The sequence below is a fragment of the Gossypium hirsutum genome, chromosome A05, assembly GCF_007990345.1.
Source record: "Gossypium hirsutum isolate 1008001.06 chromosome A05, Gossypium_hirsutum_v2.1, whole genome shotgun sequence".
Lineage (NCBI taxonomy): Eukaryota > Viridiplantae > Streptophyta > Magnoliopsida > Malvales > Malvaceae > Gossypium > Gossypium hirsutum.
Genome location: NC_053428.1, coordinates 35,354,506 through 35,415,453, shown reverse-complemented (window position 1 = coordinate 35,415,453; position 60,948 = coordinate 35,354,506). Strand labels below are relative to the sequence as shown.

Sequence of the window (60,948 nt, the reverse complement as noted above, 5' to 3'; positions counted from 1 at the left end):
ATAATTTTTTATTTTGAACATTGAAAATAAAAAGCTTACAATATGGGCACTGTCGTTACATACTTTTATTAATTTAGTCGTTGTCGTTTATATACTTTTATTATTTTAATCACTTACAATTAATTTGCCATTACATACACTCATTTTACTCAACCAACTTTGGTGAATTTTCATTTTGGTCACTCATTTTATCATTTTAATTTCTTTTAATTTTTTATTTTTTAAGAATTAAATTTAGTTTTTTTTTCAATAAGGAAAGCCAGAGAAAATCTAGGTTAGAAATTTCATTTTTTTAATTTCCCCTTTTTAGAATTAATTTCTGTTTTTCTCAATAAAATGAAAGGAAAAAATTGGGGTTTACATGAAATTACTCGAGTTTTTATAGAAAAAATTTAAATTTTTTCAAGAAAAATTAATTTATCTTTTTCATTTCCTTTTTAGAGGAAAAAACTTGAGGTTTTATAAAAAATTACCTGGATTTTCTTTCAGAGAAAATCTACAATTTTATAAGGAATTATTTGGGTTTTTACGGGGAAAAAGTTTAATTTTTACTTTGAAATTGAGGTATAAGTGAAAAACTTGAGTTTCATTTCAACAACTAAATAACTCAAATTATTAAAATTGGGTGACTAAATTGCATGCATATAATGACATATTAACTTTTTATGCAACAATGTTCGTCATATTATAAACTTTTTATTTTCAATATCTAAAAGAAGGTTGAGTGACCAATAGGTAAACAAACATTCACAGTGAGGAATGAAGTCCCTTGGTCGTCCCTACAGTATCATAGAGATTATAGTGGAGTCTTCTCTCTCTTTGCTTCCATTTTCATGGCTATTTCTGTCCTCATCCCACATATCTCCATTGAAATAGCCTCGTAATTTCTTCCCCACATTTTCCCTCCTCTGTTTTTTCTTTTCCATTTTAAACCAAAATTTCTCATCAAACACGGTGAATTTGCAGTGAAACAACTAACTTAAACCACCACCCATGGATCGTCTCAATGGCCCTCCCCGCCTCATGATAGTTTCAGATCTTGATTTCACAATGGTATTCAAAAAAGGAAAAAAAAAATCCCTGTTTCATAAATTAAAATCAATCATTGAATTCCAAGTGATTTTCATCTTTCTTTTTCAATTTCCAGTTCGATCATGAAGAACCCGAGAACCTTTCCCTTCTTCGATTCAACGCTCTTTGGGAAGCCTATTATCGCCACGATTCTTTGCTGGTGTATTCCACTGGAAGGTCTCCGAGGATTTATAAACAGCTGAGGAATGAGAAGCCCCTTTTGACCCCAGATATAACCATAATGTCCGTTGGAACCGAGATTGCTTATGGAGAACCAATGGTGCCTGATTATGATTGGGAGCAACGGTTGAATCTCAATTGGGACCGAGATATTATTACTCAGGAAACTGCTAAGTTTCCTCAGCTTATTCCTCAGGCATGTTTCTTTACTCTTCATTTATTTATTTTCGCAAGAAAAAAATGCCAATTTAGCTTTTGTTTCTAGTTCAGCTAAGGATCGAGCTCAGACTCGAATAGTTTACGAAGTTTTCAAAGATCGATCCTTACCTGTCAAACATGGATTTTGGTACAATTACTTCTAAATGAGAATCTGAGCTCATAAGCTATTCGAGTTCGAGTTCGATTCAAAAAGAAATCTGTTTCAGTCTTTCTCGAATAAGTTCGAATAGCTCGAATGAGTTGAATTCGAGTATTAAAGCCTAATCGAGTTCTTTTTAGTATATGTTTTTTATTCTTAATTAAGTGTTGAAAATTTGAATTCGAACTTGAACGACATAGGTTAAGGTTGTCCCTTGTAGGAGATTTGAGCACCTTTCTCAGGTTGGGTGTTTTTGCTAGTGGCTAATTCGTCTTTGGAATTAGTTTTATTTGTATCAGTTCCCTTCCCCCTTTATTTTGAAACCCCTTGTTTTTGGTTTTTCTAACAAAACTCATTTTTCCTTTAAAGAAAATATTTCATTGGAAGTGACTCTTGATAATTTTGAATAACAAAGTGTAAGAGTTTCAGTTTATAGATGGTAATTATATTAGAGTGCACACCTATTTTATTCGGTTTCAGGTATGTCAGATATGGACATGTATATGGTATGTGTATGCTCAATTTTTTAGCCTTTTTCCATGTATCTGGAGAGTCATATATGAGTATGTTCGAAAATCTATGTTGCTTTTACTCTTTGTTTTCCTTGAAGTTCCTGTGTCTGATATATATATATAGTATATATCTGGATGTAACATATGAAAAAGGTTTTGAAAATTAAGTGTACCCATGTTGAATACGCAGCCCTATCACTCACATCCGGGTTCGAGTAATATAAAAATAGATAATCATTACAAAAGCTAACAACTTCGTGTTTTCTTTGCAGTCAGACACCGAGCAACGACCTCACAAGGTTAGCTTTTTCTTGGAGAAGCCTAATTCATTAGAAGTAATCAAGGCACTTTCAGAAAGTCTAGAAAAACACAAGGTGAGATTGTGTGTTTCTTTTTAATGCAATACACTTAACCACGAGATAAGAAAATTTGCATGAGAAAGCATGTTTGGATAAGGGATTTGAAAATTTTTCGGGTGGCTGCCTGGTCTGGGAACACTTCTACCTTGTACAGTTGTACTATGTTACTCCTACTTTTCATTTTTCTTGACATACAATATTTGAAAGTTGACACTCATGTCCGATAAATGGATATGAAATAAAACCTCCAAAGATCTTCTAAATATATGGAAAAACTTCGAAAATTTTTATTATCTCCTTATCAAACAGATATCCATATCTGATAAGACACTCGAGTCAAAGCAACTTAGTTCTTACACTAATGTATTGAATATTTCACACATGGATGCTTTAAGAAAAATGAAGAATCTTGACATCATAGATATTTAATGGTGTCTCATGAATGGCTTTTGATCTTAATATCTTCTTTTGGCAGCTAGATGTTAAAATAATTTATAGCCATGGGACAGCATTGGATGTATTACCAAAAAGTGCTGATAAAGGCCAAGCGCTTGCATATTTGCAGAGAAGGTTTAAAGCTAATGGAAGAGTTCCACTTAGTTCACTTGTCTGTGGTGACTCTGGAAATGATGCTGAGCTTTTCACCGTTCCTGACGTTTTTGGTGTGATGGTAAGCATACGGTTGAGAAAAAAAATTATAAAAGCAAAAATCAAATCAAATCTCAGTGTTTGGCTTGATTTTGATTAGATTTTTGTTTAAGTTGATTCAGTTTCAATTTGGGTATGACTTGAATGCATTTGATTCTGTTTGCAATTCATAAGTTGAAAAACTATAATTAATCGAATAGATTCGAACTGAGTCAAATTTTATTTTATATTTAATTTTTAATGTTGAATAATATAAAAATGAATATTTTATTTCTAAATTAGTAAAAATAATTTTAAAATACTATGTAAATAGTTTACCAATGAACTTAACTGACCAAATCAGTGAATTTGGTTTTGGTTGGTTCAGTTATTAATGGTATTGAATTAGGGATGGCAATGGATGGTGTGGATTTGATATTTGTGGATTCGTATAATAACCAAATTTGGATATTCTAATTATAGCGGATGCTGATATTAATTTGTGAATATCCATTATCTGAATCCGCTTTATTTTTGCAGATAATGGATATAGATATCTGAATTGACTATTTGAATCCATTATGCTATTGTGGATAATGGATTCAAATTTGGATATCTAAATCTATCATCCACTTTGTTTCTAAAATTATCTTGACTTTGTAAGTTCAGATATTTAGCAGAATCAGATATCAGGTTGATGATGTTACTTAAAATGGATTTGGATAGTAGTAATCGAATTCAGTCTAGATAATAATCGGATTAAAATTTAAAGCAGTTTTGCTACTTTGATTAGGATATTTCATTAATTAACCACAAATTTCTTTCAAAATTGCACTAAACTGAACAGTTTCACTGCTTATTATGCAGCTTTCAACCCATTATCGTTTCCATTCTTCAGGTTGGCAATGCACAAGAAGAGTTATTACAGTGGTGTGCTGAAAATGCGAGAAACAATCCCAACATAATCCATTCGACTGAGAGATGTGCATCTGGAATAATACAAGCCATTGGGAAATTCTCTTTTGGTCCAAATGTGTCTCCCAGAGATATCAAAGATTGGGGAAAATGCAGAGTAAATGTTTTGAGTCCTGGTTATGAAGTTGTGAAGTTCTATTTGCTTTACGAGCGATGGCGACGTGCTGAAGTTGAGAAGTCTGATCAGATTTTGCAGAATCTTAAATCAAGCTTTGTATGTCTCTTTTCTCTTCTCTTTCATTGATTTAGGGTCTGTTTGATTGCCAGTAAAATGTTTTCCGTAAAATAATTTCTGGAAAATGTTTTACTTTTCTGTAAAATGATTTACTGAAAAATATTTTCTGGTGTTTGATTGAATCTGTGTAAAATATTTTCTGTTGTTTGGCAGATTTCCTGAAAATATTTTCTGGAAAAGTTGTTTTTACATATATTAATATATATTAATAAATTTTTATATCAAGCTAATTATAATTGCATTAATAATTTTTTGAGAAATTAAACTACTTTCTGTGTCCAATACTTCAACAAATATTAATATATTTATAATTGGACGAAAAAAGAATCACATTATAAGTTATAATTGGAAGAAAAAAGAATAATCGGATATTAATGTTCTAAAAAAACTAAAGGAATCACATTATAAGTTATAATTTTCAATATCAAAATTTATAGAGACCAGTTTAAAATCTAGATTATAGAGACCAATTTAATATCTAGATTATAGTTTGAGGATGTACTAATTGGATTTTTCGTAAAAGATTTTGATATCGATTACTTGTAAATAAAGAAAAACGAATAAATTCACAAAAAAAAAAGATAGAAGAAATAATTAACATTTATGAGATAGCAATTATTATCAAAGAAGATTGACTGTTAAATCATAAGAGTTGAATTTTGTTATGATTTGCTATAAAAGTATAATGTTCTATACATATTTGATGCATTTTGTATCACATGAGTTGCTGAAAAAATTTTCATTTCTCAAGATTTGACATAATAATCAATGCCATTAACATTGAAACCGGAATCTAGAATTTTAAACTTCTAAAATTAACCCTAAACGAAAATTTATCCCATAAGAAACAACACAAGCTTCATATATATATATGAAAAAACTCAAAGAATAGACCAAAGTAATGAACAAGGCTGAGAAGAGGCTCAAACTGTTGAGGAAGAAGCTTTAGTCCCTCAAGTTAGTGCCTAGTTTGGAAGATTCAGAGCACTCTGCGGCAGTTTCTTATATTTCATCCACAAGCAGTTCAGGTACCAAAAACCCAGAAAGAACAGCTTCCAAGTCTCAAAATGTAGTTCCAAGAATTTCAAAAAATATGGAGGAAAATGCATCAGACACCACTACATCTATACCAAGCTTTAAAATTTCTTTCAGCAGAGAAAATTGTTTTTCTTCATGTGAAAACTCCAGTTCTAAATCGAGTCCATAAAGATCCAAAAGTTGATGACACAAGGACAAGGTAATAGAACACAAAGTGACAGAATTTCTCTCGCGCATTGAAACATAAATGGGGGAATGCAGGTAATAGAACTATGATGCAGCTATGATGCAGTAAAATCCTTATTAAAAATTAAAAGTCTAATAATTCCATGGGAACCTTACCAAATACAGATTTTAGATTTCAACATATACAGATTTCAGAAGCTCACTCTTCAGCAAATAAATCATATAGGACTTTAATTAAGGACTTCATATAGGACTTCAGCAAATGAAAAATTTATGAAAAAATTAAGTAATTAAATGTAATTAATTACTATTAATATGTTTTTCCACTCAGAAAACATATGTTTGATAATTAAAGAACATAATGAAAAAAAATAGAATACGGACAATGGTTTTATGATTCAACCTTGAGAACTTCCAAGTTTGGGCAACTTTGTATTAACAAGCAGTGATCTTCTGTGTCGAGTAATGCATAAAGGAGATCCAATTCTTTAAACAACGGTGCAAAAGGAAACACAATTGGCATTTCATTCTTCCCCATGTAGGTTAAACCCAAACGACATAACCTCGAGGGGAATGTTACAGCAGCATACCCATCAAGTTGGTTGTAGAAAGAACCACCGTTGAATTCTTCTAAAACAGCAGCAGCATGAAAGAAACCGACAAGATCTAAAATTTCACAATCACTAATTTTCACAGAGACCAAATTACGACAATTTCTGGCAATAAGTTGGAGATCTTCAAAACCAACTTTTACAAGATCCGTCATGTAAAAGTTTAAAGTCTCAAGAACTGAATTATTCATCGCAATCTCATGAATCCATCGACCATATTTCTCAATAATTGAGCTGTCTTCCAAGAACAAGGTTCTTAATTGCCTACGCCAACATGTAAAGAAATAAATCATATGAAAGAACCAAGGTAGTTTGTCTGTCAGATTCTACTCCTACTGATGTTTATGAGGCTATGACTTATTTTCATTTGCAAGGTGTTGTTTACAATGAGTTGCAGGCTCTTATCAACAAAAACCCTTGGAGTTTATGTCCTCTTATTGCAGCACATGGTCTATAGGACTGCCAGTATCAAAGGAAGCCATTTTCTCTAGCATCAAATACTAACAAATTTAACTTCTAACTAGATAAGTAATAAACTGCGACCAACGACAAAACCATGGATTAAACTACATTTGACTACATTTGATGCTATTAGAACATCAAAAGCATGGATTAAAATCTAAGCTGCGAACAACGATACAGTGGTAACTACAGAAGACTGTAGGCACAGATCAGTGAGAGCAGAGGTGACATTCAGCATAAACAGGGGCCAAAATCTTTCTAACTATGGACAAGAAACCGATTCACAAAACTATGGACAAGAAACCAATAACAAAAAAGAACTAACCCAGAAACCGATTCACAAAACTATGGACAAGAAAATATACCTTTCTAAAGCAAGTCTGCGAAGAAAGTCTGCCCAAGACAAGCCAAACACCACAGCCAAACTAGCAGAAAACCCAAGCAAGAGATCTCAGACAAAAACAAGCAGAAAATCCCCAAATTAATTTATAAAAGGAAGAAGAAATCAAGGGGGGAAAAGGAGCCCGAAACCAGATCAAGGGAGAACGAAAGGGAGAAGGGAGAACGAAACCAGATCGGTGTAGAGAGGAGAAGGGAGAATGAAAGGGAGAACGAGGGTGTAGAGAAGGGAGAACGCCGGAAATTCCAGAAAATGTCTTACTGATTCCAAATCGGTAAGACGTTTTCCATAAATTGGGGCCTTTTTTACCCGTGTTTGTAAAACATTTTCCCTTAGGATTTCATTTTACACCAATCAAACACTGGAAAATCCGTAAAATATTTTCCGGAAAATATTTTCCACCAATCAAACAGAGCCTTAATATTTGTTTTGCTATGAATTGGGTTGGGGTAGTGCAGATTCAAATATTTATGAAAACCCTTTTACAGATTTGAATAATATTCGAATTAAGATATTATAATTAATATTATCCAAAACAGAAGCAAATATAACTCTTGGATGTCCATTATCTGAGTCCACTTTAATTTTTAATTTTTTGACTTGTTAGATTTAGATATTTAATGAATTTGGATATTTGATAGGTTAATGCTATTTGAATTCGGATAGTGACACTTGGATTTTATATGGATAAGAAATGGATTCAACTTTTAAAGTAATGTGAATCAAATATTACAAAAATATATAGATAGATAGATAGATAGATATTCAACCTATTATGATACGAGTCACAAAAGCCCAAATTCTTGAAGGCGAGGCCCAATAAGCAAATTCCCAGCCCAATCAAGAAATCCATCCATACTTAGTTGAAAATCAGGCCAAATTGTCAAAGTGGCCCAAGTTGTAAAGTTTTATTTTTATTTTTATTTATTTATTTACTTAGTTTAAATTTTTATGTCAATATTCAGTCCAAGAGTCCTAAATAAAATGACCTTTGACCGAATTTCCATATTAAAATAATTAGGATTTTTTTTATTTTAGTTTTCTAATTAGATTAGGACTAGTTATAAGGCCTATTTAAAGGCATGGCTGTCCACCTTGTTAAACACTTATCATTATTATTAAAATTTCAGATTTGTTGAGAGCAGGATTTTCTTTGAGTTTTCTCCAAGATTTTTCTCTTGAGTTTTCTTTAGAAGTTGTTTTAACAATCTTGTGATTGTGGGAGCCATCTTCAACCTTCTTCTTGCCATTGATATTCTTTGGAGGGGAGATTAGAGCCGTTTGAAGGGAGTTGTGAGATCTTTCGAGATTTCAAGGCTTCTTAGGACTTATCTTTTAATTTCTTACTGTCAATTCTTTCTTTATTTCTACTTGTGCTGAATCATTATCTAATCTATTTTCTGTTCTTATTGTGTTTTCAGCCTTTTTCTATCTTAAGGAATCAGCCCAAAAATCCCCAATTTCTAGGGTTTTTCCATACTCTTTTTGGGTGAAATTAGATTGTCGAAATTTGGGGAAAACTATCTTGGTGTTCAATTGGGCAGAATCACAATCTCCTTGAGGGTTTCAAGAACCCTAACACTTATTTCTATTCTCAATTTGATTCTTTGCTGATTTGGGGATTTTATTTCAGATCTGAAAATTCAAAAATCTAATCTTTTAATTTTCTGTTTCGTTTCAGATCTAATTGTTTAGGGTTTTCGTAGGAGTTTCTCGTGACTTGGCAACTCGATCTTGGTCCGCGCGCAACCCCGTATCATTTGGTATCAGATTTTGGGTGTTTTGGGTGTTCTTGGTTGATTTCTAAACTGATCTCTATTTTTTAAAGCATAAACGGCAGTTTTACCCAGAAAAATTGTTTAAAAAAAATCATTTGAGTGGGTAAACGTTGTCCGATTGATCTGAAATTTTACATACATATTTTTGGCACTGTGATTGAATATAAAAAAATTATTCCCGCAAAAAAATCAGTCAAAAAAGTCAAAAAAATAAAAAAAAATACGAAATTCAATAAAAATTTTAAAAAAAGATTTAGCGGGTTGAATTTGGTGCGTAAAATTTCCAGATCAAAAATTCAATATATAAGGACACTCCAGATTTAATTTCGTGATTTTTGGAGATCGGGAACACCTCGAACGAAGTTGTCAAGTTACTCCGCAGTTTTTCGGGTTTTCTGTTTTCAGCAATTTTTATTGATTCTTAGCTGTAGGTTTTCATTTGTTTCCCTTTATTCTTCCTTTACGTTATCTAACACCTTCTTGTTTCTTGTGTTAGTAGGATTTAAACGTGTGCACAACTTCTTCCTCGGTGCAACACGAATCAATTGGTGTCTCGTCAGTTTTTAGCATCCTAGTGCAAATTAGGATTCTTTGGTAGTTTGGTTCACACTCTCTAATTGGTTGATATAAACTCTGATAAAGAACTCACAAGATTGAATTCGACCTCATTGAGAATTTGATTTTTTCTTTTTGAGTGATTAACAGTGAGGTTTGATAACTTTTATTTTTAAGTGTTGAGTGTTTTGCAGGTTTTAAAAAAAATGTCTACAGGTGATAATACTAGTGACATATTTAAAAAATTCCAACAACAGTTGGACGAACAGGCTGCTGCACTTCGAGCGTTGACTGCTACTATCAATGAGGTGCGGTTGAATCAAGAGCCTCAATATCGAGATCAAATTAAAGACGATGTGGATAACCAGCCTCCTGCTCATAGGCGCGCTCCTCGGCGTGTCCCTAGAACTGATTATGATCTTCATGATCGTGGACAACCCTCTTTGGCAAAACCAAAGAGCGAGCAGCAACGAGAACATCTCTTTCATACTCGCTGCCATGTACAAGGTAAGCTTTGTAGAGTTATTATTGATGGTGAAAGTTGCTCGAACGTAGCCAGCACGACGATGGTGGAAAAGCTTTGCTTAACCACTACCAAGCATCCACGACCTTATCAACTACAAGGGCTTAGCAACGAAAGCCAATTTAAGGTCACTCAACAAGTGCGCATCGCCTTTTCTATCGGTAAATATCAAGACGAAGTTGTGTGCGACGTAGTACCTATTCAAGCCTGCCATTTATTGCTAGGAGAACCATGGCAACTGGATCGAAAAGTCACTCACGATGGTCGTACCAATAGGTATTCTTTCAAGCATCAAGGAAAGAAACTTACCTTAGTGCCGCTCACTCTGGAACAAGTCCATGAGGACCAAATCAAACTGAGAAATTCTGTTAAAACAAGTGAGGAAAAAGAAAAAGAGAATGAAAAAGAGCAAAAAGAGATTGAGAGTGAAAAGGAATGTGAAACAGAAAAGAAATTTGAAAAAGAAGTTGAAGAAAGAAGAGAAAATGAGTTAGAAAAAGAAACAAAAGAAAAAGACGAGGAAAGGCTAGTGAGGAATGTTTCCACTAACCAAGATATGAATTTTTCTTGTGTTGCTATTTTTCAGGTTCTTGAAAGATCGAAAGATAACTTTCAACTTCAATACCTCTCAAATGAAAGACGCTTTCATACGATCAACTTAGGCAAAGATGAAATCACACTGCATGATCCCGAAGGTAAGCGAGGTAAGGAAATTTTAGAAACCGAGTCCATTGCAGATTTGAAAATTATTGATAAAACTTTTGGTGACTTAGTTCTTAAAAGATCCCCTCATTTTGATCCGATTAATTGTTACTCTTCGATTGTGGTTGATAAAGTCATTACCTTATGTAAAATCCTTGAATTTGTCCAAATCTGTTTTGGAGAATAAGGTAACGAAATTTTCCAAATTTGTTTTCAATTTATATTCGTGCCTTAAACAGTTTATGTGGTTGTACATGAAGTTTGAGTTCCATTTGACAAAGGTTAACTCAACAACGGAGATTCAACTACACTATGCCCCCGATGAGCGAAGGTTTGTTTTAAATGAAAAAGGTAAAATCGACCCTTATTCTTCTGCTTATCGAGGTAAGATGCTTGAAACCTTTGAAACACTTTTGTACTCCTCGGATAGTGATAAAGATCGTGTTGATGAACACTTAGATCGAAATGTGCTTGACTGTCCTATTTTATTTATTGATGATCTATCTGTTTTGATGGTTGATAAAAGATTCTTGTGTTTGATAATGCATGTGTGAGTGAATCTATAGACCGTCGATTAATGCATGGTATGATTATGCAACTCTGTGAACCATGTGAATCTTTTCAAATACCTACTTGTGACGATTATGTTTACCATTTGATTTATTACTCGCAATTTATTCATGGTTTGTGGGAACAATGTGAGACGACTGAATGCCTTAAAACATGTCCATCTTTGTTTCAAATATTTGACGAGGCAGTGGTGAGTAAATTAGATTGTTTGCATGGTAATCTGAATCTGTCCATTCACATGCGTTATACCTGTTCTGTTATGCTTATGATTGGACTACAAGCTTGTTTCCGTTGCTATTTACTATCTCATGGCTATTCTTTTCAGTGGACTCAATTGCCATTAGTCCCGTTCGATAGAGGAAAGTCGAGTTCATTTGATTTTTTAGATTCGAGGACGAATCTTTTTGAGGAAGGGGGGAATGATACGAGTCACAAAAGTCCAAATTCTTGAAGGCGAGGCCCAATAAGCAAATTCCCAGCCCAATCAAGAAATCCATCCATACTTAGTTGAAAATCAGGCCAAATTGTCAAAGTGGCCCAAGTTGTAAAGTTTTATTTTTATTTATTTATTTACTTAGTTTAAATTTTTATGTCAATATTCAGTCCAAGAGTCCTAGATAAAATGACCTTTGACCGAATTTCCATATTAAAATAATTAGGAGTTTTTTTTATTTTAGTTTTCTAATTAGATTAGGACTAGTTATAAGGCCTATTTAAAGGCATGGCTGTCCACCTTGTTAAACACTTATCATTATTATTAAAATTTCAGATTTGTTGAGAGCAGGATTTTCTTTGAGTTTTCTCCAAGATTTTTCTCTTGAGTTTTCTTTAGAAGTTGTTTTAACAATCTTGTGATTGTGGGAGCCATCTTCAACCTTCTTCTTGCCATTGATATTCTTTGGAGGGGAGATTAGAGCCGTTTGAAGGGAGTTGTGAGATCTTTCGAGATTTCAAGGCTTCTTAGGACTTATCTTTTAATTTCTTACTGTCAATTCTTTCTTTATTTCTACTTGTGCTGAATCATTATCTAATCTATTTTCTGTTCTTATTGTGTTTTCAGCCTTTTTCTATCTTAAGGAATCAGCCCAAAAATCCCCAATTTCTAGGGTTTTTCCATACTCTTTTTGGGTGAAATTAGATTGTTGAAATTTGGGGAAAACTATCTTGGTGTTCAATTGGGCAGAATCACAATCTCCTTGAGGGTTTCAAGAACCCTAACACTTATTTCTATTCTCAATTTGATTCTTTGCTGATTTGGGGATTTTATTTCAGATCTGAAAATTCAAAAATCTAATCTTTTAATTTTCTGTTTCGTTTCAGATCTAATTGTTTAGGGTTTTCGTAAGAGTTTCTCGTGACTTGGCAACTCGATCTTGGTCCGCGCGCAACCCCGTATCACATTATCATCTCTAGCTATGAATTGCAATGACCTGATAATCTCTGCTTGGATATCTGTATGTCCATGCTTGATCTTGTCCAGCTATGCTAGTTGGATGTAAGTGTTGAACACGGATATGTGATCAGCATAAGTATGTTCAACTTTTTAAAAGATTTTCATATATTTAGGAGTTCATAGATTTATGTTCATTTTAAAAAAAAAGAAGACTCAAATAGCTGATAGTTAATTGATCAAGTCTTTTCTGTTTAGTATCCATTAGGTACTTTTGTCCATCCCTCTGGAACTGAGCAACCAATGAGCAAGTGCGAAGATATGATGAAAAGATTATATGGGGATAAACAAGGAAAACAATATTGTATTTGGCTGGATCGCGTTTCAACATCACAGATTGGTTCAGATGCATGGCTTGTGAAGTTTGATAAATGGGAGTCAACTGGTATGATTTGTTTGATCTTTACTCTTTATAATCCCACATTTTTTTCCTTATGAACCACTTACACCTTTGACCGGGAAGTGTTGGACATGAATATGGTTCCGACATGATAAGATACGTACTGGACACACATGGCCACAAAAAATAGAAAAAATATCCGACATGTTGAAACACAGGAATGACCTATGTTACTTGAACTCAGGTGTCTTTATAATCCCTATTTTATGATGTCTTCTTTTTTCTTTTCTATTTTGAGGTTTGATTTAAAAAATAATAAGTTCTGTTTTGGGAACTAATGTGGCTTTTTAGAAACAGTGCAGTTCATTGGCTTCTTTGGGTCAAATATGCAAATTGATCAATGATATAGTTTGAGTATCTAATAGTAGTTCGAACCGTTTTAGCATTCATGTTGGATATTAGCATTTTTTGCTATACCATTCATGTTGGATGCAGATATATATCCAACAGGGATATAATTAATCTTTTTCAAAGTTTTTCATGTATTTAGAGGTCCTTGAAGGTTCATACCCAAAAACGTTCGGGTATGAATGTCGGACACAATTGCTTTAAGAAAAATCAAGAGTCAAAATAACATAAACAGAGTATCCTGGAAATAGTTTTCTTCTGTTTGTGATGCTCTCTAACCTGTAAAACAAGAAAGTGGCTCAACATTTTGATTTCGAGCTAGCACATACGCAGAGCCTCCTGGAAATAGCTTTCATGAAAATTGTTAAGAGGCCAACATCTTACTGTTCAATTCATTACGTGTATACCACATTTTTTCCCAGTACAGCAGAGGTTGCGATTCAAACCCTAGACCTGTTGAATGCTTTCTCTTAAAGGCGGCTTTATCAATTCATAATGTTGTGATCCAAAACCTAGATTTGTTAAAATATATTCTCTTAAAGATAGCTGCATGAATGGGGCTCCGAGTTCTTTTTGTATTCTCTTTTGCTAACCAACTTTTTTTTTAAGAAAAATAAAAAATTGAAACATTGTAGACGTTTCTCATAAGCTATTTCTTAATCATCTTTCCAGGTGAGGAAAGACATTGCTGTCTTACAACAGTCTTACTGAATACAAAGGTATCCCCTCTCCCCTTCATTAACTTAATTCATTTCTAGTTATCTGTTTAATCGGGCTTGTATACATCTCCAACATAGGTTTTTATACCCATATATCGAATGCAAGTGTTAAATATGAGTGCTTCAAGAAAAATAAATAATTGACAGTTAACAGGTTTGATAACAGTCATTAACTGATTTTTTTGTATGCTCTTGGCTTTCTGCAAGCTGAAGAAGGCTTCACATGGATGCACATACATCAGACATGGTTGGATGGTATGGAAACAAAGCATCGAACTGTTTGGTTTCTCTAAGCCCCCTACCTGACTATGTAGGGGAGAGCATAAGTCGGTTAAAACTGACTTAATCAATTCGTTTAAATCGGTTTCAGTTTAAATGGTTTTGGCAGTTAAATTGAGTGTAGGGTTGGTTAATTTTATTATGCCAGTCGGTTATTGGTTATTGAATTTCATAATTGATTGACTTAACTGTCCTAATATTTAATATTTTTAATTATAATATATTATAAAATATACTTCATAATATATTTTAAATAAAAAAATTGAAAGAGTTCGTTGGTTTGAAAATTTTTCAGAAGCTAATCCTAAGTTCTTTGATTTTGGTTAAAAAAAATAGTTGGATGTATTTACTTAAATTAAAATTTCGATTCATAAATTAGATTATCATATTTTATAGACTTGGGAAGGTAATGAGAATCCTTAATTTCTCCTAAGTTGTTTCCTAACATTTATCTAAAAAATAAAAGACAAGAAATTGCAAATAATTTAAATAAATGAGATTGCAATAAAAATAGAGGTGATTCAGTACATTGATAAGATGTTCGAAGCACCAATGGTTTCTACAATAGAGAATGGGCTGAAACTGCTACTACCAACTTCATTTAACATCACTTCGACTGGATAGAATGTTGAGCAATGCCTAAACTGGTCCAGCCTCGGGTCCGAATGACTGCTACCACCTCGGGTGCAGTCGTCTTCAACATAAAACTCTCAGTAATTCGGCTACTATTTCCCTGCCAAATTTATTGAACAGATTCGTCGACAACTCGAATGAATATAAGGCTTTAAAAGTGAAATCCATTCAAAAGCATGGAAGATTTACCTGTGATATAGAAACTCAGAGTTACGGTTACCATAAAGATAAACAAGCCTGGCCTTCTCAGAGTTGCAGATGATGTCGACCTATCGAGAACACCATCAACCATGTGAGTATGGTATATACATGCAATTAATCAGATAGTTCATTCTGGAACCATCGCTAATTAATGGCATCCATGACATTTCATCCACAGGCAGTAAGTTTTTCACATGCATCCATGAATAGTTATCGAAATAAGTAATGGTGAATACCTTGAAACAATGCTCGCACCCGACTCGGTTTTAAGTCCGAATCCCAAGGGGAAGAGTGGATCATAGTGTGAATCCCTAACATTCATCGGTAATTGATCTACAGTTTTGAACCATGTTCTCGGAAGTTTTCCACTGAATCTGTAGTCCCCGTAAAGAACATCAGTCACACCTTGGCCTTCAGTGCCAGGTAACCATGCTGCCACTAGAGCATCAATGGCAGAAACATATGGTTCAATCACGATCGGTCTGCCGGAAATGATAACAACCACACACTTGACAGTTCCGCAGACATTGTTAATGGCACTTGGGCCAGGGTCTATCATCGTAAGGTTTGTGCTATCCCCCGCAGTCTCGGCATAAGGGGGCTCACCAACAACAACAATTGCATAATCAAATTTGTTAGATTTCACAAAGTTGGCATCAGGGCTCTCACGGAAAACAATTTCAGTGCTCTGATCAACAGTAGATTTTATGGCACCGAGGATTGTCGTCCCTAGTCATGGAAAGAAATATTAGTAAATCTATTGCAGTCAAAATCTGGTGAGCTGGCGGTGTTTTGAAAGATAGATTAATAAAGTAAAGCATACCCCTTGTAGAGTTATTGCCATTGAATCCTTGCCAATTAATTGTCCATCCACCACATTGATAACCCAAATTATCAGCATGAGTGCCAGCAACTAGGATCTTTGAAGCTTTTTTTGGAAGGGGCAGTAGAGGTGTACTTCCAGGTTTCCCGTTCTTCAGCAATACAAGTGATTTTCTCACAGCTTCCCTTGCCAGGTCTCGATGTGCCTTGGTATGGGATATCAAATCATTTAAAGCATACAACTTTTACAAAAGAGCACTTCGATGATGATTTGCAGAAAATTAGAAAGACCAACAAATAATGATTGATTTACAGAAAACAAGGTAATGGATATTAAATTTTGGATTTATACAACCAAAGAAAACTGGACAGAGATGAAAATAACTTCGCATGTTACAATATACTAACTAACCTGGCTTCCAAGCTCATTAACTAGACTAAAATCAGCCATAGGTGTCTCAAAGAGTCCCATAGTGAATTTGACTTGCAAAATTCTTTGCACTGCATCATCAATACGATCCATCGGAATAACTTTGCTATCCACTAGATAGGTTAGATCGTCTACGAACTCGGTAAGGTTGAAGGGGACCATGACCTGCAGAACACAGATCAAGAGACTGCAAGTCTTAGAATGCATCCACATGCTGTCAACGTCCGAGTTTTACACTTATCAAAATAATTGCAAGAAAGCAGTTATCTTCGATTTTATTTGAAACATGTCTGTGCAGAAGCTACTAACCATGTCGATCCCAGCTTGAATCGCTGCTTGAACAGAGTATGTATAGTTCGCATGCGGTGGTGAGGTGATCCTGTCTATTCCCTGCCAATCTGATATTACAAAACCCTGAAAATCCATTGAAACAACAATTTGCATTAACAGGAAAATATCATAGTACAAAATTAGCAGTTCTTCCTTTAAGATAATACGGATATATCAATATTTTGGTCCAATGTTTTAAAGAAAAATGGGATTTTCATTGTGTTCTAAATTTGCAAATTTTTGTTACTGATAAAGAGCTGTAACAAGGCTCAACCTTAAACTTAAGAGTGTTCTTAAGGAAACCAGAAATCAGCTCACGGTTTGCATGCATCTTTTGCCCATTCCAGCTGGAGTAGGAAACCATGACTGTCGAAACACCCTTGATAATAGATTGAGAATAGGCAGGCATGTACATGCTAAGCAACCCATGCATGTCAATCACGGTGTTGTTTTCATTGATGCCTCGAGTTGTCCCACCATCACCTACAAAGTGCTTCGCACAAGCCGCAACCTTGGCCCTGACAAAAAGGAAGAACGGAATAAAGAGGGAAAACAAGCACTATAAACATGATGGCACATGATGGCACACACTATATTATATACACAGTTTATGATATCGAGGCCTCATTAGTGATGCCATACCAAATATAAGCAGCAGATTGTACTATCTGTGACTAACAAGAAGACTAGATAAACCATGATATTCAGGGAGCATCTAAGGCAAATGAAAAGGGAAAGCAATGCAAGATTGAATCTAGTACTTATCTAGATCACTGGACTTTTGAGGAGTATGACGAGGAGTGTGAATCTATGGCATTAGAAAAAGAAACTTAGAAGAGTAGCTCCTCGGAGTTAGAACCATTATCAAAGGAATTCTAAGAGTATATACAATTCTACAATAAGAAAGTACGTTAACTTGGACAAGTTTCATACTTCCCACCAACGTATGGAACCCCCTTGCGCCACGTAGAAGGAGGATCTCCTTGCAACCCAAGTATGATATCAGTCATCTGTTCCACAACTTTATGATCCTCACTGTAGCTTTCATAACACCGACCCCACCTTGGATCTCTACATACCTATAAAGAAAACGCCAAGAAAAAAGGGTTGTATTGCGGCGGTGGTGAATTCAGATGCAGCAAGCATGCGGAAAAGTTGCAATTACTAGACACAACCGTCTGATCTTATTAAAAGTATATAAATTACCGCGATGCATGGAGCAAAAACATAAGGAATCCCGGTAGCTCTCACTTCAAGAGCAGTTGCAGCACCAATCTTCTTCACCAGCTCAGGATCTCTGCATATTCATTCGAATGGAGTTTACGGTTGAATTGAGGAGCAATATTAGCTTGACTCTATCTTTCCTTTCAGGAAAATGATAGTGAAGTTCCTCGAATGAAGATATAAATGCGACATCATTTAATTGACCCAAAACTGTTAGTATTGTAATCCTCTTTGTTTCTTTTGATGGCAACATCGTTTCTAAGCTTTCAACTAAAGAATGGAAGGTTAAAAGAGTAAAAAAGTACAATAATTTAATGATTCTACAATAAATATCAGCAGAAACTGAATCAAAATCTATGCTTACCCGGTTGCACCGAGCCCCACGTTATGTGGAAATATTGTAGCATTATAAACATTGTTATGTCCATGAATAGCATCAATGCCATAAATCATAGGAATTCCTAAGCGACTAGACAGAGATCCGTTCTGAAAAGCATTAACCATATTGATCCAATCCTCGGCCTTAGCCTCTGGAAGCGGTTCGCTTCCACCACCACTTAACACACTCCCTGTGAAAGAAACAAATGCTGTCAATTACAAACTGTAAACTGATATGACTATGTTATCCGGCCGTCGGGTTGACTGACAGTACAGGCATACTGAATTTTTTTTAATATATATAGAGGATCACCCGAATATGCCTCTACCATGTGTACATCATCAAAGAGAAAGAAAAATCCGAACATATCAGATCAAAAGATTGATAATGAACCAACATTCAAGTATACCCAAACTATAACTCGAAGCAATAAATGTATGAGTAGATAATAGTGAGCATTACTTTCTAATATGTGGTATCATAATATTACTATTTTAAGGTTGCAACATACGAATTGTGGCAGACCACCCCATTAGCAAACAATAATCAGAACCCACAAAAAAAGGGATGAAAATCATTGCCAAAAAAAAGTAACCAGAACTAAAACAAAGGATCAAAAATAAAAATAAAAATGGTGAAAATTATTATTACCAACGGAGTAATCTCTGAGTATCTGTTCAGTAGCAACACTTCTATCAATCTGGGCCATTTGACCAATCTTCTCAGCCAGTGTCATTTTGGACATTAGATCCTTAATTCTAGCAGCTACTGGTTGCTTGGGATCTTTGTACTTTACATACTCAGCTCCCACCGCCATTGCCAACCATGAAATCCACACCACCAGCTTCACCAAACTCATCCCCATCTAAAAAAAAAAGAACAAAAACCCAGTATTTCAGAGGATATAAACAGCAAAGTTTTTGAAGTTTTCTCGGCATCCAAACAGGATGGGTGAAAGAGTAGGAACGTGGTTAGCATCTTAAGTTAAGAAACCAAGAACACGATAGCTACTACATTGCCTTAAAAAAAAGGGAAAAAAAGAAAGAAGAAATCTTACATATGAAAGCAAAATAATGATACCCTTTTTAGCTGAGAAAGAAAGTAATATATTAGTTAAATGCTTTAATTTATGCTTTTCTGAAAGTGAAAATCTGCAGCAAAGTTTAGATTTTTGGTTTTTGGCTTTTTCTTTTATTTGAAGGTGAAAACTTGAAAGAGGAGACAGAACAAATAAATTATTAAAAAGGGACGGTTTTCTTTTTTTCTTAAACACATTTAAAAAGTTTAAAAAATTAATAAATAAATATTCTGAGATAAAAATATGGATTAAAAATCGGATCGGTTGAATCTAAAATTCAATTTTTACCAATTTGTATTAATTATATTTTGATTTAAAAAAAAATCGTGGGAGCTGAGTTTTAGATAGTAAATGAGTGTAGTTGAAAAGTGGGGGGTTTCCATTTCATTCATAATCTTGATTGGCTCTAAGGATTAGTTGATCCAATCATCTTTATTTTTTATTTTTCTTTAACCCTTCATTTTGCCCATTTACTTTGAATGCTTATTTTTATTATTATGTTTATACGTAAATAAAAAATTAGTTTTATTTTATATCTATGAAATTAATAATTTTTGTTTATTTTTAACTAAAAGTAGTAATGAGATTAAAATAGATTCGTGGTGGTAAAATGAGAATAGAGAATAATTATTAAAGAAAAGTGTATATATGGTAAAATATTAAAACATTTTACAAATTATATTTAAATTAAATAATAAAATATATTTATATTTATGCTAAGTGATAAATAAAAATTATAAAATTTTATTAAAAATTAAATCAAACAAATTATTTATATTATATTAGATAATAAAATTATGCATTAATTTTCAAAAATACTTTTAAAACAAAAATTATTTTTGAAATAAAAGTATTACTAAATAAAATATTTTTGAATTTTTTAAAAGTATTTTTGGAGCAATATATATATTGCAAAAACACTTTTTTACCAAAAATTGAATCGGGCCAATTTAACTTTTGTATAAAAATATTTTTTTAGTCCAAAAATATTTTTGAGAAGTAATATTAAATTAGCTTATGTTATATATATTAAATAAAAAATTATATTAATAATAAAAAAATGATTGGGGGTAAAAGAAGAATTACCCCAATTTTTGGACTTTGTGGTATTCACTACTCACTATAGCATTGAACTCCACCCAAAATTTTGGAGTTTAGTGACAACTTTTTTCAGACATACTAATTTGGTACTGCGTTTTAGTGGATTTTTCCTTTTATACTTTTAAAATCTCAATAAATTTTGGTTGGTTGAGTGGAGAAATAGAAAGTTTGAGAAAGGAATAAAAAATTTTAAAAAATAAATTTTAAGTGCATTTAGTAAAAGAAAAAAATTAAATAGGCATTATTTTTTATCTTAATGCTTAAAATTAATCTTTTTAAATTGGGATAATAAGAGGAGAGAAAATCAACTTTTCTAAATTGGAATGATAAAAGAAGAGAAAATATGAAAGAGTTGTATATTAATTTAAAATTATGTATTTTTCAAAAATTTTATTATATTTTCTCTCATTATATCAAGCAATGAAAATTATTTCTTCTTTCAATTTTTTTATATTTTCTATCAAACAAATTATATTTTTTTTATCTTTCTACTTTTCTACCCCTTCAATTTTCTAAATTTTATTTTCACTATTGCAAGTAAAACTTAAAAGTGGGATTGCATCTAAAGGGAGCTTGAACCTCGAGCAATATATTTGACCTTTATGCCTCATTTGGTTATTAGTGTAATAACATAAAGAAAAAAAAATAGTTAGATATAAAATATAGAATATTTAATACATTATGAAAACAAAAATAGGGGTAATAACTCTTGTAAAAAAAGTGAAACTTTTTCATTCTCTTTGCTAAAAATAACTCATAAGAGTAGCTAAATATTATCAGTCGAATTAGTTTATTGTTAACTCATATACTACAACATGTGTAAAAAATAATACCTCTAGCATTAGCGTGTTTCAGTTATAATCTTACACGGTACTTTATCTTTATATTTTAAATAAAAACAATAAAAAACTACAAATGATGAGATTTGAACCTATGCTGTCAATATGCATAAAAACTGAACTTAACCACTCCAACAAACATTTGATTTGTATATGTTAGTTTATTTGAGATTCAGGAAATAATAGATTAGATTATACAAACGTAATTATTCTATAACTTGTGTCCAATCTTGATGTTACAAACAAAGGGAAGAACTTATCTTCTTTCTTTTATTTTATTACCTTCCTCTCTCATATATTTGATTTCTAAAACGGATTATTAATCTTTTTAACTTTTCAAAGAATTATTCATTAATAATTATGAATGATTCATTTTTTTCAATCTTTTGGACTTTGATAAATTCAGAGTAACATTATGAAGAAAATATGATGTTGGACTATGACATTCTACAACTCAGATACTATCTTCGATTGAAAAGCTTGCTATGTAGTACTCCTTCCCAAGGACCATGAGTTGAAAAGTCCATAAAAGTTTGTAGAGAGTGAAATTTGTCTTCTGCAATGCATTAAACCCAAATTTTCTCCCAAGCAGCTTGGCGATGATGGTCTTGCCCATACTACTCTCCATGAGGGACAATATTCTATCCGAGAATTTAATTGGTGAAATTCCATCTATCAAATCAATAATCATATCTCGGGTTTTTTACTAAAGAAGTACAATAAAAAAAATCAAAATAATACAACATAAAAAGTAATTACCAAAATGGTATGCTCAGGGTGGTCACTCCACTGTGAGAGGCGGCACCACCCTAATTTTTGACAATAAACAGTAAAAAAATGCTAAAAACAAAAAAAAAAAGTGATTTGGGTGCTAGAGGCGGCACTGGTTGTGCCTCTGGCAGAGGTGACACCTAAACAGTATAAAAGCAAGTAGAAGCAGCAACTCTGGGAGCAAGAAGCAGCAGCAAGGAGAAAAAAATAAAGGGAAAGAAAGGAGAAGAGAACAAGAAGAAGGAGAAGGAAAAAAGAAAGAAAAAAAAGAAAAAAGAAGGTATAATTTTTTTTAAATAATGGATTTTTTATTGTTTTTGTGTTTTTGCTGTTATTATTATTGTTGATTTTTATTATTTTTTGTTGTTAGTTATTATTATTGTTAGTAAACCCTTATTATTATTATTAGTAAAAAAACTCTAATTATTGTTAGTTATTATTATTGTTGATTTATATTAATTTTGTAAAAAAAGAAAAACCCTAAAAAAGCCTATTTATGTTATGTAAAGAATGTATTATTTTTTTATGTAACTTATTTGTTATATGTGTTTTAGGTGGGTTTTTTACCCTAATAATATAAAAAATAAAATAAAATAAAATAGCAAAATAGGTTGTTTAAAAGATTAAGTACCATTTTGGTACTTAATCTTTTATTTTATTTTTTATATTATTAGGGTAAAAAACTCGTTTCAAGTTGATTAGATAAAATTTATGAAATTTATTTGGCATGTTATAGATATTGCTAGAAATGGCAACATATTTGGTATTGCCTGATGAAATAACAACTTCAGCACAAAGGGAGAAAGTTGATAAGATGATGAGAGAATAGCAAGATTACAGAATGAAACCAGAAGAAAACATTGTTCAACACGTTATCACAGTAAATAAAAGGATGCAAGAAGTGCTGTGGAAAGGTCATGAAATGATTAGGAAGAATAAAGTTCAATACTTAACCCTTAGAGGGACATTAATAGAACGGGAACATCAAATCATTTTAGACCAACTTTGGAAGACATTGGTACCACGAACCTATTGGAATCTAGTTATATGCTTCGTAAAGTTTATAATCTCTTATGGAGCAAAGAAAATAACGAGACAAAATATAGGTTCACGAAAGTTGACTGGGAAGCAAAATATGATTGACATACCATGAATGGATAAATTAGATGTTAGGAAATTACCAAGAAAATTTCTAATTTCAATACCCGTTATAAAAATTGAAGAGGAAGAAGATCCCGAGAAATTGCCAAATTGGATTGTAGAAGATGAATATGAAGAGAATCAAGAATACCTAAATTGGATTGTACAGTATTTCCTAGAGGAAGATACATAGAGCTCAAGAACATAGAGCTCAAGATCTCACTGCATATGGTGAGGAACATAGAGCTCAAGAACCGTGCATGGTGGCTCTAATATCGTAAGTTGATAGTGAATCGACTATACGTGGGATCGATATCGATCTTAATGTTACACCCGATATGGATGTGGTTGGTGATGATGGTTATGATAGTAGTGATCCTTGTTATCAAGAGGTCGATAGTGATAGTGATCTCGATGTGGACAATGTCCCCAATGATATTGATGATAAAGACGTGAATGACGATGGAAACATTAACGCGTCTTCGGTCGGGAACCAGATGCGACTTGTTGTGATTCACAATAATCCTGGGCCACACATGTCGCTCATAGACCCCGACGCGGCTCATGTAGCCGAGTTCCCAGAGTACTCTGAAATACTTCCTGCTCACCGACTGGCCGTAAATTCTGATCCTGAGGAGTTATTCGTCGGCCAGAGATTTGAAAGTAAAGAAGAGTGCGTATTTGCTATTAAGCGGTATAGCATGAATATATCAGTAGATTATAAAGTTGTAGTGTCTAAACCGGCATTATATATTAGGGAGTGTTGGAATTCGGTAGAAGGCTGCAATTGGCAGGTACGAGCTACATTTATTCAAAATTCGCAGATGTGGGAGATACGTAAATTTGTTGGGCCGCACACATGCTCATCAACACGTATGACAGAAGATCATCGAAAACTTGATTCTAAAACTATCTGTACGTGTATCATGCCAGTGGTGAAGGACATGCCGACCATTAAAGTTTTGGTACTGATTGCCAAAATGCAGGCATGATTTCAATATTGAGTGTCATATCGAAAGGCATGGATAGCAAAACAGATGGCAATAAAGCAATTGTATGGGGATTTCAATGCGTCGTATAACGAGCTACAGGAATGGATAGCCGCTATGCAGGAGTACGTACCTGAGACCGTCATTGAGTTACAGACACGACCTTATTACAGCCCGGATGACCAACTACAGCCGAGAAAAAGAATTTTCCATCGGATGTTCTGGATGTTTGATTCATGTGTGCCCGTATTTCCCCACTGCAAGCCATTTGTGCAAGTGGATGGGACCTAGCTGTATCGAAAATATACACAGATCTTACTTTTTGCTGTTGCTTAAGACGGCAACAGGAACGTGCTCCGGATAGCATTTGCCATTGTAGATAAGGAGAACATGGAATCGTGAGAATTCTTCCTTACCAACCTGCGGAGGTATGTTATTAGCAACGATAATATATGCATTATCTCTGTTAGAGGGAAATGATTAATTGTCGCCATCAAACGTTATGGTGTACCATGGAGATCCGTTTACTGCATCCGTCACATCGCAGCTAACTTCATTAGAGATTATAAGAGTGCAGACTGGAAAAGACAATTTGTGAAAATGGGTAAATGATTGCCTTATCTTTTCAATATAAGTTTTTAGGGCAATACTGTAACTTATCTTTTCTTAATACATATACAGCGTACGAGCTAGAGCCACACATTTTTCGCCAAAGAATGACTCGACTTTAGAATGACATGGAGGGTCAAACGAATACATTTTTCTGACAGTGGTTGGGTCCTATGGAGCCGTGACAATGGGCTCAAAATTTTGACGAGGGCTGTCGTTATGGTCAAATGACCACAAACTTAGTGGAGGGGGTCAACGCTGTATTGTTGAAAACACGACATCTTCCGATTTCAACAGTCTTCTCGGCTACATTCTACAGGTTGACTACCTTGATACTAAGAATGGATCAGCAACAAGTTAATCAGATTGAGGCAGGACACGTGTTTTTCGAAGATGTCAGAGATGCAATGGTTGCAAACCATCGGATGACGAGGTCGATGAATGTAGAAATATATTCACGACGCCTTGAAACGTTTCAAGTTACGGAGACCATTGGTCGTCGACTCGGTATACCACCTAGGTCCTATGGAGTTGATCTCTGGAATAGACAATGCGATTGTAGGAGATTCCAAACACTTCATTATCGGTGTGCGCATGTCGTGGCAGCGTGTGCTAAAGTGAACCTTAATGTTGAACAATTTGTCAATAATGTGTACACACTCAATCACACGTTACGTGTATGAAAAAATGAGTTCCCTGTCCTGCCCGACCTGTCTACGTGGGAAGTGCCTCCGACGACTTTCGAACTTGTCCCAGACAGAGGGCTACGCAGGAAGTCGAGAGGTCGTCCGCAATCAACCAAAATCCGTAATGAAATGGACATTAGGGAGAAATCTGAAGGTACGCGTTGTGGATTATGCATGTTAGCCGGTCATAATCGGAGTAAATGCCCACAGTGAAACTATCATGTCGGGCAATCGTCACGATCAGGTAGGAATTGAGCTTATGTTGTAATGTATTTATTTTATATGAAAAAAATTATATTGCAAATATTCCTCTATTTGTTCAAAATCCAGTCAAGCTATTTTCTCGAGTCGCAGTTACAAATTTATTTATATCTAGAGCTACAGAACTCAAAATTAAGATCCGCTAATTTCTCTAGAAACTAAGCTCACATATCTTCTTACCATAAAATTTTCAGAATTTTTGATTTAGCCAATTAGTACAGTTTATTCTTTAAAGTTACCCCTATTTTGCTGTTCCACAACTCTGACCCTTATTCACTAAAAATAAATTATATTACAGTATGGGATTTGGATAATGTTCTTGTCTATTTGTCTTGAAAATATTTTTGTAAAATTTTTAATAATTTTCTGAAATCAGAACAGGGGATTCTAGAATCATTGTGGCTCTGTCTCACAAGAATTCAAATATCTGATAATATGAAATTCTTTTACTTACATCGTTTCTTATATGTGAAACTAGACTCACTAAGCTTTAATTCCATATTTTATCCAGCCTTTAATTCAATTTCTATAATTTTTATTGAATTTTCAAAGTCGGACTACTGCTACTGTCCAAACTGTTTTTGTACAATATAATGATATTTATCATAATATCATTTTCAACTAATCATGAACTCAACATTTCATGGATCCCATGTTCAATTACACAATAAAACTTAATATAATCATCATTCAATTCTCATGAAGCACACATAACCAAACATTCTATCGATCAAGGTAATTTTTACCAATTACCTACACTCAATCAACGAATTAGTCACATATACAAACAAGGTAATGGTTGAGTGTACATTTACACAACTTGCATATATAATTACATATGTATCATCTATTTCATATGTCCATGTAATAGTATGTTCCAATTTAATTAATGTTCCAATTAGATTAATGTTGTAATGTATTTAAAGTTTGTTCCAATTTATATTACAAGACTAAGTTTGTTACAAGTTTTTGTGTTTTAATGTTCAAAAATGGCCAAATTAATCAAATTTAGGTTATGGTCAAATTTTGTTCCACTTTTCAAAGTTCCAATTAATCTAATTAAATATATACAAAAAAATACAAACTTTTTAATATTAAAACCCAAGAAACCCCTAAAATTGATGGTTCGATGGTGTGGTCCTAGGGGTATATTTCTACGGAGGTCGACGTTCACGTCGTGGGTGATTGTGACGACCAACATCCTCTTCAGTCGCAGGTGAGGGTGTCTGATACATAGAAGAAAAATCATATGGCTCGAATGGCATCGATAAATTTGAGTCGGGAGGACTGCCATGCTGTGGTCAATACAACCCAGTAGGAGTAGAGTACTGCAGTGGATACGGGCCGGGGGTAGTGCTATAATGCGGTGGATATGGGCTGGGAGAAGTGCTGTGTTGTGGTGGGTACGACCCAAACATATCAAACCCGTAATTGTATCCGCCCTCTAACGAGCTCAGAAAATAGTTATTTTCCGGAAAATTCGGATGATAAGAAGTATCAACCGAATGTGAATGTGATGACGAGCCCGGGAAATAGTCATTGCTCGCCAAATTCGGATGATAAGAAGTATCAGTCGAATGTGAATGCGATAGCTCGGACTCAGCCTCTGGCTGTGCTTCGGGCTCCGGTTCTGGGTCAGGCTCGGGATCTGGCGGTGGATCGGGCTCTATATCGGCCACTGGCTCGTATGCCTCAGATCACTGCACGTGCAGGGGGGCTATAGTCGACTACCCACCAAGTAAATATGGCTTCTCCATACTAAAGTACCATTATATCTACTCTAACGATGGTTGCAAATCGGAAGACATATCCATCTGAGGTCTTCGAGTCATCCGATTCTCCCACACCGTAACATATCTTCGGTGCGTAACCCCCCAATGCTGTCCATGTCTCCCTCTCTTGTTCTTGTCGTGAACCTCCTCCCCCACCTGCATTGGCGGATTCGGGATGTACTAGATACAACCAAACTGTCGTAGTACTCGATCCCCGTGGTACCACTCGACTACATTGAAACTGATAATTGGTGAGTTAGTGCACCACAAATGAGAATCAACATAGGCAGACGAGGGTATAATAGCCACAATTTCTGGTCTACGGTATGGCATCGATATAAACTGCACGATTAAATACCATGATTAAAATTTAACATGGTTGGAGTAAGATGTACAAAGAAATTACATGTCACGAATATTTGAATAGCTTACCCTTTCCCCGGCATGTTTCAATTATCAGACGATATATCGGGACAGTGTACGACCTCCCGATACCCGGATAAATACTCCATCTACGAAAACAATTTTCAAGTAAATATAGTATCGTTAGAATAGTATCATTATAAAGAAATTGTCAATTAATAATAAGTTAAATTTTATCACTTGTTAACTAACGAATATACGTATGGTTGGTGACTAACCGATGCCAAGAATGGCATCCGATAAAGAGCCCATGATTGCAACAATATAAGGCATCTGCCCATGTCTACAGCGTCAGGCTTTGTCGTCCGACAAAGCTCACGATACAACATAGCCAGAACTGCGGAACCCCAACTATAGGAGCGAACACTACGCAAATCAGCTAGAGGTGTGCATGGGTCGGGCCGAGCCCACAAAAAATTTCAGGCCCATTTTCTAGGCCCGGGCCCTACCCGGCCCGAAATATGGGCCTAAAAATTTGCCCAAGCTCAGCTCGGCCCGGCCCATATTAAATTTTTTTAACTTATTTTATTAAATAAAAAATTTTAAAATATATTAAATAATCAAATACATTTAAAACAAATATTAAAAAAAGAAACAAATAAAAAATATATTAAAACAATTCTTAAAACAATACACAAATTGAAAATATATAATAAAAATTGATTATATTAAAATTAAAATTAAAATATAAATATAATTAAAAATAAAAATATATATTTATTATATAATTCGGGCCGGCCCGGGCCAAAAAAATTTTACCCGAGCCCGGCCTATTTTCTAAACGGGCCTCATTTTTGTGCCCAAACCCATATTTCGGGCCTATATTTTTACCCAAACCCTCCCATTTTTCGGGCGGGCCTTCGGGTCGGGCCGGGTAGCCCGGCCCATGCACACCTCTAAAATCAGCTAACAGAGGTAAATATTGGAGATGAACCTTATTGTTGTTCGAATTGGGCATCAGTACACCCCTTATGATATGCATAATGTACGCTCGAGCTGCGCACACCAACTCTTCTTCAGTAGCATTATCTAACAAATGCTGAAAATTGGCTTTTAGCCATGTAAATTTCAACTCCGAAAAAGTAGACTCAGCATCGCCGGGCGAAGCTCCTAGTAGGCTATAACAAAGTGCAGCTGGCTCAGCTATCGCACTTACACCCGTGACAGCATCCCCGTCGATTGGGAGCCCAAACTGTAATGCAACATCCTCCAGAGTGACTGTGCACTTCCCACACGGCAAATGAAAAGTCTGGGTCTCCGGTCGCCAATGCTCGACCAATGCGGATATTAAATCGTACCACAAATCGATCGTCCAGGTCAATGCTGCTAACTCGAATCCAGCTAGCTCCAAGTAGGGCATTAGTCGTGCATCCGGGGAATATCTTACACTATTCACCCGGCCCCTTAATATGCGGTATGAGTCCTGATAGTGTTAAATTACAGAAAATAGTTATAATAACATAGTTTATTTCCTTAAATTACGTAGATCTTTTTTTAATGGAACCCATGGTTAACAAATAACAATATATTACCGTATTATTAACTGTGTCACATATGTGAGGAAGTTCCTTATTGATCAATGAAGCCATTGCGATGCCTGCAATTTCAAAATAAATTTCAGTTATTAATTTTAATGTTTGATAGATTTTAAATATTTATTAGAATAACTTACAAAAAAATAGCAAACAATTTTTTCGACAACATATTTTTTTTGCTATACTACATTAAAAAATTAAATATATCCAACTTAAATACAAATATTTTTATTATTATTTTAAAATGATAATAAGTAAAATATTTTTGTATATTATTTTTTATAATATATTATTTTCGTATTTTATTTTTTTATATTATTTTAGCAAAAAATGTTTCAAATGTATTATTTAAGTGTTTTTTATATTAATTTAATAAACAACCCTGATTTTGGCATTTTCTTCTTTTTTTTATTTTCCTATCTTATTTTTTAAAATATATTATTTTCGTATTTTATTTCTTTATATTATTTTAGTACATAATGTTTCAAATGTATTATTTAAGTGTTTTTTTATATTTTTTTAATAAATAACCCTGCTTTTAGCACTTTATTCGTCTTTTTTATTTTTGTATATTATTTTTTAAAATATATTATTTTCGTATTTTATTTTTTATATTACTTTAGCTAAAAATGTTTCAAATGTATTATTTAAGTGTTTTTTATATTAATTTAATAAATAACCCTGACTTTGACACTTTGACACTTTGTTCATATTTTTTTATTTTCGTATTTTATTTTTTAAAATATAATATTTTCATATTTTATTTTTTATTTTTTATATTATTTTAGCAAAAAACTCGTCAGCACCACTTTCCCCAAAAAAGTTTTTTTTCGTATTTTATTTCTTCTCGTATTTTATTTTTTCATTAACATATTTTTTAGTATTTTATTTTTTATACTATTTTTTGTTAAAGGTTTAAAACCCCCATCACATAAAAAATAAAGAAATTAAAATAATCAGAATATAATAAGTCAAATAAATTTTATAAAAAATATATTTAATCAACCTAAAACACACTTAACAAATAAATTACATAAAATAATAACAATAAAACATTCTTTGCACATAACATGCGTATTACTTCAATGAAAATATAAAATAAATACAAACATACCTTAATATCTCTTCTTAACCAAATAACACCTTGCAAAGAAATAAAAATAAAAATTATATCTAAATTAAATCCAAATCAATCAACAACAACAATAATAATAACTAAAATAAATAAATTATTTTACTTAAATTAACATTAATTACTCAAATTTATAATAAAAAATTACCTTTTTTTTCCTTCCCTCTTCTTCTCCTCCTCTTTTTCTTTTTCTTTTTTCTTCTCTCAAGCGTCGGCCAGCTCCTCCTTCTTCTTCTTCTCTTCTTTCCTTCTTCTCCTTCTTTTCTTTTTCTTCTTCTCCTTCTTTGTTCCCGAAATGAGCCTTGGGGGACCATAATATATGGTCCCCCAAACAAAAAAACAAAACCCCTCTGCATGAGGGGTCAAATCGGTTTTAGCATTTGGCACCCACATCACCCGCATCACCTATTTTTTTATTTTTTTTGTTTTCAGCATTTTTTTTACTGTTCATTGCAGAAATCAGGGTGGTGCTGCCTCTCACAGCGGCGTGACCACCCTGAGCATACCATTTTGGTAATTACTTTTTATGTTGTATTATTTTAGAATTTTTTTTATTTTTTTGTACTTCTTTAGTAAAAAACCCATAAAAATCATACTACTTTCTCCTGAATATCAGGAAATTTTGAGTTTCTGATAGTATTAGGTAAAATATCCGTGAAAGGACATATGACCTCCTAAGGCGAACCCCTATACGTATCCTCCATGTCAGGTGGTTCCTCCTCCCTATGTCCGACTTTTTCCGTCACTCTACTGCTTTCCACCAACAATGGGGTGGTTTGATGATAGAATTTTTTTACTTCACTATTTTGGTAAAAGTACAATGTGACCTTGTATTGCGTTTTGGATTATATTTTATTTTTTTACTCAAAAAATAGATAAATTAATCTATGTAGATTAGATAAAAAAGTAAATTAATTTTTTTGTTAAAAAATCGTTTATTTTTATCATTAAAAATTGATCTTTACATATCCACATGATATATAAGTAACATGTCATATGTCATTATTTGCTTCTTCAACCACACTAGTTTTTAACAATATAAATAGATAGATGAAATTTTTAATTAAAAAAAGAGAGACTAATTTATTATTTGATTTAATATATAAAAATTAATTTATTTATTTAAAAAAAAACAAATACGATCTAAAACTATCATATCTACTTCCATATTACTTTTACCTCGTAACCTTCCATTCATTTACTTTTGTTTTTTTTTTTTCAAGTAGAAAGAAAATTACTAGACTAACCATGTTGAAGAATTGATAAAATATTTTCTAAATTGGAGTTAACCTAGTTTGTTAAACTCTAAAAATTTGCTAGTCCAAGCTTTAACTTTCAGTTTAAAAAAATTACACTTTGAAAAACATTGTTTAAAATATTTATAATAATGATTAATATTTGATGAGTGGTCAATGAATAAATGTCATGCACCAACTAACAGATAATAATAAAATAACACATTTTCATTTATTAATTATAATTATTTTTTTTCAGGTTTTAGGTTTTGAATTTCAAGTTTTAGATTTTTTAAGTTTTAGATTAAAGAGGATTCTAAATTTTGAGTTTCGAAATTTATGTTTAATGATCATTATTAATATTTATTTTTAAGCCCTTTAATATTTTCTATTTTACACATGTGATAATGTGCCATCCCATTATTAATTAATGGTGTGATATTTATTGTTTATTATGGGTCAAAATATAAATATTATCTAAGAATGTATTATATTATTCTTAACATCTTTAGTGATTTTTAACAATTTTCGTATTTCATATTAAAAAAAAGAGAGAGAGAGAGAGATAAATTTAGGGTTAAATTTGTTATTAGTGACTATACTTTAAAAAAGTTATGAATTTAGTCTTTATACTTTAATTTGATTAATTTTCGTTTCTTACTTCTTGCATTGCTCAATTTCAATATATGTACTTTTTAATTTTGAATTTTTAATCCTGACCTAAATAGTAACAGTTAAATCTATTTAGTTAAATTTAATTACTAGTCATGTATTATGTATACAATTATATATTTAGTCCATATTCTTTAATTGAATCATTTTAAGTCCCTATATATTTTTTGAATTTTAAAATTTCTGACTAAAAATAAATTTTGGAAATAGTAGAACTTAAATTAATAAATTTAATAGTTATTATTTAGTGAGAATTGGAATTTTAAATTTTGAGAAATACTAAATCCACAACTTTCATAAAATATAAAAACTAATAGCAAAATTTAACCATAAATTTAACTCGTGAGGTTTATATATATATATATATTGTAAAATATACAACCACATCCGTTTATCATCCACATATAGAGATTTATTTTTAATGATATTGAAACAAAAGATTTATAAATAAGAAAATTTAATATATGCACAAAATTATGAAATCATAATAATTATAAAAACAGGACTGAAGTGAAATCCGGAAGAAGCAAAAAGGAAAAAAAAAAGTGTGGAAGAAGTACATATTAATGAATTCCTTTGCTTTACGCCAGATAGATTAATATTAAACTGAACCTTTTTTTTTTCAACTTGGCTTTTTAGGAATATCATCTAAGTTTAAAAACTTATAAAAATATCTTAATTTCAAGATTAATTATGAGAATGATATGATTTCTACAGCAGAGTTAACTATCGTTTTATTTTTCCAGGCGGCACTATCTTAAAGATCTTTTGAAAAAAATAATTTTTTTGGTGTCGCCTAACAAATTGGCGGTACCGAATTAAAACATTCAAGGGCAAAACATTTAGGGACCTGACGAAGTAATTACCCTGTTTAGATTGGTTAAAAAAAGAGTGCCACTTAATTAAACTTTTGGTTTATTTACATATTAATTTGTCCCATTTTGAATTAAATTTAAATAGCTCTTAAAAGATATAAGAATAAGAATAATAAACTCTTCTTCTTTTTTTATATAGTCATCTTAATATTGTTTTAATGATTACATTAAAGTAGTATTACATATTTAGTATAGATTTATTTTTTTATGTGTTTTAAATAACATAATATATAAAATATTATAAACTTTAAAAAGGGCTAGGTCGAGATGGGCTTAAACCTTAAATGTTTAAGCTCGAGCTTAACTCATATTTTAAACGGATCAAATTATTTTTGTCTAAACTTATTTTTCAAACCTAATATTTTCACTTAAACTTTCCTAAATTTCGAGCCTAACCCGATTAACAGTTGTAGTAAAACGTATCTTAAAATGATAAAACTACCTAGGATTTAGGCAAAGAATATACCTCTCCTATTCCTTTATAACCTAACCAAAGCACAAATTCCTAAACCCACACTTTTATAAATAAACCTTCAAAAATGAACCCCACAGAACTTCTTTATTTTTATTTACATATTTTCTTAAAGCTTTTAATATTATTTTAAGAAAAAAGAAAAGAAAAGAAAGATGAACAGAGGGCCAAGACCAAATGGGATATATGTACCACCAGCTCCACAGCAGCAGCCATCCCAGAATTTCAAGCCTAAATCTGAATGGAAGCATCAACAAGATGCTAGCTTTTTATTCATTTATCTTCCTGGTATTTTCCCCTTTTTTTCATATTTATTTTTACATGGTTATGGGTGTTATTATAAGTTTTGTTTCTGAGGCCGACCACCTCAAATTTAGTTTCCAAAGACAAATATTTTATTTTTATTTTTATTCATATTAATACAATTTTATTATTAAAATATATAAGTAAAAAACCTGTCATTATCGGGCTAACATGTTTACTTGAGGCTTAGCTTTTTAGGAAGATTGAGATTTCAGATCAAAAGTTTCCACGTGTAAATCAAATAAACTTTAGAACAGGGTTTTTATTTGTTCAAACAATATTTAATCCTATTCAATCAACATTCATATCGACTCTCAAATCAATCATTTCAACGTCCTTTAAACAAGTATCTCAATTAGTTCAATTCAGTTCAAACAACAGTGCATTAAAAACCGTTCCAACAATTTCTATTAATTACCCATAATTCCTTAAACTCTTAAATTTAAAAATTATACACGCTTAAGAGCGTTCAAACCTATGTTCTTCTGCATGTTGCAACAATACCAACTATTGTTTGAGATCGGCCATATTATGGTGGTTTAAAGCGGTGTTACGTCTATACGATTATTTAAAAGTTTGATTGAACTAGTGTTATGCAACAATTAGATCTCAATTTAATTGTAAAATTATCAAAAATAAAAAAAATTATTTTTATAAAGTGAAAAATATTGTTTTGAAGATATTTTTGTCTTTTTTTTATATTTTTATATAAAATTTTAAAAAATGCATACACATTATTTGAATTCAAAGCATCAAAATTTTCATTATCTTAACTTTATCATTTCAACCCAATTCACATTTAAGCTTTATATGATTTTTAAATAAATTTATTACATAATTTTTTTTTCATTCACATTGTCATTAGCATTTAACAATTTTTTCAAAACCGGTCCGATGGTCAAATTGGTCGATCCAATCAGTTTAACTAAAAAATTATTAAAAAATTAAAATTTTAGGAAATCTTGATTTAACCAATTTTTAACTAATTCAATAATTTCCAGTCTAACTAGTTCAAAAGCACTTTTTCAACCAATATCCCGATCGACCAATCTAATTTAGTTTAAATAACATGGTATTTATACAAGATATATATTAATAACTCATGTTATTGATTTGGTTTGGACATCTTACTTCTTTTTTTCATATCATCCTTTTGTTTTCATTTCAATATCTTAATTATATTTAGAGTTTTATGTAAAGTTGTTTGAACTGTATTGGATCGATCAATCAGATATGTTGAATTAGGAATCGATTGAGAAAATATTTTAAAGAGAAGTTTTGAATTAGTTAACCTGGTAATTAGTACAAACCAATTAAACCAAATAAAAAATTGATTGAACTAGATGTTTGGATTGAATAGTTGAATCGTATTTTTAATATTTTTATTTTTTAATAAGTTGTTTAATCAAACTGAATGAACCAGTCGAGCCAATTAGATCGATAAATTAGTAACCTAATCAATTTAGCCACTAATACAATTCTAAAAACATTGGTTTTATATAAGTTTTTGATACATTAATTACCCGTGTTATATTTTTCGAATAGACGTGTTACATTTATATTATTTATTTCATATCATAATATATCCTTTTGGTTTTTCTTTTTCAACATCCGTACAATTCATGTTTTCATGTTGTGTTTGTATAGTTTTATATACCATAACAATTACTAAATTTATCTATATTATACTATAAAACACAAGTCAATTTAGTTGTAAATGATAAACTATTGAATATGGATATTTTCGTACATCTCTATTACGACTTTCGCTAGTTATTCATTTTGTTTTCCGTGCCTGATATTGCAGCATTCGCAGTGGATCAACTGATAATAACACCCGACTCTTCCACTGCAACTCTAAAAATAGAAGGAAAGCGTCGGCTACCTAATAACAAAACTTTGCCACTCGATGAAGTTTTCAACATTCCACCAGAACTCCATTTGTCTAAAATGGAGAAACTATTCGGACGAGGGATTCTTACCCTCAAATTCCCCAGAATTTCCAATGACGTTTCTCAACAACCATCTACCAATGAGTTGTTGGAGGAAACCCCCAACCTCCCTCCAGAAACAACGGCGGACTCTGTCGACAAAAAGATGGCCAATGATGGAAAAGCAGCTGAACCAGAAACAACCGCTATGGAAGAGACGGGCTCAGTGAGAGATGAAAGCCAGGAAGGGAAGTTGGAAGGCGATGGAAAAGGAAAGGGTGTTGCGAAGAAGGCTGAAAGCAACGGATCATCTGCTAATAAGGTGGTTGAAGAGAAAGTGAAGGAGAACAAAGAAACGAGGAAGGAAGATGATGATAAGACAATGTTAGTGAATATGGGGTTAGCAGTTGTTATCGTCGTGGGACTGGGTGTTTCTATGCTTTATACTTTTCTAGGTCATTAACCTTAACTACTTGCCTACTTCTTCTACATGATTAGCACCAAAAAGAAATAGCAAATTACATACCAATACATATTTTAATTAATATTTACATTAATAATTTGTATATAAATAAATAAACCCCGTATTTTCGTGCATTTGAAAACAAATACTTGTATAATACTATATTTATTTATTCTTAAAGCCCTTAGGTTTAGATTAAAGAAGCAAAAGGCAAAAATGAAGCTGAAAAACATCCACCGTTGCAGAGATGCAAACTTCCAGTATCTAACCTGTTTTTGAGGAACACATGATCAAACAACAAGCTTTGTTGTGATCCCAGCAAATTATATTCTTCCCGATCATAACTATTTCTTTGTTTAATCCGTGAATCAACATCAATCTTCCCGGTGTCTTTCTCAAAACCTTTGACGTACTTTTTAATGTCTTGTTGGAGCTCGCATATCGAACCTGGTTTGGGAGAAAAGGAAAACTGGAATTTCCGATTCCATTCGCAATCGATACTGTTCTGCTCCATGCTGCCGTCACTGCTGGTTAAACCCGAAACATCATGGTTGTATGTGAATGGACCTTCCTGCAAACATAGAAATATTGACTTTTCTTCTTTTGGACGATATAGACAACAGTTCAATCATGCATGATTTCAACTGCATTTTCTTACTACATATCAAGCCTCAACTCTGAGATTCTTTTGAACTTAAAAGAGAGTAACGCCCACATCAGATGCGTTCCGTATCCAACACTTACACCCTTCTGAATAACACCAGTTTTACCAACCACAAGCCCAAAAGTTACTTGATTTGCCCATCAGTTTTAGCATCTAGACTTAAAAAAAATGAAAGAAAAACATTATGAGAAATATGAATATATGAAAAACAAACCTGTTTATCATGGAGATAACTGCTAGGGAAATTGGTGGACGGAATGCTTGAATTTGCATGCGGCAACGATACTCCATCAACATCAACAGTGCCCACGCATTTGACTGGTGGATCTTCTATTGATGAGAAGTCAGAGCCGTCAAATGTTGATAGTGATACACACTCATCGAAATAGGCAAGGGCATCATCTGTCAGGCATTTTGATATCTTCCTTCTCTCAATGCTAGTCTGTCACCATATTTAAGTAGAATTTATTTAGAGAAGAGAGCAGGCGAAGAAGCAAACTCAAAGACCAACATATATGCAAATTATCTGGAAATTTCCAATAGGATCAATGAAATAATCAAAACAACTTTCATGCATAATATTTTGCAAACACTAACTATGCTACTTTGATTCTTCATTTTGCTTGAAGTATCCATGTCCAATACATATTTGGATATGGGCGTGAGGATAAGACCCTCAAATGATCCTTCAAATACATGGAAAAACTTGAAAAAAGTTAAACATACTCATATTAGACACATATTCATATCGGACACTAACATCTGAGTCTGAATAACATAGAACATTAATGCAATGAAACGACTCATTATTGTACCTTTAGAATTAACACTTTAACAAAATAGGAAATCCTACATAGACACTGTCATCTAAACTTCCTAAATGATGCAATCTGTGTAAACTGCAGTGAAACTTACTTGAACTGGAAATGAGATTTATACAAATTAAAGTACAAATTAAATTCTCTCAGATAAAGAACCCAACAAACTGCAAGAATAGTATTTGAAATGAATATAAGAATCTGAAGAGTTCTCTTCCAACAGGACTGGTACAATCCTCATCTGAACAATTATAGGCATGCATCAGTACAAAAATTGCCTTTTTATACGTAAAATGTAAAACTGTATCGGGAAACTTAGTAAACTATAAATGCTTACTTTTCTACGTGGATGAGATTTCTTTGTGCTAGGAGTCTTTGCATCTGGAAGCACTTCCTTCAGAATCCTACTAAGCTCCATGCCCCGGTGTTCCTCTACAGCTAGGTCAGCTCGAAGTTGTCTAGCACGTTCTTGGGACTGCGAATGTAAGGAAATAGGAAAATATACGATTAAATATTTGATTTAGACGTTGCAGCATACGCATATCAGTAAATTTGGTACCTAAAAGGCTAAAATGTGTACTTATGTAACTTGAACTTCAATTCTGTACAGTTTGGCTCTGGGACTACAGACAGTTACTAATTCTTGACGTGGCCAGAACAACCAATCAAATCAGGACACATGGTATAAAAATCCTAGTCATCGCCAGATTGTCTTGTGGATCAATTGCCCGTAGCCATCAGCAAATTTTTTTTTTAAGTTTCTATTAAAAGAAAAAAAACTGAAACAAATGAACTGGAAATTTTTTCTAAAAAAAAAAGGAGAGCAAAGGAGGGTAAGTGAAGGGAGGGGAGAAGCAAAAGCCATTGGGCCATTGATCTGCTTTGGATCTACAGGCCGACAAGAATTGGCACAATTTTCTTTTTGAGAGAAAAAAGTAGATCAGGGATTCAGGAGAGAGAAAAGTAACACGTACGTGTCCATGTTTCTAGCATATAAAGGTAAAACATATTTAGATCATACAAAGACGTTTGCAAAGAAGAAAATTACCTGCTCGAGCTTTGTAGCATATTCATGTTGTATGTCTGAAACTAGCTCAACCCTATTGGTGGTTGCATTACTCCTGATAGCCTGAAATCATAAGAAGCAATAACAAATCATTGACCGGCATACAGCTCAACCTCTTTACAAGGTAAATCTGAAGAACACAGTCAGAGAAGCTGTGAGAAAAATAACTAATACCAAAATCAAGTATTTGCTTTCTTCTCCAGATTATTTACAAACTATGTTACTTGGACCAGATACGAGTGTCAAATACAGGTATGTGGAAAAAGCAGCTTTGAAGACAAAGGTATCCTCATGTCCAATGACTTAACTCATCTAGAGATCCAAGGGATAATTTCAAATCCAAGAAGCCAAATTAACTTACACCCTGAAGCTCATTTTGGATATCGGAAATAGCCCGCCTCACTTCGGATTTGACAGTTCTGTATATGTCACTAGCAGCAGCAGCATCTCCGACCAAATTCTCCCCTTGGAATGACTTGAAAAATAAAGCATGACAAACAAAGTGTTTCAGAAGATTTACAAATGTAAAACAATAATATTGATCAGCTTCAAAATTTAAATAAATAAAAAATCAAGCACTTCTTAAACTATGAATTAAATGCTTGGCCTGAGATAGAGTAATAATGGTTCGGTTTTGGTAAGAAATTATAGTTACTATTCAGTACTTTTGATCTGTTAAAAAACTGAACCAAAAATGAATAGAATGTCATAGGTAACCAAATTCCACTGGCTAGGATAGACTTGGTCCATTCGTTTTTTTAACTTCTCAGTCAAAAATCAAACGAAATATGTTTAGATGTTATCCAGACTGAAAATGAACAGAATTCAGTAAAACAAGACTTGAAATCAAACACTATGGTTCGGTTTTCAGTTTTCTCAGATCTAGCTGTGATTAAAACTTCCACATACTATAAATCAATTCAAATTACCCAAAATCTCACCTCCATCAGTTCAGCTTCTGAAAAAGAACTTGTCGAGACCGAATCATTCCATTTTGCAGTTTCTAAACGGGACTAAACCAAAAAAAAGTTTATGAAATCATTACAAAGAAAGATCCCTCCTTATTGCACTCAATATCAAACAAATCTTTCAAAAAATTTTGATTCAGAAATACAAAATGGTCCTTAGAGTTAATACCAAACTTGTAGGAGAAGCATCCAAAGGTTCAGTAGGCTTCCGATGACCTGACCGTGTCAAACTAGATCTGCTTTGAGCTGAATTACCCTTTTGACCATTACCCGAAGTAGCACTTAGATTACCTTTGTTCTTGGATTTCATCCAGGAATTACCTTCTTGCTCCACCTCACTCTGCCCAAATCAAGAACAAGAAATGTCAGTATAAAAGAAGTAAACAGAAAAGGAAAAAAAAGAAAAAGAAAAAAGAAACTAAAGAAAAATCAAGTTGCTTATGATTAACCATAAAAACTCAAACCAACTTAAGTTGGCCAGCTCAATCGGTAATTTTGCCTATTTAGAAAATAAATCGTTTACATAATCATATAGACATATTGTATAAAATATAATAAGGCAATATAAATGATATATTATATAAAAATATATTTAAGATTAGGTTATCAATTTTAAAAGTATCAAATTAACCAAAACGAAATTTTAAATTTGATTGATTCGACCGATTAAATCAGTTAAAAGAGATAAATACCCATTCCCAATTATCAGTTCAAACAGATAATAAACAAGCAAAAGTCAAAGAATATCTTGAATAATAAATGGACACATACAAATAATCAAAATTTTAACTTTATGAAAGGAAAAATGTATGATTTTTCATTCGCAGAGAAAATGTAGCACTTCTTTTTGAAGGAAACAGTGGCTTTCATTAATCAGTTTTACATTAGAACTAATTCCTAAAACGTAATTTGTTTCTTTTACTAGTTACCTTTCCATTTCAATGAGAAAGAAAAAAAAGAGAGAGCAAAAACCGAGTAAAAAGTTTAGACGTGGACAATACTACCATACGAGGATTACACGACATGAACATTGCACAAATGTTTCAAGATCCATATAAATACATGAACACAGCATATATACACATTCTTTTTTTATCGAAGCATATACACACAAATTCTATTACTCCTAATTTAAAATGTTACAAAAAAAATTAAAAATTAAAAATAAAGAAATTTCAGTTAACTGAGGTTCAGTTCGAATAACTGTATTTAACTTATCAAACAAAAGCTGAAACAATGTTTTTACTTGAATCAAAATCGAAATGATTTCAATAAAATTAGAGTCAAAGCCGAAATTATAATCAATTTTCGGTTCTCATTATTTTCCCCTCAGCCCTAAGCAAAATATCCATTCCAGATTCTTCTATATGAAATAAAATTGAACGAGAATCTTATTTCAAAAAATGGAAATGAAAATTGGCAAAACCTCAGAAGTAGCGACATGGGTTCTTGAAAGCGGAGTGCGGGAGACGGAGCGCCCACGTCTCCTTGCATCCACAACGGACAAGCTCCGAGACGACTCCTTGCTAATGCTATTCCCCGAACCCGACCATTGCTTTCCATCGGAGCCAGTTCTGGAAACAGGTCTGTCTCTCCTATTATTATAATCGTGGGCAGCAACAGCTTTGGGATTCGTTTTGGAAGTGATTCGGTCGGATTTAAAGCCGGAATTTGGTAACAAAGCTCCGCTATCGTCGTCGTCTTCGTCGTTACTAGTGCTGTTGCTGTTATTGTTGTTGTTGGTGTTGACAAAGAGAGGGTTGTCTCGCTTAATGGAGAATCCGGAGAAGTCAGAACTAGAGGTTCTTGAAAAGGCACTTACACTTCTGGATCTCCGAGGAGGAGCTGCCGCAGCTCTTTTCGAAGATTCCGACGATGACGGTGCTGCCTTTCTCGAGGTCGGATTCCCTCTTCGTAAAGAGGATTCAAAAGTTGATGACACCACCATTGAAATTTACGGTTTTTTTTTCTCTTGCGGAAATAAAAGTAAGAATGGGAAGAATCGATAGAAAAAATGGAGAGTTGAAGCAAAAACAAAGATTTACTTTCTTTATCTTCAAGAATGAACCACTGAAAAAGACAAAAAAAAAGAATAGAAAGTTTTTTTAATAATTGCATTATTGAATTTTATCATCTGCGTTTCAGAAAGCTAGCTGGCGCTATTGAAATTTAAATTTAATAGCATATGCCATTCTGCCGTGAATTATCATTTTCTTTTATCCAATTATTTTAAATTCCCGCTACTAATTTGTATCAATCCAATATAATTCAAATAAACATAAATTAATTTTAAAATTCTGAAATTTAAAAATAAATAATTCCTCTTTCACTTACTCGAATCTATATTTTTCTTAATTAACACTACTATTTATATCATTCGAATTAAAAAATTAATTTTTTCGACATAAATAACATACTTACACACAACATGCATTAACTCATAATTATAGGAGTATTTATTAAATTATATTTAATTATGCATTAACTCATAATTAATTGGTAGTTCGATTAACCAATTCCTAAATTATGTATACACGACATAAATATGCTCCAATCTTATAATATAGTGTTAATTTTAATAATTTTAAATATTAAGTTGTGATAATAATCAGAATTTAGGGATAAGTAGACATTATTTTAGCTTTTGATATTCTTAACCAATATGTAAGTTTTGAGTACTATCTATTAGTAGATATTATTTTAGCTTGTCTTTCTATTAAACCTTCCTATTTCCTTTAACCATTATTATAAAACATCTACTTGAAATGTTCTACATAAATAGTTTTAAGAAAACTAGTTTAATTCAAAAATCAGAAGAAATGGCTACTTCCATTTGCGAAGGTGTTGGGTTTGACGATTCCTTTACGGAAGGTTTGACCATCAAGAATAATCGATTTAGGGATAAAACCAAGGGTTTGGATAATGATTTCTAGTGGATCGGCCTACTATACGCTCAGTCTCTTGGAAAGATTTGCTTGTAGGAAATTCAAACCCATATTCAAGGAGATTAGTTGCTCTTTTTGGTGCTAATACGAATGAAGATTTAGATTTATTGGAAGGGGATATCAAGCAATCGATTGTTAATGGTATCCCTTCCATTGAATTTTCTGAGAAGATTCAACAGATTTTGATTAAGGGTATGGGCACTATAATGGTTTTAAAGCTCTTCGGACATAATATAAGACACTTGACATTGCAAAACAAAATCTATAGCCTTTGGAAACCTTCTTCACCATTTTAATTGATGGACATAGAAAACAAGTACTTTTTGGCTAGGTTTCAAAGCAAGAGTGATTTGGATAAAGTGCTCTCTAAAGGCCCCTAGATTATTTATGGATAGTATCTAATGATGCAGCCTTGGATAATGAGTTTCAACCCTACACAACCATGGAAAAGAAACCCTAACAGGAGGCTCACAAGGAGAGGGCTTTAATTTGGGAAAATTGGCCAGTGAGGGTCATGGGGGCCAAACTGGGAAGTTTAATACGTTGGGTTATAAGGGTGCTACTAGCTCATCAGGCCAATTGGAGAAATTAGGTCGTGCTACTGTTGGGCCTTTAGGACCAAATGGGGATATTGCTTTGATGAGTAAACTTAGGAAGGAAACATTACATGCTAACGTTCTTTTGGACAAACAACCAAGCCAATCTTTTGGGCTGAGTGTTGCTCTTGAGGGAGGTGTAACAACCTGATTTTCAGTGGTGTTGGAAACAGTGGTTCGAGACCACCAAACCCGACGAGTAAGCTTGTAAATTTTAATATTTAGTATTTACGAGTCAAATGTGATTTTAGAAAGATTTTTGCATTAGTAATTTGTGTTTATTAAGGATTTACTAGGTCAAGTGGTTTAAAAAATGAGGTATCGATACCTCGTTTCTATAAATCGAGCTACAAATATTTTTATAAACATTTTTGGAGTTTCATTAAGGTAGCATTAAAGTTTCATTAGAAAATTTTAACATTTTGATAGTTAATTAATAAAAATGCACTAAATTAAAAAAGGTGCAAAATTTGATAAAGTGATTAAATAGCCTAAATGGTAAATAAGGAAGGACTAAAAGGACAAATAGACACACGTTATGTGATTTAAGGGCAAAATGGTCATTTGGTGAAAATTTGAAAAAAAAAAGGCTAAAAATGATTTCTAGACATTTCATCTCTAAATTTTAGCCTAAAAACACCATTGAAGAGCTCTTAAGAAGCTGGTTATCTATTTTTCTTCATGTGAGTTCAATTCTTGTATTTTTCTTGCAATTTTTATGTTTTTAAGACTTTTACAACTAGGTCCAACTAGCTATTTTATTAGTTTTTGATTTTATTGGAAAATTTGAAAGTTACCATTGATGAATACTAAATGTTTTTGATGACATAACATGGATTTAGAGCTTTAATTTTGTTGTATGATGATTTTATAAAGTGATTTTGATAGATATTGATTTTAGTACTAAGTTGTGAAAAGATTAAATATTATGATTTGATATTAAATTTCTGTTTATAAAGAGCTGTATGATAAACTAGAATATTTAGATAAATTATCAATTAAGAAAAATTAGTTCATTTGATAGACTAATTAGTTAAGGGAATAAATTGCAAAAGTTGTAAAAGTTGGGGTAATTGTGTAATTTTAAAAAATTAAGGGGTATTAATTGTGAAGTGAATTGGAACTGAAATATATGCTAATGAATGAGTAATTTTATATTTTAGATTAAGAACCTATAGATATGTGAAAAAAGGAAAATTAGCAGAATAGTCCCTAAACTTCTAAAAATATTATAATTCAACCCAGGTAAATTCATATGGTTAAATTTTAATATATGTGTGTGTGTGTGTGTGTGTTGAATTGATGAATGGTATTATATATATATATATATTTTATGTCTATTGTTGAAAGTAAAATATTGTTAAAATTATGGATTTGAATTGAACGTTTTGAATGAATGGAACGCGGGATATGAGTACATTCAAAAATTGATGAATTGATCAAAAATTAATGAATTGATCACATTGGAGGAAAATGTGGCATATTACCTAAGTAAATCGAGGTTCAGCATTTGTTGCGAATTTTCATGTTTACTTTTCATTTAGCTTTCACAAGCTTCTTTTTAACTCATATGAGTTTCAATTAAGCTCTTTTGAGCTTCTGTTTAACCTTTACGGGTTTCCGTTCAGCTCTTACGAGCTTCCGTTCAACCCTTATGGGTTTCTTTTTAGCTCTCACGAGCTTTTGTTCAGCCTTCGGGATTCTAAAAATGATGTACTCCTATCCGTAAGCTGTTCTCTGAATTGGTAAGATTTGGTAAGTGACTTATGTAATTGAAATTGAAAGACTTATTGTTTATGATTGGTATGGACCTAACATAAATATGTACACTGAATAAAGTTGTGATTGACAAGGAGATTGCATGAATAATTTACTTATTTTATTTATTATATTAGATTTGGTAAGATTTATGTTTAATCTATCGAACTTACTAAGCTTCATTAGGCTTATTTGTGTTGTTTAATGTTCTTGTAGATTAACGTAAGGTCAGGAGATCGGATCAGTACATCAAGCCATACTGTCCAACTTGTTCCGGTAGTTTTTGCAACGTATGCTATGGTTTATATGGCATGTACAAGGTTGGAATGGTTTTGAGTAAAGTTGGTTTGTGTAAATGTTATGAATTACATTTGTTTAAATTTCCCATCAACTTATATATATGTATGTGTAGTTTTGTCATGCTTGATATATGCTTAAGTGTGGTTAATTGATAGATAATTTATAAGCATAGTAGTAAATTTTGTTTGATATAAGTAATCAAATATGTGAATTGATTAATGTGGTAAACTAGAATGTTAGGATATATGTAATAATGTAACATTTTTAAAGCTAGGATTGGTTGTATTGAAGATCTTGTTATGGCCTATTAGTATGAAATTTGATGTGTTTAGGTTGGAATAAAAAATATACAAGAAATGTGGCCTTAAAATGGCCTATTTTCGTCCACACGGGTAGAGTCAAGGGCATGTGTCTTAGTCGTATGTGACACACGGCCAAGCACACGGGCATGTGGTCTGGCCATGTGTCCCCTGCATTTTTAAAATTTAGAAACAGAATGCCTAGAAATTTTCACACGGCCTAGCACACAGGCGTGTGGCTTGACCGTGTAACCCCTGCACCTTAATTTCACAAATTAGTATACTCACACAGGCGTGTAGCTTGGCCGAGTGACCCAAGTCAGAGAGTTACACGGGTAAGGATACAGGCTGAGACATGATCGTGTGTCCCACATTGAATGCCCACATGGCCTAAGACACGGGCATGTCTCTTAGCCGTATGGCTCACACGGCCTAGCCGCACGGGCGTGTGTCCCCTGTTCTTAAATTTTTTTTTTGAAATTTTATGAAAAATTCTCTAAGTTTTCGGTTTAGTCCTGATTTAACTCTAATACATTTTTGGGCCTCGAAGGCTCATACAATGGACAATATAAGTGAATTATGATTAGTTTCTAATATGTATGTTACATGATGTGAAATGTTTGTATTTGATTTAAAAAGTTAGGTAATGCTTCGTAACCCTATTTCGGCGACGAATAAGGGTTAGGGGTGTTACAGAGAAAATCCATCTTTGTTGGATCAGGCTGTGATAGTTGGTGGGAGTTATCAAGCCCAGCTAGTGGATGTTGAAGAAATCATAAGAGCTTCTTGACGTCGTTGGCGATGTTACGACAGTGAGATATGGAGTCAGTTTGATTTCTAGTATTCAATTGACGACAACTCATTTTAATATTGCTTTTGAGGGGCCGGTAGAATTTGCAATTCTGGTTTTGGAGGGTGGTCTTGACCTTGGGAAACATATTGCAGTCATCTTTAAGGAAAACAAAAAACCAAATTTTTGTGATTCAACAAATGGAAAGTCGATGATGGGCTCAGGCATGGATTCTTTTCAGAGTTTTGGGCATGGTTCGGGGGAAAAACTAGAGGTTGGTCGGTACGGGAGAAAATTAAATAAAATAATTCGTCTCTCTTTTCTTGTTGTTACGGGTTTGAACTTAACCATTTTCTCATGGAACTGTTAAGGATATGCTAGCGCCAAATTTGGCCGAGTTTTTAGGGAACACAGTTTGGGGCATATACTAGATATTACGTGCTTACTGGAGCCCAGAATTAGTGTTAAACAAACTGATAATGTCATTGCCACTTTGGATTTTCACTACTCTCATCGAGTTGAAGCTATTGGTTTCTTAGGTGGTATTTGACTTCGTTGCAAGGATACTATTAGGGTAGAGGTGATTCAGAACCATGTGCAATTTATTCTTGTTCGAGTACTCGATAATGTCCCTTCCAATATTATTTGTATCTCCTTTTTGTATGGTAGCCTGGACAGACGGAAGCAGAAGCTCCTTTGGGATAATTTAAAATTTTCCATGCCTAGAGGTCTTTGCATTAGATGGTTATTGGTGATTTTAATACCATTCTCTCACCCATTGATAAGAAAAATAGTCGTTCTATTGGGAGAAGATGCCCTTTTTTTGGTGAGTTTGTTGAATCTAATAAGCTGTAGGACCTGAGTTTATAGAACCATCCTTTACTTGGCATAGAGGTGGGACGTTTGAGATGTTAGATAGGGCGCTAGCTAATGATGTGTGGGTATCAGCCTTTCCAAATTGTTCAGTTGCTCATCTTCTGAGGCTTAAGTCTGACCATAGGCCCTTTCTCCTCTCAATGAGGTCAGAATTTAATGTTGCCCAAGGTAGGCCTTTTCGGTTCCTAGCTAGGTGGATGGAGCATCAGAATTTTGCTACTTTTGTTAAAGGCAAGTGGAGTTATTCAGGTAATATGGTTGAGGCATTATCTCATTTTACCTCTTGTATTAAGGATTAGAACATATCTATTATGGATTTATTGGTACTAAGAAGAAGCAATTACTGAATTTGCTTTCAAATATTCAATGAGCAATGGAATGATCAAATTCTGCTCGCTTATTTTAGCTTGAAATTTTGGAGAGTGTCTTTAACCATGAGGAGTTGTTATGGAAGCAAAAGGCTAGGTGTGACTGCCTTAATTTTGGTGATTGTAACACTAAATTTTTTCATAGTCGCACAATTTAGAGGAGGAAGTTAAATTGTATTACTGCTCTAAAGGTTGGTAATGGTGAATGGTCCTCTAATTAGAATATTCTTCAAGCCAGACAATTAGTTTTTTCACAAAAAAATTGTTTTGTCGATAAAGGATTATTCAATATTAGTAAGAAGGATTGACATTGATGGTAAAAGTTTTCTAAATGCTTTTGTATTGATAATGCTCTAGAATAACATATTTTTATGTATTAATCATGTGTTTATTCTGAGCTTGATCCTACTAATTTGAGCTATTTATGTCCTTTTATCGATTAGGGACATATTTGGAGGCAAAAGCAAAATTAAGGGACAAAAGTGCGAATTTGGAGACACAATGGGCTGATATGCGACACAGTAAAAAGATTGTACCAAAAGTGCGAGCATGGAAGACACAAGGACTAAAAATGCAAAAAGAAGAGATTTTATTTTATAAGACTCCATTTTATTTATATTAGGATAATTAATATTAAGATAATTATTAGGATTATTTAATTTTAGGATTTTATTTTAATTATCTTTAATTATCTTTAATTAAATGTATTTATCTTTTTAGAATTTAAGTTAAATTAGACTATCTCCCTAGCACTATAAATAGGGGGTGAAGTGACTCTATTTGGTGTTCATCTTTTTTTGTAAACACTCTACCCCTGAAAGTTTAGGCTTTTGTTTCTTCATATTTTCTTTTAATAAAATTCCCTTTTCTATTTTTATATTTATTTCTTTTTCCACCATTATCATGAGCCACTAAAACCTATCTAGCTAAAAGTTGTCAATATTCCCCAAAAAGGGTTATTGAGGCCTAGAATCCGTACTTAGCCTTCTCGCCAAGTATTCATCGTTTCTCCACACTACGGGTTGACGCTTCCGTCCATGGCCCTTAAGAAGTAAGCTTTTCAGCATATGCAAAGGCGGCCGCTTTGTATGTTTTGGAAGGATTGCATAGTCGGTTCGTTAACTTACTGCGTCAGAGGTTGGCGAGCCAAAGAGACGAAATGGCGTGGGATTCGCCATTGAGAAGTGTTGATCTAGCATAGATTACTGGCTAGAGTCAGGTTCCCTAAAAATCATAAGTCTAATTTTTGGAGCTGGTGGTCGTAGGCGTCCTCTTCCACTATAACTGGCTTACTTGAGTTGAGAAGGGTCATTTAAAAGCCGAGGATCGAACCCAAGGCGGAATGAGACAACTGGAGTCTGGAATCTACCAATAAGAATTTCTTTTCCTTCAACTCTATTATTTTTATTATTTTCGTAATCACAATTTTAGTCAACTTTAGATTCTGTTTTTTATTTTTTCCAAATCAAATCTTTAATTCTGTTTTTTTTTGTCATGCAGGTTTTCTTAGGCACGATTCTGCCCAGGATTTCGAGAAACAAGCATTTGTATAAATCGATTCCTGAGGATTTGACCCTACTTCCCATTTACTGTTCTTTTTTATTATTTTACAGGGAATAGGATATTTTTGGTGCTCTCAATGACCGCATCATGTATTAAGAGTCGGATTACATTTTATCCCCTTTATTCAAAAAATGGACAAATTAATCTGTATACGTTAGATCTAAAAGCAAATTGATTCTTTTGTTAAAAATTTAATAAACTTCTACGGTTAAAAACTGGTCATTGTATATCAGTATAAGATACACGTGGCACACCACGTGTCAGTGTTTGGTTATTCCATCAACCACTTTAATTTTTAATAGTACAAATGAATAAAATTTTTAACAGAAATGACTTCTTTGCCCTTTAATTTAATGTACATGGGCTAATTTATTATTTTTTAATAAAATAAATAAAATACAATCTAACTCTTGATACAAGAGTCTCTCTAATGTTCTTACCGATATTGATTATGTGCTTGGAGGAAGTAGTGGGTTTTCTTTATTGGGCTTTGGTTTTGTGTCCGAATTTTTGAGCTTTATTATATAGTAGGTACAGTTAGATGCTGTCTCATTAAGCAAGAATTAAGAACTATTTTCACTTTGGTTGCTAAGTATGTTATAATAACAGGTCTAAATTTAATTGCAATTGAATCTTGTTATTGTTAGAATGGAGAAGTTGATGTTAGTGTTTGACATGTGCTACTGTAATAGATCAATGGTCATTCAATTTAATTCAATTTATTGTTAAATTTAACAATAAAAAAAAAACTTACATGATAATTCTAAAAACTAAGATTGTTAGGCACTAATAAAAAATTGTCACATTATCAAAATTTAAAAACATGAAATTATTATTATATATCCATCCATAAAGAAATTATTTTATGAACCCTTCCCTCCACATTATTTATAGTCCATTTCCAATTATTTAATTACATTTAGACAAATTTTTTTTATGTTATTGACACATGATTTTGATAATCCCAAACCCTAAACCCAAAATATAGCACCCTAAACATTAACTTGTAACCTTAAACCATGAACCCGAATCCTGAATCCCGAACTCGTAACTCGTAACATTAAACCCTTGAACTTTAAACTTGAACCCTAAACTACAAATCATTGAACTCTAAACCTAAACATTGAACCTCGAATCTAAACCTTAAATCCTAAACTCTAAACCTTAAATTCCAAACTCGAAACCTCAAGGTTTGGGGTTCGAGGTTTGAGATTTTGGATTCAAGGTGAAATAATTACTAAAATTATGTGTTAATGACATGGAAAAATTGCACAAAAACAATTATTTTCTAAAAATTGGTTACACAAAAATAAAAAAAATATTAACTTATAGAAAAAAATGATTAATATTTGTAAAAGAAGAAAAGGTTCGTTTATAATTTAAAAAAATTAATTATTTTAAGTAATTTAATTAAAATTAAATTAAGTTGGAGAAGATATTAGATATAGATGAGCGTATAATAATACTTCGTTATCTTTAAAATTTAATGACGTAACACTATTTTATTGATGCCTATAAACTATATTTTTTAGAATGATCCTAATATAATTTATTTCCTAAAAAAAACACATGATGTTAAATTTATTGGTGTGACACTTTGAAATAAAAAATTCACTTGGTAACAATATAATTAAAAACAGAACATTATAATAAACCTAAATTTAACAAAATAATTTTAAGAGTGTTAATAGTTAGAACTAAATTCTGAAAATTAAATTTTTAAAAATAAAATAGGATATTTTATCCAATTAAAGTAGATGAGTAAAATTGAAGTTTCAAAGGATAGAGTTGAATTGGACTAATATATGGAGGCACATCAAAATTTTAATTTTACATGTGAAAATTTTGTAATATAAAATTGTAAATAATAGAAAAAAGTGATGGATAGGACCACTTGAATCATGATAGGGTCAAAAAGTATGTCAACAAAAATTTGATTTGTCTCCTAACTTAAAAAAGTAATGTTATGATTCGATATTCAAAGTAACTGTCATTTCACTTCATTAAATATTTAATGCCAAGTTTGGACCACATCTTTCTTCACCAAAAAAATAAACTTAATTTTATTTAAGTTTAAATACCAAGTAATTTGCCATTTAACTTGAATCATTGATTGATTCACATTTCTACAAATTAGACTACAAAATCACCATTAAACATGGTTTTCCAGTTCTGCAATTTAATGGCAGCCATATAGCATGACAACAAGCTATAAACATTTAAATATATAATGCACTATTGAGAGTTGCATGATTTTTAGACAAAGCTGTGCTAGATCCGATACCTCCTTCCAGAGGCCAAAAAGTTCGCAACCGAAGCTCAATAGAAATAACCTCGGCATTTCAGCGATCCGCATAAGCATTTCTTCCTTCCGTTTTCCGGGGGGTTGTCAGGTTGGGTCTCCTCTGATTGCGGAATACCGTAATTGAAAGTCAACTCTGTCATAGGAGGGATGTGTTTCTTTGCGAAGAAAGCAATATGGAGAAACGCTTCGTGGTTATGTTCATACATCACTGGCTGCCAGAAAACATTTGGGGTGCAACTATGGTTCATAAATCTAGCTACATTTCCACTGTTCTTTGAACTTATGATTACGGGAGATGGGATATCGAAATCTTCGCTACTTTCGGCTTCGAAATTATACTTGAAGGATTCGTAGAGACGGTTCGTATGAAAAACATACTCGCTTTCACCATCTCCACTTTCTTGCCTTGCCTTGGTTTCATCAATAACTTCACCTGCATATTCACAAATAAATGTACCTGCTCGAATAGGGTCCCATGACCGTAGACCCCAACCACGATCTCTTGTCTTGAAAACTTCTAAGTGAGCTTTCAAACCAGTTTGTATAACTCGGTTTTTGCAGTTCCGAATACAAGGGCATGTGGGACCACATTCATAAATCATGGGTTTTCGACACGCTAGAACCCCATTGGTGGTGTAAGGGAAATCGCCCCCGTTCTTTTGAATGCAGGAGCAGTTAGAATTTCCAGGTTGACACGCATCATGGCAGCTGCAAGCATAAGAAGGTTGCACTAATTTGAATGATTTTGAATACTTGACAGTTGGGGAATATGTGAAGTAAGCAGGCCCCTTTTCATCATCAACCTCATTTACGAGTGAAACAGGTGTGCTTTCTGCACCTGAAGTGAGGTCAGGAATAATAAGTCCGGCCCTCGAAGGAAGACCTTCTTTCCACTTCTGAATAGATTTCCATGTAGCAAAAGCAGCTGGCTGCCCAGGGATCCTTCCCAACTTATACTTGAACATGTTGCAACCCGATTTCCCTTTCTCCATCCACGATTCTTGGATCTTGTAAAGCCCGTCATACACATAGACCTTTGACATTTGATGGACATTATCTTTTAAACCCCGAATGACTCGCACTTCATTTCCTCGGCGGAAGCTCCTTTCCAAAGCAAGATTGCCCCTTACAAGCTGCTGATCAGATGCTTCTTTATCTCTACTGGCACTCCCACCTTGACCACTATATACCAAAACATCAGGATCTTCAGCATCATCATCATACCCTCCAGATGAAACGATGCTTAAAGCCACTCGCTCACCCTCTAAATCGCCGCTCTTGATAGCCATGTAGTCAATTCCAGCCATGGATGGAAAATGCAACCCCACTAAAGATAGCTCCATCCGGAAGAAGAAAATGTCCCCGATTTCAACACCCGGAACAACCCCGATTCTCTTTTTCATGTTAGTTCGCACCCCTTTGGTCAACATCATGTTGGCAGCTTTCAAGTCTGAACGCTTAATAATACTGGAATGTAATTCCTTAGCATCTTCCATTTGGCTAAGCTTTCTCCTAAGTGCATCAAACCTCAAAAGCACACTTTCGACCAATTGCCTGTTACCATCATCTCGTTCGGATAAACTGATTCCGGGATTGAAATTCATAAGAGAAGTTAATACAGACTCTGAATCTTTTCGCCTCTTTGCTTTCTTCTTCACAGAACTTGGTCCAGCTGACTTGTGTTTATGACTACCATTGCCAGAAGCTGGTACTGGTTCGGCTCTAACTGACCGAAGCGGAACAGCAGTTGAATTGAAGAAATTTTGGTTAAGGTCAGGTGTAGGTTGGGATACTTGTTGTCCACTAAAAGGGAAAAATGGTGAAAACCCAGATAGGAAAGGGCCATTAGGAGGTACACAGACAAAAGGAGGACCCTCAGGTGGCTCGGGGAATAACGGAACCAATGTCCGTAGTGGCTTTACATCCAAAACTTTAGATTTATCACTGGGATTTGTTGGACCGGTGTTTCCACCTAACCCTCCTTCCATTTCAAACAAAACTAAAGCTTTTCAGCCAAAGTATTTTTCCCCCTTTTTATTTAAATCAATCCAGTTTTCCCTCTTCTATGCACAAAACCAAGCTCCTGTATAAAGCAAAAATAAAACAATTAGGGTTTTAAACCAAAAATTTCCCTTTTACCTCGTATCCATTTCATTTTACTCAATCCTTGACATGTTTAGGCACAAAACCAATGTCCTATGTGAAACAAAATGACACAAAAATCAAGCTTTTCCACCATTTTCCCCTCTTTTATGCACAGAAGCAACCTCTTGTATGAACCAAAATTACACAAAAATCAGGATTTTTAACCAAAACTTTCCCTTTTTCCTCGAAAACAAGAAATACCCATTTTAATTTGCTCAATTCTAGACATGTTGATGCACAAAACCGGTGTCCTGTGTGAACCAAAATTACACAAAAATCAAGCTGTTCCACCAACTTCCTTTTCCCCTTTTCTTCAAGTCACTCCACTTTCCCCTTTTCTTCAAGTCACTCCACTTTACCCTCTTTTATGCACAAAACTAAGTTCCCGTTTGAGCCAAAATTAAACAAAAATTAGGGTTTCAAACAAAAAAATTCCCCCCTTATATTCAAAACCAGAAAATACCAATTTCATTTTTTCTCCAACCTTAATTTGTTCAAGCACAAATTCAATTCCCTATGTGAAACATAATTACACAAAACAAAAATCAAGCCTTCTGGGAACAAAAATCCATTCTTCATTAGAACCAAGAGACACCCACTTCATTTTTTTTTTCACAAACTTCGAACTTAGTTATGCAAAAAAAAAAACCAACAAATTATATAAAAGAAATCAACAGAAAACAAAAAGTAAATAAAAATAGATCTAAGATTCTTCTCCCTTTGAACATAAGAAAAGAAAATGATTGTTCCAAAAAAGTAAGAAAAAAAAGGGGCGAGTAGTATTACCTGGTGGAAGGAGAAGAGCAGAGAAGAAAGGGAGAAGAGGAAACTAAAGTAAAGAAAGAGACTGAAAGTTTGATGTATGAACTTTATGGGTTTCGAAATGTGTCTTTTTTTTGGAGAAGTGTTCACTGCTTTGTACACGTTTGACTGACACTGTGTTTCTATTTCAATTATTAAAACTGCTCTTGCTCGTCTTTCTACAGAAATCCTCTCTGGATATTTATTACCATATATAATCTCCAAACCTTTTATGAATGTCATGAAATGTGATTTCTCTTTTCATAAAATCCAAAAATAACACCACAAATTTGAATTTATTTTTTTCTATAATTAACGAATTAAAATGTATTAATTAAAATTTTGAAAAAAGTTAATATTCTAACATTATCTTTATTTTTAAAAAGTTATATCTTTAATTTATATTTAAAATAATAAAATAAATAAATGGGATATATGACGGTTTCTTAATTTCATTTATAGAATTAAAAACTCAATTGTCAATATATTAAATCATAATTTATATAGAGATATGTTTTACTAAACTCGTTGAGATGGAAACTATTTGGAATGTTAATATTAAATAAAAGAACCAAAATAATTAGTGTTTAATGAGAGACATTGAGAAATAATTATCGTTACGCAAATTAATGAGTAATAATAAGAGACATTGAGTTTCATTCTGGTCCCTGGCAGCCTTCTGTTATTATGATTTATACCTTTTTTTTTGTTACTTTGATTTTAATTTAATCATTGCCCTTTTATTTCAAGCTGTTTTATTTATATTTTATTATATGTTTTATTTAGATGTTATATTTTATTTAGTTTTAAACTTTATATGTTATTTGTAAATTTTTCATTTGTTTATTTTTAAACTGTTTTATTTTTGATTATTCCAAGTTTTTTACATATCAATTATTTTAAACATGTACATATATTATTTATTTTATTTTCACTTTTATAAATTGTTTGCTTCTTTTAGATTTCTTCATTTTGCATGTTTATTTTAAGTCTTGCGCGTGATATTTTAAATTGTTTTATTGACTTACTTTGAATACTTTATACTATTTCATCTTATGTTAAAAACATTATTCATATAAATTACTATAAATTGTTACATTTTACTTTAAAGTACCATTTTCTATTTTAAAATCGTGTTATGTATTATTTATTTAAGACTATTTCATTATTTTAAATCGCCTTATATACCTTTCAAAATTCTATTTATTTATTTTAAAAAATATTCTATTTATTATTCATTATAAGGTTTTTATATTACCCGTTTTATACTTTTATGTACATATATGTATATTACTTGTTCTAAAATTTGTATGTATATACCATTTTTCTTAAATTATTTTATATATTATTGATTTTAAAAAATTCATTTTTTCACTTTATCTATTTTTAAACTTATTTATTATCCTCTTAAATAGTTTTTTACGTTTATTTCATTTTGATTTGCGTTATAATATTTTTTTTTAGATTGTTATATATGTTTTATTGTTCCTTTATTGCTAATGTTAGCATAAATAATGAATGTTGAGTCGTTATTGCCATTATGTGTATCATAATTTGTTCACTTGTATTTTCATATTATTGTCGTATATTTGTGTGATGTTATCCATGTAAACTTGTCTCATGCTCATTACCATACTTTTATGTCATCGCATTGTGAATTAAACCTCAACACATTTATCCAACTTAGATCGTTTTATTTTATTTCAAACAAAATAAATGCACGTCGTTAAAATATCGAATTCGTTACTATTCAAAAATGAAAATTTCAAGATAAGGCAATGTTTCGCGTTTTGGAACATCAAGGAATTGTGCCCTAACTTACGGGGTTTCGGTTCTCTTGTTGATTCTAAATAGCCAAATATCCTTTTGAGTTTTAAAATACACAGATTTCCCATTAAAACTAAAGACAAACTTGCGCTCGGGAGTTCATGGTATTGTGTCTTAACTTATGAAATGTGATACTCTGATATCTCGAGACGAGGAAATCTTTAGCAATAATTTTGGTCTAATTCAAGATTTTTTTTAAAAAAAATCAACTTTAATAAAAAAGGATCTTATTTTAAATTCGTTCCTGATTTTCAATCTTCGACATTAAGACACTAACTAATCAATTCGGTACCAATTTTTGGACGTGACGAGGGTGCTAATCCTTCCTCGCATATAACCGATTCCCGAACCCGTTCTCTCAAGTTTCGTACACCAAAAATGTCGTTTTAGTAAACTAAAATGTTTTATTAAAACAAAGGTGATCCGATCACACCTAATAAAGATCGGTGGCAACTCCCGTTTTAATCTTCGCTTTCAAACAAAGTCGATTCCCGTTTTTAAAAAAATGATTTCAACAAAGTCAATTCATAACATCTTGAGTGATGGTTCATAAAAAAAATCTTAGATAAAACCTCTAATTTGATTACTATTAGTATGTTGGAAAGAAGAAGTAAAGATATTTTAAAAGGAAAAATTTTAATCTACAAGGTGTCTCAACATCTACAAGATATAGTCTATGACAGTGACTAAAAAAAAATTGATAAAAATAACACTGCTGATAATAACTAAATATATTTATGGATAATTTATTTTTACATTTTATTCTTATTATTATAAGTTGTTGTTTTAAGACAGTTTAAGATAGAAATGAAAAATAATAAATACATGAACATACAAAAATTATTTACGCAATTTGGTGAAATACACTTATATCTACCCGGAGAAAGACTCCACTAGCAAATCAATAATACAACCAAATCAATCCTAAGATTATTGTACATGAACCTCAATGATGTGGAAACCCAAGATTTAGTACAAGAAATAGAAAGATAAATTAGTGTTATGGAACCCATGGATAGGTTGTATCTAAAAATCAAACTTTTACAACAATATCCGAGAATAATCATTAACTCTCAAACCAAACTTAATTCATGCATAGTTAAAAAATACAAATTAAAACTTCAACTTTTATTCAATTCTATTTTATGCTTATTTATATGTCAAATTACAATAATAAATACTTACGTAAATAAAACTCTTATGGACCAATGAAATCTCTCTAAACATTTTAATGAAATAGATGATTGCAGTAAATAATACATGAAAATTAAGTGTTTAAATGGACTAAAAATTCCTCTAAGCCTCACCATCCTTCTGTGTCCTATTTCAATTGAAACTCTTGCTTTCTTTATGACTAACTAATCCTTCTATGGTTGGTTACTCTTTGGGCTTATTGAGGCCAAATTTGACTTAAAATGTGGATTCTCAAGCTATCCAATATGATTTAAATATTGATCCAAGGTCTTCTACTAAAAAAATTATATTAAATTCATTCATAAATTTCTACTAATGCGGTCTTTACTAAAAAAATAATAACTTGAGTTTCTAAACTTGGATTGATATGTTTTAAAATGCGTTATGAAACTAAAAGATGAACCTTCGATTTATAAGAAGACAATTCAATCTAAAAATGATCGAATCTCATTCAAAAATACCATACAAGTTGGTTGATATTCTAAACTTTAAAAATATCAAATTTGGTGAATTATCCATGCATGTAACATTCTTGAACTTAAATAAGTTGACCTTTTCAGGTTTCTCATCACTCAAGTTCCATACACCTTCCTACTGAAGGGTGTAAACACTTCTCTCAATAAGGAAACAATCTCAATAATGCATTAAACAAGACAACTCCTACAACATGGATTTGGTGCTCTCAAAGTTGTATATTACAAGGATTGTAATCCCTAATTTTATAAAGCCTTCGAATAGTGACCAATCATACTAATAAAACACCATAGAATTACCAAAAGTTTATCCTTTTAGTCACAACAATTTAATTCTTAATTTATTCATTTATAATATATATAAAAATATGAGCTTATGTTATGAATATTTTATTAAATGAATGTCTATCAAGATCAAAATAAATTTTGATGTACTTTAAATTTTAATAGTCATTAGAAGTATATCTCTACTTCATCTCTACTTTTCATACCTATAAATAGAGACTTTAGAGAACCTATGTAAATATTTCGATTGATCAATAAAATACATTCTCTTTTTTGCCCTCTCATTTTCTTTGTTTTTTACTCTATATCTATTTATTTTATAACACGTTATTAGCAAGATTATCTTTTAATTTTTTTTCTCCATAAGTCACAAAAATATCTCAAAATTTACTATTGTCGATTGCCTCCTAGAGCTGCTGCTATTTCAGTTGAGGCATGTGCTCTATGGGTAATCATTAGAGCCTTTAACCACTCAGGTACACATAAATCTCTAAATTTTTTATGCCCTTTTATGCAAAGAAATTTATATAATCCTTACGTGTTATGTTTTTCTCCTTTGTTGATTGATTTTTTGGTAAAATTATTTTATGGGAAAATATTATTACTTTAAGGTTTCTTTTAAACTAAGGTTCTTCTATTAAATTATAGTATGCATAATATTTAGATGTTTAAAGATTTGGTTATTAAATTCCTGTTATTAAATATCCTTGTAATTAGATTAAAATTATGGTGGAAAGTGTTATTAGCCTACCATAGTTGATTAAAGGGAAATTTGATAGAATCTATTGAGTCTTATTAATTTGCTAATGTTGAATGATTGTATTATATCTTTTAAATTGAATTTATAAATATTTGATTAGAAGCTTCATAAGATTTTATAACATTTATGTGATATTGAAATTTAGTACAATGTGTATCAGATAACTCTCAAGCATCGTACATTATAATTTTGATTGTTTATCAAATGATTTTTACTATTAGATTATAAATGTTATTATGAAAACAAAGTTGTTTTACTACTTGCAATAGTGATAATAGCCAGGGTGATGACGATAATGTTAAAAATCTTCAGGTATATTTTACTATGATTTATTTATTATATCATATTTATTATAATTGGAGACTAATCATAATAACATGAATAAATAGATTTTGATCTGAAATCCACGCATGTTTGCGATGGTGATTATGAAATAAATAATTTTTTGGGACGTGAACACAAAAGAAAATATAAATCAATATATCCATTAGTTTTAAAACATATTTATAATAGATATCATATTGAGATTGTGAATAAAGATAAATATATATTCCGAAAGGATGAAAAAAAAGGGAGGATCGAGTTATTGATTACTCTTGTTATTAAATTGGATTGACTGTAGCTATCTTTTGTTATCTTCTTTTGTCATCATCCTCATTAAGGGATTGAAAACAAAATATTTGACTGTGAAAAATTTAATTATGAGCAAGGGAATATGGTAAATCTATCTAAAGCTCATTATGGTTGGATGCACTTGAAGTTGCAAGTTTTTTAAAATTGTGAGTATAACTTTATAGTATTCAAAATAAGTTCTTAATTAAAATTACATGGAAAAATATTATTGATGAGAACCTTGCAAGAAAGAACTTATTTAACTTTTCATGATTCAAATATGCTCCTACAGTAACAATATCATGAGAAAAATTACTTGTGATTGAATAGAAGTTTTTAACCACAAAACCTAACTATTCCTTAAAGAGAATGTAACGATATGCAAAAAATTCGAAAGACTTAATCTCTAACGTGAATGTAGTAAATTGGACTATAATAATAGTCATGGAGGATTGTCGTAATAATTTTTTTCACCACCAGAAGTGGAAAAATGAAGAATAGCAAGAAAAGAATGAGAATTTCCAAGAACTTCTTAAGAAGAAAAATAATTTATTTATGAAGTCATTGGTTATGTATCTATTGTACACTTGGAAAATAAGATCTACTCTCAAAGTTTGCTATTAATAGATTTTGATTGGATTCAAAGTCTACTACTGGAGTTTAATTTTCTTACTTCTTGATAAAATCGACAAGACTCAATGCAGAAAAAAAGTTACATCTTTAAATATTAAATTAGCTTGATATATGGTTTAAATATTTGAGATGGTATTCTTTTTAAGTTTTGATTACATGGGTTACATATTGTTTTAAGCATCTCATTTGTTCATGAAAATGAATATTAATTGATTTATTTATGTTGCTATAGTAGGTTTTATAATTAAATAATATATT

General features: G+C 32.4%; 5 protein-coding genes across 6 annotated transcripts; 2 read left to right on the top strand and 3 right to left on the bottom strand.

Moving 5' to 3' along the window:
• The first annotated feature begins 713 nt into the window (after positions 1-713).
• On the top strand, positions 714-14,583 carry LOC107904387 (sucrose-phosphatase 2). Its single transcript, XM_016830742.2, has 9 exons — positions 714-880; positions 967-1,053; positions 1,148-1,447; positions 2,394-2,495; positions 2,956-3,150; positions 4,006-4,296; positions 12,791-12,977; positions 14,013-14,059; positions 14,263-14,583. Exons 2-9 carry the CDS (start codon positions 994-996, stop codon positions 14,350-14,352), a joined length of 1,272 nt encoding a protein of 423 aa, XP_016686231.1. The 5' UTR covers positions 714-880; positions 967-993; the 3' UTR covers positions 14,353-14,583.
• Positions 14,584-14,822: 239 nt separating this feature from the next.
• Positions 14,823-19,589, bottom strand: LOC121229084 (beta-glucosidase BoGH3B). Its single transcript, XM_041112306.1, has 12 exons — positions 19,415-19,589; positions 19,009-19,222; positions 18,343-18,547; positions 17,961-18,051; positions 17,688-17,833; positions 17,029-17,272; positions 16,734-16,838; positions 16,407-16,589; positions 15,996-16,200; positions 15,409-15,901; positions 15,161-15,240; positions 14,823-15,071 (listed from the first exon to the last, which is right to left on the bottom strand). Exons 2-12 carry the CDS (start codon positions 19,220-19,222, stop codon positions 15,064-15,066), a joined length of 1,974 nt encoding a protein of 657 aa, XP_040968240.1. The 5' UTR covers positions 19,415-19,589; the 3' UTR covers positions 14,823-15,063.
• Positions 19,590-33,988: 14,399 nt separating this feature from the next.
• On the top strand, positions 33,989-36,778 carry LOC121229083 (inactive protein RESTRICTED TEV MOVEMENT 2). Its single transcript, XM_041112305.1, has 2 exons — positions 33,989-34,235; positions 36,058-36,778. The coding sequence occupies exons 1-2, from the start codon at positions 34,103-34,105 to the stop codon at positions 36,642-36,644; spliced, it is 720 nt and encodes a 239-aa protein (XP_040968239.1). The 5' UTR covers positions 33,989-34,102; the 3' UTR covers positions 36,645-36,778.
• Positions 36,715-42,332, bottom strand: LOC121229082 (uncharacterized). 2 transcript variants are annotated; one of them, XM_041112304.1, is made up of 9 exons: positions 41,587-42,298; positions 40,330-40,500; positions 40,134-40,205; positions 39,554-39,667; positions 39,175-39,255; positions 38,464-38,601; positions 37,523-37,750; positions 37,303-37,394; positions 36,715-37,215 (listed from the first exon to the last, which is right to left on the bottom strand). In XM_041112304.1, coding segments are annotated over exons 1-9 (1,419 nt in total). In that variant the 5' UTR covers positions 42,109-42,298; the 3' UTR covers positions 36,715-37,214. The 2 variants fall into 2 exon arrangements, with proteins under 2 accessions (XP_040968238.1, XP_040968237.1); XM_041112303.1 differs by lacking the exon at positions 37,303-37,394 and having other exon boundaries at positions 41,587-42,332.
• A 9,358-nt stretch (positions 42,333-51,690) lies between these two features.
• Positions 51,691-55,103, bottom strand: LOC107904391 (histone-lysine N-methyltransferase, H3 lysine-9 specific SUVH1). Its single transcript, XM_016830747.2, has 2 exons — positions 54,892-55,103; positions 51,691-54,043 (listed from the first exon to the last, which is right to left on the bottom strand). The coding sequence occupies exon 2, from the start codon at positions 53,946-53,948 to the stop codon at positions 51,975-51,977; it is 1,974 nt and encodes a 657-aa protein (XP_016686236.1). The 5' UTR covers positions 53,949-54,043; positions 54,892-55,103; the 3' UTR covers positions 51,691-51,974.
• Positions 55,104-60,948: the final 5,845 nt, after the last annotated feature.

Bases quoted from the DNA above. Each gene is read 5' to 3' on its own strand.
- LOC107904387 (XM_016830742.2), top strand. From the start codon at position 994: ATGGATCGTCTCAATGGCCCTCCCCGCCTCATGATAGTTTCAGATCTT. The intron at 1,054-1,147 runs GTATTCAAAAAA...TTCAATTTCCAG, and splicing joins CAGATCTTGATTTCACAATG to TTCGATCATGAAGAACCCGA. The intron at 12,978-14,012 runs GTATGATTTGTT...TCATCTTTCCAG, and splicing joins TGATAAATGGGAGTCAACTG to GTGAGGAAAGACATTGCTGT.
- LOC121229084 (XM_041112306.1), bottom strand. From the start codon at position 19,222: ATGGGGATGAGTTTGGTGAAGCTGGTGGTGTGGATTTCATGGTTGGCA. The intron at 16,201-16,406 runs GTTAGTTAGTAT...TCCCATACCAAG, and splicing joins TTAATGAGCTTGGAAGCCAG to GCACATCGAGACCTGGCAAG. The intron at 15,241-15,408 runs GTATTCACCATT...TGTTCTCGATAG, and splicing joins GGTGCGAGCATTGTTTCAAG to GTCGACATCATCTGCAACTC.
- LOC121229083 (XM_041112305.1), top strand. From the start codon at position 34,103: ATGAACAGAGGGCCAAGACCAAATGGGATATATGTACCACCAGCTCCA. The intron at 34,236-36,057 runs GTATTTTCCCCT...CTGATATTGCAG, and splicing joins TTTATTCATTTATCTTCCTG to CATTCGCAGTGGATCAACTG.
- LOC121229082 (XM_041112303.1), bottom strand. From the start codon at position 42,108: ATGGTGGTGTCATCAACTTTTGAATCCTCTTTACGAAGAGGGAATCCG. The intron at 40,206-40,329 runs GTATTAACTCTA...TTTTTGGTTTAG, and splicing joins ATGCTTCTCCTACAAGTTTG to TCCCGTTTAGAAACTGCAAA. The intron at 39,668-40,133 runs GTGAGATTTTGG...TTATTTTTCAAG, and splicing joins CAGAAGCTGAACTGATGGAG to TCATTCCAAGGGGAGAATTT.
- LOC107904391 (XM_016830747.2), bottom strand. From the start codon at position 53,948: ATGGAAGGAGGGTTAGGTGGAAACACCGGTCCAACAAATCCCAGTGAT.